The sequence below is a fragment of the Malania oleifera genome, chromosome 9 (assembly GCF_029873635.1).
Source record: "Malania oleifera isolate guangnan ecotype guangnan chromosome 9, ASM2987363v1, whole genome shotgun sequence".
Lineage (NCBI taxonomy): Eukaryota > Viridiplantae > Streptophyta > Magnoliopsida > Santalales > Ximeniaceae > Malania > Malania oleifera.
In genome coordinates, this window is record NC_080425.1 from 84,852,459 (window position 1) to 84,924,547 (window position 72,089).

General features: G+C 35.2%; 1 protein-coding gene across 1 annotated transcript; it reads left to right on the forward strand.

Moving 5' to 3' along the window:
- Positions 1-6,967: 6,967 nt before the first annotated feature.
- LOC131164420 (myosin-17-like) lies at positions 6,968-56,806 on the forward strand. The gene is made up of 39 exons (XM_058121596.1): positions 6,968-7,428; positions 9,060-9,188; positions 32,283-32,426; positions 32,539-32,684; positions 32,788-32,944; positions 33,090-33,148; positions 35,263-35,422; positions 35,507-35,656; positions 35,742-35,878; positions 35,990-36,136; positions 36,244-36,345; positions 37,268-37,325; positions 37,423-37,524; positions 37,666-37,703; positions 37,875-38,001; positions 38,167-38,337; positions 39,102-39,233; positions 39,349-39,458; positions 39,565-39,625; positions 40,130-40,307; positions 40,756-40,961; positions 41,186-41,305; positions 41,414-41,512; positions 41,621-41,842; positions 51,296-51,435; positions 52,082-52,199; positions 52,288-52,338; positions 52,433-52,513; positions 52,666-52,836; positions 53,056-53,211; positions 53,317-53,523; positions 54,568-54,705; positions 54,865-54,935; positions 55,035-55,134; positions 55,222-55,278; positions 55,420-55,476; positions 55,560-55,640; positions 55,965-56,047; positions 56,169-56,806. The coding sequence occupies exons 1-39, from the start codon at positions 7,426-7,428 to the stop codon at positions 56,290-56,292; spliced, it is 4,593 nt and encodes a 1,530-aa protein (XP_057977579.1). The 5' UTR covers positions 6,968-7,425; the 3' UTR covers positions 56,293-56,806.
- Positions 56,807-72,089: the final 15,283 nt, after the last annotated feature.

Genomic DNA, 72,089 nt, shown 5'->3' on the forward strand with positions numbered 1-72,089 from the left:
CGGAAGAATAACATAATTTTTGCCACTTTTAAAAAAGAAATTTACCTAACTTGTTTATATTAGACAATATTAATGGTACTATTATTAATAATAAGATTAATAAAGCAAGATAATTAAGCAATAATATAGGAATTATCCGATACTAATACTTTTTTTGTATTACATTAATTGGACTTCAAAATGAATCTTACTTATACATAGGTATAACAAAGTAGGAACTAAAATGAGAATGTGTCTTCGAAATTTTATGCCCTAGCCTCTATTTGTTCTAAAATATAATTGTACTTTAATCATTTTTTTAATTAACATTGTATTACTATTTCATTAATTTTTTTATTTATTTTAAAAAATATTAAAATTAGACTGTTCAACAAGAGATTTGGATACTCTTTACAAAGCCTCTTCAATTTTTATTTCAAAATTTTAATATGAATACTTTATTTGTTAGGGCAAAAGATATCAACTTCTTTAAGATTTGACAAAAAGACAGTGACCTTCTTTAAGGTTTTAAAAATTCCACAAATCTCCTAAAGGTTTCAAAATTTCTAAAGATCACTATGAAGGTTTAAAATTTTTAAAGAACCTCCCTTAAGGTTTAGTAAAAATACACAAATCTCATCTCAAAAGACTTATATTTTTTTACAAAATATAAGAATAAGTCCATGTCGTTTTGCCAAATTTTAGGGGAGGTCAATGATATTTTTAAAATCTTACGAGAGATCAATGAAAATTTTGAAATCTTAAGAGGAGTCATAGTTTTTAGTCAAACTTAAGAGGAGGTGAGTGTCTTTTATCAATTTATTAATGCTTGTATTATGCCAATAGGCTTTAATAACAAACAAACACATTATCTCCTACTAAATTATATGAAAAAATTAATCAATTAAAATATCCTACAAAAATATATCTAAAAAGATTTTTTTATTTTTCTTTGTTACTGAATAATATTATAACTCAAATCTGTCACTAAACCTTAAAAAAAACAAAAAACATTATAGCTTTCCATTTACTAGGTTGTCATATATTAACAAATTATTATAAAACACATTGTAATGACATCAAAGGAAAGTGCAATAAGGCAAATATCAGCAGCGGGGACCGTAAATGGTGAGAGTTTTCTATGAGCTAGTGGGGATCGTGAATGGTAATGGAGATATATCCCGGGGGTCGGGTTTGGCCGAACATCCAACTGATGCACGGAAGCCGTGTCCGCATTCGGACTTTGCCCTAATTAGCGGGACATGGGGGCGGAGGACATTGATCCATAGGTTTGGTACCGTACTAAGGGGTCCGAATGGCTCGTTGGTGACTGGAGTTCCTATGTAATCAAAAAGAAAAAAGACAAATATTAGTACAAATCTTAAAGATAAGTAGAAAGTCATATAAAATGAGAGATGAATTACCTCTCGTTATACTCATCTTCCTATCACTCCTCATAAATTGGGTTATAGAAATTGATTTTAGCTGTAATATAATTCTTTTTTATCAACTTCACACATTGAACCGACAAATTCACAGGCTACATTACCTATAAAAAATTAAAAATTAGGTAACAAAAAACCAACAAATATAGTTGAGATTATTTATTATATAACATTAAATTTATAATTTTAAAGCTATAAATACTCCATAGTTTAGTATAATACAATCATGTCTTCTATTTGCAATAAAATATCATAAAAAAATTAGATGTCAAAAATTTTTTAGTCCTCTCCCCTCAAAGTTTAACGTCTAAACTTTCATATTAGAGGTATTAGATCCGAACCCGTGGCAGAGCTAGGACCAAGGACGACTGAGGCTCTTATGTATAACACATTATTAATTTTTTGATTTAATATGATGATTTATTTTATAATTATTCATTTATAATCATAAATTAGTATACCATCATTTTTCGAACAACATTACAATATTAATCAAAATAAAAAGTTAAATTTTCACTATTTTGGATTTCTTTCTCTTTTTATTTCTCTGACACTGCTTATGTATGTAAAATGAGTTTTTGTCAATCTAGTGGGCCAATAGCCCACACAAGTGTATTTGGATCTACCCATGCTTGCTCGAGCCCCGGCCCAAGCCTTTCCAATAAAAAAAGTTCCTCTCTCCCCTATCCTGATTGAGGACTTTATTTCCAAATAGGATAGCCAAGTCAAATTTCCTTCTCCAATGATATAGAGCTTGAAAATAGTAAAAAATTGAAATTAAATTTCTCCATAATCGAATAAAAAATTGAATAATTGATTTTACCAAAATATAAAATCGAATCGAACCGAATTAAAAATTAATCGAATCGAACCAACTGAATTTGATTGGTTATTTTGATTAATTTGATTTTCACTAAATTATGCACTCCTACTAGTTATTATTATTTTTAGGAAATATAATTTTTATTTTAGTGACAACATGTGTTTCCCTTATAAGAGAATATCTTCTCTTTAGAAAGAAATGACATTTTATTTTTTGTCAATCTTTTAAAAAAGAAGCATCAATTGCAAGCGCTTAAAAAAATATTTTCTTATAATAAATACAATTTCAAATTTAAGCATGACGAGTATTTTCACTAAGAGAGCATTTCTCTTATTTTATTTTGATAATACCTTTAAATGTTTACTACCATATACGAGTGCTTTCAATTTTTTAAATACAAGTCAATAAGACATGTTTTTTTTATAAAACATAGATTTTTATCATTTAGGAGAAATTATACTTAGGGATCGTTTGTTATTTTCCTAAAAAAGTGTTAAATATAAAAAGTGTCACGAGTGATGTTTGTTTGTCTTTAAAATAAGAACGGAATACACACACACACACACACACACATATATATATATAATTTAGAAATTGACTTTTTATTTCAAGCGTTGAATGATTTAAAATGTTTAAATTAAAAATTATAATACTATTTTTTCAATCTGTAATTAATATGTTATAATTTCAACAAGGCAATATATAATTATGAATTGTGTCAATAACAATGTTTTTAAAATCTAGGAAGATTTTTTAATTAGTATTTCCTAAATTTATGTTTTAAATATAATATTAACATTTTAATTAACAATTTAATTAATTTTATGTCAAATAAATTATTATTTATAACTGGTCAAAAAGTTATCTCATTGCTTTTCAAAATTCACTACTCTTAAATAAATAGTTCTAAACAAGTATTTTATAATAAAAAATTATTATAGTACAAGTCAAACACTATTTTTTTGAATATATTTATTTTAAGTGATAAAATGTTATAAATATTTTTTTTAGTGTCCACAAATGAGGTTTAGAAAATACTTTTTTTTTTTATTTCTAGTAGCAACATGTATTTCCCTAGACAATACCTGTCCTAAGCAAAATACATAATAGCCTTTAAGATATGACTCGTAAATAATATTTTGTTCGACATGGGAGAGGTTATCAAGCAACCCTCATCCCCAATGCACCAATTAAATATAGGGTTAGGGAAAAATAAGTATTTAGTTGTGGGAACTAATGTTTTATTAATTATTTTAGTTTTTTTTTTTAAATACAAAAATTGATCAATTTTTTATTTTTACAACATTTCTATGAAATAAAAGTATAACAATTGACATTATTATCTTATGGAAATGGTATGAATACAATGTTTTTGATTCATTGCTCACAACCCCTTTTTTATGATAATTATAAAATACTCTAAATCTTGTAAACCTCGATGAGATTTTAAAATCTTATAAATATCTATTGACATTTAAATTTGGATCCACTTTTACCCGCTTCGCAAGATTGTGTATTTTGCAAATCTCGAGGGAAAGCACATCTTTTTGTTAAATTTCATATGAGACTTATCAAATTTTCAAATCATGAGTGGATGTTTAGATCTTTTCAACAAACCATAGAGGAAGTTATTGTCTAATACCCTTCATCATTTGCACACTACAAAATGCATAATTTGAGTACACTATATTCTATAATAATTATAACGGTGAAGATACAAAAGCTTTTTTAAAAAAAAAAAACAAGTGATCAATTCAAAGTTACACAAAAATTTGCTTTCAAAATGTATTCAATAGCACTCCTAAGGCGTTTTTAATGTATTTGGATATGATTTTCATATGCAATGAAAACACTGGATATGGGAAACTTGTTTTTTTAAGTATTAGTGTTGTTATTGTTGCTATTTATTAACAATTTGCCATTTGGATCAATCTTAACCAAATACAGTTCAATTGTTTTCGTCATAAAAAATGATTTGTCGGAGGTGTTTCAAGTTTTAAAAATACATAATACAATGCCTTATTTTCTTTTTTCAAAAACAGTAAAATGAAGACTTGTTTTTGAATTCTTAACCAAACTAACTCTTAAGATAGTCGTGCATATATTTCAAGACTGAGATAGTTTTACCAAGCTTTGTTAAAATAAATGTATCCGACGTATAGTTCCAATTTTATCATGAATGCTAAGCGAGCGACATGTGATCGCATACTAGGGTGCGAGGGTCGTGCAATTGTTGGTAAGATGTTTTTAGTCATTATTTGCTTTTTTTGTCCACTTCCAAACATTTTAAAAAGTATTATTTCAATTATATATAATGCACTTTAATAGATATTACCACTCACATTTAGAATTGTTCTCAAGGAAAGATTTGACACTAAGATATAGGTTATTATTATGCTAATAATTTGATTATTATTATTGTTGTTAGTGAATTTAAGATATGCTTGCCACAAGCAAAGAAAGTTGTTTATTTTGAAATATTAGTTTGTATAGTTATGAACGAATACGTGCGACCCTCTTTATAAAATTTGTATTTCTGACAACCTCTATCACGATCACTACCCTTACTGTATGTTTGGTACATAAAAATATAATGAAATTAGAGAATCATCTTTATCGTTTGATTTGCTCACACTCTTTTTTTAAACTTTAATTTTATTCATTTTCTATTTCATTATGTTCCACAAACCAAATATGCTATTTCTATATGTGAGTTTTGTGGAATGAAATGGGATAGAAATAGAACGAAATAAAAATTTAAATCGGGAATTTGAAAAATCAAGTCATAATTTTGATTCTATTCATTCTTATATATCAAACACGCAATTAGTTGCTAAAAGTAGTTATTGCAATTGTTCATTATAGAATTCAAGTTGCTTAATTATATTGAGGTGTTGAATAACTCAATAAAGCCCTTAGTTGCAATGAATGGCGAGCCAATAGAGCACTGATGATGAGTGAGGAATAATTAAATAAATATGGGTGAAGAGTAATATAAAATTTAGTTACTTAATAGTTGAGGAAGGAACTAGTTTTAGGGGTGGGCATGGTTCGCTAAAACGAACCATCAACCCCGAGCCATTAATCACTGAATCGAACCATTCAAGATGGTTAAACAAATTTCAATTAACCAGCTTTAGACCAATATTTAATGGTTAACCGAACTTAACTGAGCTATGAAGTATAATTTAAATTTTGAAGCCACTAAAAACAATATTTTTCTTTCCATTCAAGATGGTTAAACGAATTTCGATTAACCAGCTTTAGACCAATATTCAATGGTTAGCCGAACTTAATTGAGCTATGAAGTATAATTTAAATTTTGAAGCCACTAAAAACAATATTTTTCTTTCACAACAATTAACATGTAAATTTTAGGGAATGTCTGTAATAAGGACAGAGATCATGGGTGCCAGTGTAATTTCAAAAAGTTTTGAGGACATGCAAAGGTGTAATACTGTAATCGAGTCGTGTGGTTTCCCGGCCCCGTTTGGACGGCTGCGATCTGTCGCGGCGCAATAGACGACCGAGATTCGTCCTCCGGTGGCCCGATACCGAAAGCGCAGCCGGTATCGTGGAGTCGCTGCTTTCGGAGCGGTTTCGGACAGCCGACAGGCTGCCCCAGCATGTGCGGAGGTGTTGTCATGATTTCGTCCAATTACCATATTCCCCCCACCATTTATTTTATTTTTATTTCTCCTCCCCTTTTGCTAAAATATTTACTCGCCAGCAAAGACGAGCGGATGTATCTTTGTCTTGTCGTGTAAGGATGCAAATATACGGAATCCCGAAACTGCCCTCGGATTCAGCGCATAATTACGAAATTACCTGGCATTTAATTGGGAAAATAGTAGAGTTGATGCTGTTTTTATTTTATTTTATTTTTTATTTTTTGCATTTGGCTGAATTTTATTATGGAAAATTAAATCATCATCTCCAAGACTCCAGTCCTATTTTAATAATTTAACACCACATTTAAAATGACAAATTATGAAAAAATATTAAATTAAATATTTTATTTAAATACCAAATCAAACTTTAAAATTAACCTATTGATGAATCGATTAGAAGTGAAGTTATATTGATGATAGTTGTAAAGTGAAAAATAAATATTCATGATTTTGTAGAAAATGTTTTTTATTTTTTATTTTTAATCTTTTAAAAATTATAGAAATATCAAATCATTTATTGTTTTTGCCATAAATGCTAAAAAATGAGAAGTAAAGTACTAATCTTTTAAATTTTTAAAAATAAATAAATACAAAGTAATTTTCACAATTTAATAGGTCATATTTTTTTAAAGAAAATGTCTAGTTATTATAACATTTTTTAAACACTTATAATTAATGTTAAGTTTTTTAGGGGTGGTCAACATAAATAGAACCACTCTAAATGTTCAACATATTTTTTAGAAAATACTATTAAAGTTTGGAATGATGACTTAGTGTTCTACCATATCATAATTCAGCACATATGATAAAAAATAAATACTCAATAATCTTAAAAAAAATTCACAATATTAAATGGATATATATATTTTTTGTAAATTATGTTTGTGTGGTTAAAAGAGTAATAAATAAATATTCAGATTTAAAAAAAAATAATTTTCCATAGAAAGGCTGTTTGTGTAATTAAACCCAAATATTTGCCCGAATGAAATTGAGAAATGAAAAATAATTTCGTAATTGCTTAATTAGTCAATAATGACGCTCCCAATGCCGTCTTTTTGAGTTTTCGGAAGCGCTTAGAAGAGAGAGAAAGGGAGGAGAGAGAAAGGGAGAGAGCTGAGTGTGGGTGCACACCGTCCATGTCCCCACTGCCCACAGCTGACCAGAAAAGCCTAGAGAGAGAAAGTCTCAGGCCTTTAGAGAGAGAAACAAAAGCTTAGAGAGAGAGAGAGAGAGAGAGAGAGAGAGAGATTGTTGGTATATAAGCTCAAAAGGTTCATTAGGAGAGAGAGAGAGAGAGAGAGGGAGGCAAGGGGAGATAGAAGCTGAGACATTGTTCAAGCCCTTTGCTTGCCGATCGCCTCAATCGATTGCGGAATATTCTGAAATCGTTTGATGTTTGGAGTCTCGTCTGATCTGTAGACACTGAGGTTAATCTAGTGGCGGTGTTCTGTTCATCAGGTGCGGCGTCGGATGAGTTGAAGATCAGGATCGTCTTCAATTGTCATCCATGGTAATTCAAGGCTCTTCTTTCTCTCTCTGTGTTTGTTCCTGGCTCTCTCTATCCGGGGGATGCGGTGGCATTTGTTGATTTGATTGTTGAAGTCTTGGTTTGTCGGATTGCGCGAGTGGACTTGTTGAATCTGATAGTTTGAAGTTTGAACAAGGAATCTGTGCTCATTTGCTCGATTTTATTTTCTTTTGTTTTTAAAATTTGTCAGTTGGGACGTGTTTGGATATGTTTCCGAAAAATGCGTTTTTGATATTTTGAATATTATGATTGGTTGAACTGGGAAGCTGTTCTTATATGGCTTTTTTTAAGAAAAAAAAAATTGAAATTTGTGATTTTGGCAATGTTTGGATGTGTTTCCAAAAATAGTTTTGATTTTCTGAGAACTTGCAGAAAAAGTTTTGCCTTTGCGAATTGGAACATGAAAAATTATGCTTCACGTTTAATTGGGAAATATTTTGCAAATGGAAACGCCAGGAGCTCAAAAGGGGAAAAAAGTCCTTCATTTTTTAAGTGCTGATTCTTTTCCCTCGTAATTTTCAAACACACAATTTTGATATGATAAAATTGCCAAACTTGTTGTTTACATGAAGAAATATGGTCTATTGCTGAATGCTGAGAGTAAAATGCTGGACGTATTGTTGCTGGGCAATCACGTTTTGTCATCCAAATTTATCCAAATCATTGAGTTTTAATATTGTGTGAGGTTTAATCATCGACTTTTAAGTCATTCAATGTGATTATTACATGCAACTGAATTTGGTTGTCTTGACACAAGAATTGGATTGATGACTTTGCGAGTAAGCTAAGGTGTCTTGGGACATTTTGTGAAATTGAATGGCCAAACTTCTTCAACATAATATTTGCTGTTAAAAATTCATCATTTGACTGGGGTCAATTGTAGAAACTGGGAGCCATTTCATGCGTTGTAAGATTTTATAATACTTGCATTTCATGAAAATCTAATGATGTTGATTCCATGCCATGATTCTGCAGCTCCCATATGTCTTATCATTTCATTCCAGCCAATGAATTTTTACCTTCATATGCTACCTAAAAAAAATAGACCTTGGAGCATTTAAATTCCTGGGGACAGAAAACATGTTGCAGGGAAAAGTGTGTGCCAGCCTGCCAGGTAACCCTTATGGGTTGGAACTTGGAAGGTGTAGTTGTGCTCTTGTAGGCACTTAGAAAGGCCATATGAAGGCAAGAAGGAATGTTAATAATTTATCTCATTGTAATTGTTGTTATTGCATCAAATTGCTTGGATATACAGAGGTTAAATAAATGTGCATTTGTCTTTTAGAAGTTCAAGGGCCTCAAAGAAATACTTTAGGAGTAAAGTCCATGCTTGACATGCGTGTGGAGTTAAACTTGATCTGATTGGATGGAATGCTCTTCCTGGTGTATTAATGATTTTGTCCTCCCTAATAAGTTCACAGTTTTATTTTATGTTAATTAAATTTAAATTTTATTTTATATAATAAACTTTTTTTGCTGTTCATTGACATTTTCACAGTTCACAATTTAATGGTAATGGAAAATTTTGTGTCCACTTTCTCTTTTGTAATTGCTTCTTGAATTTTGAGATTTAATCATGCATGCTCAATGTTTCTGATGCATACTTCTTGCAGGCTGCACCTATTAATATAGTTGTAGGTTCTCATGTATGGGTTGAAGACCCAGGGGTGGCGTGGATTGATGGAGAAGTTACTCAGATCAGTGGTCATGAGGCTCATGTTCATACTGCAAATGGGAAAACAGTAAGCACTCCTACCTTTTAGTTTCTGTTCTTTTTTTTTTTTCACTATATATGAATGTGCCTTTATATGTGGGATCGGTTTCCTTTGGCTGCAATAAAATTTTCAAGGAGTGACTGTGTTGTGTTGTTTTTGATCTCTTTAATAGATACACCCTGAAAAGAATAATTCTTGAAGGACCAATTTATGTAATTGTTCTGGTCCCTGCATGGTTTAGGACATTATGTATCTTGGCCTATTATAAGGTTCTAATCTGAGTAGCTAAGTTGACGGTGGAAGTGGAACATGAAAGAGATGGAATAGGAGGTAAAACGAACCAATGTAATTATGGAACACGTGAATTCACATACAATCTGGACTAAATGCCCTCAAGTATTGGTTAAGGCAATAAAAGAGTAATAAATTTGTCCGTTGGAGTTCTACCAGTTAAGGGCGAACTAGTTATGTAGCCATGTTCTATATTGCTATCTGTTTATCTTTTAAATAATTTTTTTTGATTTAGCATTTGACTTGCATTTTTATGGAAAAAATTATAAATCATAGTGGCATTTTTTCATCCTCACACTTTGTCATGTACTTTAGCATCCTGATTTCCAGATCTTCTTCAACATTACAGTGGAATATTATGTGAACCATTGAACCTTCTCCAATGCAAGAAAAACTATAGGCAATTATTACATTTTGACTTGATAGTTCCTCATATTTCTGGCCAAAATTTTGGTTGATAATGCGTTGGGGTTTTATCTGCAATTTTAGATTTCCAGGGGGCCAATCAAATGTAGTTTGCAGAGTGTAACTGTCCAGAGTTTTCTGATTTCCCAAACATTTGGATATCCTTAACCTGAGGACAGTCTAAGCACGTGATCATTGGTGTGATCTACATTAACGCCCACATGCATGGCGGCATATTTTAAGTGCAAGTTTGCCATGTCAGTGTAGCATAGAGTGGAATCTGTATTTAATTTTCTCCAGTTATATTGGATAATTATGTTGCATTTTCCATATATATATTTTGTTAATGCATGGATTTTCAAAGGAAAACAACATGCAGAGATGGAGGATTGGGAGAATTAGATAAATGGTAAAACACAAGCTAATGAGTGCATTAAAAGTCAGAAAATAGAAAGTGGACATCCTCAAGCCTCTAGATTCTTGGGCCTAGCAGACAGAAGTGCCCCCAAGCACTAGCCACTGCTCTTTTTTTAGCTGAGAAGTTCCTCTGACATTGGTGGATGTGGCATCCATTTGACTTAGTTTTCAAGGCATGAAGCAAACATGCCGTGGCACAATCATAAATGCCACTCACGGCAAACAATTATTGTCATGATGAATAGATGTATGCTGTGATTGTCGAAATGGTCAATGCCATTTCTTCTGCACATGACAAATATCTTGACAAAGGGCCTTGAAAGATACAGATAATTATAGCCAGACCTGGAGCTAAGTGTGCAAGTATAGAAAACCTAAATCTGCTCAAAAGTACAAAATCCAATGTGCAATAGTATGGTAATAAAATACATAGCGATCTACCACATATCTCTCAAGGCCAAAATCGAGCACAACAACACTGAACCTACCAAACTTTGCTCTGATATATTGCTTTAGATGATATAAAGATTTTTTTAGATGACACACCAATGTTGACTTCCCTTGAGCATCAAACCTAGGTGGTTGCTCCCTATAGACCTATTCTGGAAATCAGCATGAAGGCATTATTCACATCTAATTAACTTAGAGGCCAGTGACAAGTGGTGGCTGAGAAGACGAACAAATGAACTAAGTGCAAGTTCAGTGACTCTGGAGAATGTGTTACAATAATCCAAACCATACACCAGAATATATCTTCTAGAAACAAGACAAGCCTTTAGACGTGCCACAGAACCATCAGTGATCTTCAAAGTGTACATCCAACAACTGCAAACCATAGACGTACGAGGAGGAAGAGGTACAATTCCTAATTGTTATTGTTTTGTAACACATGCATCTTCTTAACCCTTGCAATCCTCCACTGAGAATGGGATAAGGATTTAGAGACAAATTTAGGAAGAGCAACAAAAGATAGAGTACTATCAAAACAGTAATATGAGGGTGATAAGAAATCATAGCAAACAAAATTAGATATTGGATGCAGGGTATATGTGTGTTTACCTTTTTGGAGGCATCTTGGGAAATGTGTTTGTGAAGAAACCAGAAGAGAAGCTATAGAAACTGGAAAAGGTTCTTCTCTGTGGTCACGTGCATACACATGCAAATTGAGATGATCCTGGCGATAAGAAGTACTCAAACTAGTTGAAGATGTTGGTGGATGATTGGTCGAGAATCTAGAGATAATGAGTTAGAATCTGGAAGGTCAGACAGAGGAAGGGAATTGTGTTGGCAGAAGGGATCTAGATGTAGACTTAAATAAAGTAACATCAGGACAAACAAAAAAAGTGATGCAAGGTATGACTAAAACAACCATGTCCCTTTTGAGTGAGTAGCCTATAAAATACATTTGATAGCACGAGGATCCAACTTATCCATCTACCCCTAGAATTAGCTAATGAACAAAAGACATGCACCTGAATATAGAAGGAGGTAAAGAGAATAAAAGAGCATTTTGAAAGAGAGCCAAATAGGATATTTTACCATAAAAAACAAAGGCTTTTTGTTGATAATAGAGCAAGTAGTGAGTATGACATCACTCCAAAACATTGGGAACATTTGATATAGTAGGGTACGCGTGACTTAAGGATATGCCTATTTTTCCTCTTTGCAATTCCATTTTTTTGTGGAGTGTGGGCATAATATGACTCATTAATCATACCGTACTTAGGGATATAGGTAGTAAAAACTGGGTACTAAAGATCTCCTTAGCACTACAAAGTATTTATAAAGGCAAATTAAATTGAGTTTTTATTTCAAAACAGAAGCCACAAAAAATATGAATAGTAAAGCTAAGTCATCCTTGAGTAGTCATACAAAATATTTATAACCTAACTTTGATTCAACTCAATTAGGACCCCTAAGATTAGAATGGGCTAACATGAAAGGGTTGCCCATTTTTTGACTTGGGAAGCAAATGGAAGACAATGATGCTTTTCCCATTTGTCAAGGCTCGCTCAAGACTAGACAAAATACTCAAAGCAAGAACTAGTTATTTTAACTTGTCTAATGAATGATGATCATGGAAATAATGGATTTCAAGTGGATTAGTATCAACAGTGCCAATAGTAAAAGGACATAGCAACTTATAGCGTAAGTCCACTAGCCTCATGACCTGCACCAATCATCTTCCTCATCTTCAAGTCCTGGATGACAACATAATGAGGAAATGATGTTGTTGAACAATTCGTGGGTTATGTAATTGTTAATAGTTACAATAGTTATTTAGTGTTACTGTTGTGTGTTATTGATGTGTAAGCATGAATTAGTGCATGGATTAATAAGGGTAATATGGACATTTTAATGTACTTGGCATATATATTATAAATAGAGGGAAAGACCTATCATTTTCATTAGGTATTCCAATTTATTGAATTCAACATGGTATGAGAGCTATGGTTGCTAGGAGGTCTTGGGTTTTAGTCTTGTTGCTTGCATTTTTTGTGAATTGTATTTATATTTGTTTATCTCTCCACTTGCAATTAGGTTGCACATGCGGGGGAGTGTTAAAGCTTAATCTAGATTGTTGGCCCACAACCTAGCTTAAGCTTTTAGGGAAAGTGGTTGCTTAGCATGGTATATTGCTTCTAGTAGGATTTTGCTTATTGTACATGTGAATGATATTGAGATTACTCATGATGATGATTAAGGTATTTAACACCTGATGCATATTCTACAAATTAAATTTCAGACCAAAGATTTAAGGCCATTGAAATATATTTTAGGCATAGAAGTATCCAAATCTTGTACGGGATTGTCTTATCATAGAGGAATGTTCTAGACCTTTTAGATGAGATTGTGCTATTGGGATCTAAACTTGAAGATTCACTCATGGATCGTATTGGTAAGTTAGTATCAGATGTAGGTAATTTTTTGGCTTCCCTGTTCGTTGGAAAGTTGAACTATCTCATAGTCACTTGGCCTGATATATGTCTATTACATCAAAGTGTTGTGAGCTTGTTTCTTGATTTTTCATGGACAAGTCATCATGATGTTGTCATTCATATCTTGAGATACCTCAAAGGTGCACCTGGGAGAAGTCTCTTATATCAGGATCAAGGTCACACTTAGGTTCAAGATATACACATGCAGATTGGGCTGATCACCTTTAAGATCCACAACTGGTGTTGTGCTTTTGTTGGTGGTAACTTGGTATGAGAAGCAAGAAACAAACTGTTGTGGTCCAGCCAGGTGTTGAGTGAAATTATTGGGCTATATGGCGTACACTACATGTAAGCTTATTTGGCTAAAAACATGTTAGAAGAACTTGTTTTTCTTCATTCTCCACCTATGGAGTTGATGTGTGATAATCAAGCTGCTACTCATATCATATCCAACCCAGTATTCTGTTAGCAAATGAAACACATTGAAGTTGAATGCCGCTTTTTTCGAGAAAAACTTGTGCAGCAGCTTATTATAGCAAATCATTTGAAGTCTTAATTCCAACTTCCTGATTTATTCACTAAAGCCCTAAGCGGTGCTCGGGTTAAATCTGTTTGCAAGAAGCTATGAGCTTATGATATCTATGCTCCAGCTTGACGGGCAGCACTAGTTACTAAAATTAATCTTGTGTTAGTAAGCATGACTTAGTGCATTAATAAGTAATGTGGTCATTGTCATCTACTTGGTATATACTATAAATAGAGGGAGAGACCTATCATTGTGTTTGGTCGTCCAATTTACCCAACTTTTCAACTGTAATCTTGCTAACTAACATAAGATTAAACGGCTGAGGAATGTACAAAAAAGGTGAGACAACAAAGTTGTATTTACTGTCTCTATTCCCTTAATAGTAGTGGACCCATCAGCAAAGACAATAAGGGATAAGCTTTCAGAATACATTTGAAGAGCAGAAAAGAAATTGGTTATACCTGCCATATGGTTAGTAGTGGGAGAAATACTGGACGATAGGATCACCTGTTTTAGGAAGAGATGCACTGGGAAGAGGAGCTTGCTGGGATGCTTGATGCTGCAGGAACTTTGAACTCTCTTCCTGTTAAGCAGATACTCTGTACGCTACGTTGCTCCCTACCTATTGAACCCTGAAAAGTGAAATCTGTGGTGGTTGCAGTGGCGATGCGTGTTGGTTTACCCTCCTCCCACAATAAGTGCACATATGTGATGGGGGCTTGTACCACGTCCATCCCTTCTGTCATGACTACTTGAACCACTCAGAAACTTCTGTGACTACTTGATTGAAAATTTGAATCACCTTGTGTAACAGAAGTTGTCCTCTCAGAGCTAAAGGTTGGAACAGTGGGAGCAGGGCTGAGGAATTTTAGCTGGAGGAAGCACAATAATGCGAGAATAAACATCAGCACAGGATGGCAACTCTGTGCTACCTAGAATTTGGGACTGAATTTCCTCGAGTAGTCAAAGGACTGTCATCTGTTCCCCCTGCTTTTGCATCTCACAGAAATCGAGTGTCATGGGTTGCATGACGTTGAGTTTCTCATAGCCGTGGTTCATCAAAGTACTCTGACACTCAGATCTCCCTGTTGTAACTGAAAATACTTCGATTAAAGATCGTACACACATGATTTTAGTGGAATGTAAGAGTTTGACATAATCCCAAATATTCTTGCATACATTCAAATGCATGCATATGCATGCAATAGGGGGTTCCATTGAGTCCCACAGTATGGAAACAATCGAAGCATCTTCTTGAGTCCATATGTCTTTCCTTGTCATCATTTGGCTTGGATTGAAACAAGTATTTAGATTTTCCTGAGCCTGTCAATTAGATCTTGACAGCCTTAGACCATTGAACATAATTCTTTCCATTCAACTTCTCTTGGTTATTATCTACAGCATAGATGAAGGAACCTACTTCTGGGATTCAAGGACTCCATCTCATATCCTCAGCGCTCGCAAACAAGACCAGAAAGGAACACAGTTAACAGAACAATCATGAATAAGGCAAACAACTAGAAGAACTACATGAACAGGGTGAACAACTAGAACAACCATGAACAAGTCACAAATAAGCTGGTATAACACTGCCACTGCCTCAAGGAACTCAGTTGCCACATACGGCTCTAACAGTATGTTCTGTGAGTGAACGTCAAGAAAAGATTGGATCTTTGAATAAAAAACATGATCTACGACTTGATATCATGGAGTATGGAGGGATTCAAGCCATGTGGGAACAAATAGTCATAGATCCTCTTGAGCTGGCACATGGCATCAGCTGCTGGAGCAGTCAGTCTTTAGCCAACGTGCAAGAGCGCGTGGCTGCTCCTTTGACAATGAAATTTGAGGGGGATACATATTGGCAACTTCTATATGTAACTGTGGGTTGGTTTTCCAAAATCTAATGGGATTCTTATAGATTCTAAACTGGCAATGGCATCCAGGAATTTTTAGGCGGTTGGAGCAGTTCCAGGTCTTTGGTGGTGTGGACAAACATCCACAGTGACAGACATGCATATGATTATGAGGTTTAGTGTTTGGTTTGGCAGTGGATACAACACTTAGGGTTTAGGTCAAATCATGCTTTGATACCATGTTAAAGCATTGTGTAAATTGGAATACCTAAAAACAGCCATATGTCCCTCTATTTATAATATGTGTCAAGTAAACCACAATTACAATAATACCTTCACTAACTCTTAGTTACTAACATAGGCATTACTACTGAATAATCAATAACCAATAACAGCATTTTTTGACCTTCTGTCTTTCTTGACTTCATCTTGAGATCTTGCTTGCTTTCTAATTTCCTAATATCTGGCCCTTGATGTTTTTAAAGTATTTTGAGCCGTTGCATGATTTTTCTTCTCTTAGAAAGTTTCTAGCCCCAAGTAGAGTCCTACTAGAAGAATCCGAGAATCCCTATTATGTCTATAAATAGGATCCTTGGGGTCTTTTATCTTTGCCACTTGTGGGGAGGAGGTGTTGGTGAAGAGAAGAAGATGCGTTGAAGGAGTGTCAAAGAGAGTATCTATTGAAGCTTTCATCCCCGGGCATCATTTATTTATAGGCTTGGATCCGTCTTTTATAATTAGGACTCTGTTCACGAGGTGTGCTTCATGAATGCTGGAAAAAATTTCAATTGATTTGCACAATTAAGAGTATGCTTGATTTTTATTTAATGGCATGTTATTTTCATTTTCATTATTGAGGATCTAGTTGAGGTACACTTTCTTATAACATGATCTTTTGTTTTAACCCGTTGTATAATTGAGAATGTTTTGGGCAAGTCTAATTTGAGGTATGTGTTAGGTTTATTGTTCTTAGATGCATGTTTTAGGAGCATGATTGTGATTGCTTGCTTAAACAGAAGCATGTCTATTATTTGTGGTGGTCATGTTAGATGATTTCTTCTCTATTTATGTTTGTGTGCATTTGGTATTTTGGCCCTCCTCTTTATAGGGGATTCGAGATTGTAAGCTAGTAATATCTACAAATTTAATTCCCCATTCAAAACGGGAATAAATTGGGACTTTGGGGTAAAGCCCATGTCCAAAATGCTTTATTTTCTTTAGAGTAATTTCATTATCATTTAGATATTTTGCTCTTCATTATTGATTCAATTTATGGGTTGTGTTAATTTGAGAGGATGTTAAAATTCAATTTTTAAATTTTTTTTTTTTCCTGTTTTTTGTTTGCTTAGTTGTTTATTACTTATGGTGCTTAGAGTCAGTGAATGTCTATTGACTAATTTCGTGTATGGCTATGATGGTTATGTTTGAGTTAATTCAATTAAAGAATTAGACAGAGCCATTGCCAAAGACAATACAGAAAGGCAAATTGAGGTGCTTAATGGAATTCTCTCAAAATTCTTTTAAGATGATTCTGGACCTTAATACAACAATAACAAGAAGTCAACAACAACGAAGCCTTTAGCTCTACTGGGGGTCTGCTAAATTAATCTTTTTTCTCTAGTTTGCACAATCTTGGGCAGTATCCTTTGATGAATTCAGGGCTGTTAAATTTTATTATCTCATTCCAAGTTATTCTTGGTCTACCCTTACCCCCTCAATTGCCACTAACATTAACTACCTTGCTCCTCCTTTTGGCCAATGTTACTAGTGCCCAACCATCCCACTGCCCCTTCCTTTATATATTCATTTCTTACTTTATCTTTTAGAGTTCTGCCACTCATCCACCTTAGCATTCTCATTTCAATGACTTTTACTTTTTGGATATGCTTTCTTAGTCATCCAACATTCTGATCCATGCAGCCATCGTATAGATTTAAAAATAAATAAAAATTTAAGGGTGTTTTATAATCACACAACACACCTGAAGCACTTTTCCATTTTACCCAACTGCCTGTATTGCATCTTCTCCATTTCTCCTTCAACTTGTATAATAGATCCAAAGGTATCGAATCTACTAGTGCTATTAATTTCTTGACCAGCAAACAAAGTCATGGGCAGAAAATTTGGCATGCAAATCAATAAATATGATTTAATTTTTTTTTTTGGGTAGAATTTGATAGAAGTCTCAACTAGCTTATCACAACTCGAGGCGCGATGAATAATCTCGTTAGAGAATTCTTGGATTAGGACAATAGGTATCATTTAAGGAACAGAAAGAACCTCAGTACTTAAGAAGTAATGAAGATGAACATTGTTTTTCATCTCAAATTCATGCAAAAGATGTTGTCTTTTGTCATGACGGTGAGAGGATAATTAAGACTTGATCAAAACAGTGAACAAAGAGACCAGGGTCATGTGCACTTAGAAGAGAGCCAATTTGGTGACAGTAGAAAGGGCTTATTGGGGTTCTTATTGTTATTTGATCTTTATAAGCAATTAAATGCTCTAGAGTCTATAGGGTAAGCATTGGCCTTCTATACGAATATTGTTTAGGATAAAGATTATCCATTATTGAAATGTAAATGATTGAGAAGAGATATTGAGAAAAAGAGATCATTACTTGCTAAACACCAGCACCTATCATATACAGCTTACAAAAACACATAAACATCATTGAAGCTTGAGACCATAGAGAAGTTAAGCCCAATCTGTGATTTCACTCCAGGATTTGTAAAGAAATTTAAGTTCCATGAACCATCTGACTTGCTATGTGTCTATGGTTCAAGGCTGTTGAAGAAGTGGGTAAAATTCTTTGAATGGATAATCTTTCCCATCATTGTCAATCTGTAATGAATCTTACACCCATATCCAATCATGAATATAATGTGCATGGTTTTAAAAGACAGGATGTTTTCTGTCACAGCAATGGTTGTGGTAGAACCGTAGAATGGATTCAACTGCTTTATGTAATGGGAAACCAATAATATGTCTGTAAATCCCTTTTTCACATTGTTAAACTCATGAAAAAATATAGATTTCACTCTCAAAATCTTACATACCTACTTTTGCATTATTTTTTAAAGGAAATTCAAATTAGATAAATATGCAACAAGTTCATGTTTTGTTGGTTTATTACCAGAACAGCATTGTATTTGTTACTTTTCACTACATTGCTGAATAATTGAATATAAATGTAATTTGAAATTAAAAACAAACATAAATATATTGACACATAAGCAACGAAATATGCTCATTGTCATAAGATAATGACATTAAAGGGTAAAAGACACTGACATTTTTATTTTTTATTTTTTAAAAGAAGGGTGGCACCTCCATTTATTTATTGATAAACCCTCACTTTTGGCGGAGGAATACCGTGGTTACAAGACAATCAATGGGAGAAACAAAAGACAAAACTTTAAAAGCCTCCCAAAAAATAACACCAACATCCTGCCAAAAATAGGGTTACAAGTCCAAGCAAAACAAAATAAAAGAAGTACCTACAAAGCAAATCTCACGCAACAAAACAAATAAAAGATAAATAACATAAAGCATAAACCAAAACCAACAAGAAATCAGCTAAAGATACCTCATATAAGCCGTACCCATCTTTTCCAGTTTATACAACCCATTGATAACTCTAGGGAGTTGACTACTATTTGTAAACAAACTATTCCTCCCTATAGCACCTTGTTGAGTCAAGGCATCTGCCACTTTGTTCCCTTCTCTGTACCAATGCTTTATCGAAAAGTCTACTCCCTCCAATTAACCAATAAGTTGCTCCTAAAAATCCCACAAATGCCACAAGGAGCACCTACTGGATCTTATCCAATTTACTACAATATTCGAATCACATTCAATATCAATACTAGTAAGATACAAATGTTTGCAAATCTTTATTACCTCCAACACAGCTCTCAATTCAGTTTCATTATTGAACAAAAACCAAAATATTTTGAAAAACCAAAAACAAAAGAACCTGTATGGTCTCTAAGGATGCCACCACCACTTGCCGGCCCTGGGTTCCCCAAGCTGCTCCCGTCCAAATTTAGTTTTAACCTCCCTTGCCTCGGTTTTAGCCATCTCACACATTGCATAGTTTTAATTCTTTTATTCACAATTTGCACTTCCAGATTCTGCAATATCTGAAAATCAGCATCCTTTAACTGAGTCATTCTTGTCATGTTCCTGCTCAAAACCCTCATCCAATACTTAATGGACAGCCACACATCTGTACTACTCTCCAATTTCCCCTCCATTCTAGCCGTACATCTCCTTTTCCACAGTCTCCAAACTACTAAACAAGGAATCAAACTCATCAATGATCCCAATTGAGAAAATCTGGAAGCCCTATTAAACCACATTTGGACTCTTTCTTTCCAACTTTGTTGCTTAAGGAAAGGAACACCTACCTCCACCGAAACCTTCCTCCAAACCTCAGTAGTAAGGTCTCCCTTATTTAACACATGCTCCATATCTTCTGGCCGCCTCATCTCACAACAATTACACGCCGAAGCAAGTGAAACCCCCACCCTTCTCACCTTTTCATTAACGCTTAAGCACTCAAAAGCGGCCTTCCACATGCAGATAGCAATTTTCTTCGGTAACCATTTATTCCAAACCCACTTTGCCCAATCAAACTTTGGAGCTCTAACTCTGATAACATCCCATGCGGACTTTGTCTTAAAGCATTTATCCTTTTCTGGGAGCCATAACAGTATGTTCGAAGAGTTTCTAAGATTTCCCACCTTTCCATCACTTCTTCCGCTTTATTATACGCTAGAATCCTCTGCAAATTTTTCACATCCCACGCATTATTGATAACCAAATCTGTTAATCTGATATGTGAATGTGCACCATCTGGACAATCTGCAAACAAAGGTCCCGAATCTAGAAACTTATCATACCACAATTTTACATCTCCTTCTCTAACCTTCCACTTAGATTTACTTAACAGTTTAGGCATACCCTGCAGAACTTTCCTCCAAAAGGAAGAATCTGATCCATGAGGTCTGCAAAGAGCAATATGTCCTCCTTTCACATATTTAGCTTTAAAAAATCTAGCCCATAGGAGTTTTGTATTAATAAATGCCAACCAAACTTCATGAACAAAGACCATTGTACTTTCGAAATGTCCCTTACTCCTATGCCTCCCTTCTCCACAGGAACACACAATTTCTTCCAAGTCCTCCATTTCATTTTTTCTTTTCCATCCTTAAATCCCCAGAAAAAAGAAGCAAACATACCTTGTATCTTTTTTATCACCAGTTTCGAGACATTTAGAACAGCTAACAGATACAATGACATACTCAAAAGCACATGTCTCGACAAAATTAGACGACCTCCTTGAGAACACAATCTACTTTTCCAGCCCTCAACTCTCTTACTGATTTTTTGAATTAGAGGGTCAAAATGACAGCCTTTCAATTTACCATCCACTATCGGCACACCCAAATACGTAAAAGGAAATTTACCTTGACTAAAATAAGTCTCTTAAAGAATTTCTCCCTTCCTCTGAACACCCAACTTCTTTGAGAAAAAAATAGCTGATTTATCTTTATTTACCCTTTGGCTGGTCCAGTTTTCATACTCCTTAATCACCTCCATTATCTGTCTAACAGATTTTTTTCCATCATTAGCAAATATAACAATATCATCCGCGCACATTAAATGCGATATAATAGGTGCACCAAACGGATGTGCAAACGGTAAAATCCGCTTCTTAAATAACTTTTTTTGAATTAATTTATAAAGAACTTCTTCCATGATGATGAAAATATACGGCGACAACGGATCCCCTTGCCTCAAGCCCCTTTTTGACTTGAAGAAGCCTCTATAAGTGCCATACATCATGACAAAAAACCATGGAGTAGAAATACAATTCTGAATCAACTTACAAAACCAATCTGGAAAACCAAGAGCATGGAAAATCTGATCTACCACCTGCCACTCTACTCGATCATACGCTTTGCTCATATCAAGCTTTAGTGTTATATAACCTCCTCTCACTTGCCTATGTAATAATTTTGTCATCTCTTGAGCAAGCATTATATTTTCAAAAATATTCCTCCCTTTCACAAAAGCACCTTGTTCTAAAGATATTAAATCACCAATCACCAACGAAAGCTTACCAACAAGGATTTTGGAGAAAATTTTATAGATTACGTTACAAAGGCTTATCGGCCGAAATTTATCAAAAGACCGAGGATCCTTTACTTTAGGAATAAGAACTATGTAAGAGGAACAAAAATACTGAGGCAACATATCGCCTCTGAAGAATTCTCTTACCGCATCCATCACATCATTTTTAATAATCTTCCAACAGGTAATATAGAAAGAAGACCCAAACCCATCCGGTCCCGGGCTACTATTCACAGAAATAGAAGAAATAGCTTCATAAACCTCCTCCTCAGTTGGTTCTACCCTCAACCGACCTATAGACTCCTCAGAAACCACCGAATGGATAATACTATCCAGATTTGACCTTTGCACTGAACTATTTTGCCTCAAGAATTGCTCAAAATAATTCACAGCCTCATCATGGACCATCTGCATATTTTCCAACACCGAACAATCAAGAAGCACCATTGAATTTACACAAGAGTTACGCCTTTTTTGCGTAATCACAGCATGAAAAGATTTTGAATTCTGATCACCATCAATCAACTATTTCATCTTTGCTTGCTGCGCCAACCTAGCCTCTTCCCTTCTATACCATACCTCCAATTCAGCCTTAAAAATAAGGAACTCTTCTTCAACTGATTCCGAGTACTCTATCTGTAGTAAATTCTCATATTTTTTCACCCTTTCCTCCAACTCTTGAATAAAACCACCAACACGACCAAAAGTCTGTTTATTCCACACCCTAAGCCTTTGTTTTAGCCTTTTCAATTTACTCGTCCATTTACACAATCCTGAATCCGCCACAATGTGTTCTCTTCAAGATGATTCAACCATTTCCAAAAAATCCCTATGCGACATTCACATGTTCTGAAACCTAAAAGGCACTGGCCCATACCTCTCCATACTCGCACACAGCTGTAAAATGATAGTAGAATGATCTGAAGTATTTCTTTTCAACAAAGATGTCTTAGCTCCTCCATATTTTATAGAAAAAACATTATTAATCAGCACCTTGTCCAGTTTCGTCCAACTTCTCATCAAACCTTGTTGGCCGTTACACCATGAAAATTGACTTTTTTCGAATTTGAGGTCCAATAATCCACAACTATTAATGCAACCATTGAATTCAGCTATAGACAAACCCAAGCGAGGTCTACCTCCCACCCTTTCCTCATCTGACCGAATTACATAAAAATCCCCCATAACAACCCAAGCTACATCAAAACTTGACAACCTCTGAAGCTGATCCCATGAATCTCTTCTCTCAATATGATAACATTTAGCATATACAAAAGTAAGAAGCAAAGAACCTCAATCCTCTGTTAACATTGTCACACATTAATTTGAGGCACCCACCCAATCCACTTGAACATCATCTTTCCAAAACAGCCAAATCTTCCCACCTTCCTCTACATTAGAGCAAAAGTTAGTAAATTGCTAATACACCGCCCGCCTTCTTATCTTTTCTATATCTTGAAAAGGTTCCGAAACTTCCAAAATTAAAACTTTTTGATCTTTCACAATTTGTTTCAATCTTCTCTTTGACGTGCCCAACCCTCTTATATTCCAACGTAATTTGGTTAATCATAAGTTCAACTTTTGAGGCACTGCCTTAGCCCTCTTAGACTTTCTCACTTGACCATCATCTTTATTTCTTCCTTCCGATTCACCCACTGTCACATTACCTGGATTAGAGTAATATTCTTGTTGAGTATCAATGCAAACCTCCATATCTCCCTGAGATAACACATCATAATTATCCCTACACACTACGCCCTCCACATCCCCCTCTCTCTCATCCACCTCCTCCACCAAAATCACCTCCCCATTCTTGTCCTTTTCAACTTTTCCCCTCTCCCCTTCATAAACAACTCCAATTTCTTGGGCAGACCTAGAACAACCTCCTAGTTCTACCTGCACCCCTACTACCCCTGACTTCTGGTCTTGACAATGATCGGCTTTCTCTCCACTATTCTTCTCTACCAAATTAACTTCATCCACTTTTTGAGTACACACATTATTAACCTCATTCACAATTTCTTTATTTTTCTCAATCACATTCGACGAACCACTCACGTTTCCATCCTTCTTCTCCTCCACCCTTTGATCCTGAATCTTCAAAACAGGACCTTCCTCTTCAACTATCATATTCTCTTTTCTATCCACTTCTTTCCAAACCATCTCATCTCCCTCCTTCCTCATACCTACCTTCCTTTTATCCTTAGGCTTAACTCCAAATCGGCATACTACTTTAGTGTGACCTTGCCTACAACATTTATTACAATAGAAACCCCTCTTCTCATATATTACCCTTTGCCAATTCTGCTTTTGTCCTACCACTAACGGAAAACCCTCCATAGGATCCTTTTGCAAGTCCACCTCAACACATGATCTCGCACCAGTGGCTCGTGTTCTATGTAATGTGGCATTATCCGTCCCCAGGAATCTACCAAATCTAGTGGCTAAACTCTGCAAATAGTCCATTCTATATAAATGTAAAGGCAGACCTGGTAAGAAAATTCAATGAGGTGCGATCGATGGCTCCTTGTTTACATCAAAATTCATGGACCAATTAAAAAGCCGAAATTGGCACCCTGCCACCCATCTTCCTTCTTGTGTCCATTTATGAATGTAATCCTTTTCATTTACCAAATGCAACAAAACATGATAGTTGTCCATAAAATTTATCATTGGGACTTCAGAGAGACCCCTTGATTGGATAATATGCCTCCGAAGGACATCGATAGACGGCCTTGCAGAAAGAAATTTAAGCACCAATGCAAACTTCAGATCCTCAGCAGCCTTTTCCATCTTCACATCCGAGAAAACAAAACCTAATTCCCCATTAATTAGTTCCAGTTTTCTCAACGGGATTTTGAATTTTGAAGATGGAATTGGTCTCTTCAAGGCTTCCGCAAATGATTTTCCCCCAGCGAAACCTTCCCCCTTTTCGACCTTATCATTCCCCGAACCACTCCCCGCAACTCGTAAACTAGCGTTGACACCTCCCCTCAACCCTCTGGTAACAGCTACCGTAGACGGCGCGGTCATGTCTATCAGCTACCTGTTTTCTATATTGAACACCAAAAAACAAAATAAAAATAATCAATAAAAAATCAAACCTGCAGTAGACCTACGTCTTTCGTCACCGTATGTTGCCGACGCAGGTTCGCCGTCATCACTTCGTCATTGTTGCCGTCTCAGATTCTTGCAGCCCAACTCGCTGCCATAGCCGGAGATGAAGCCGCTGCTGCTCTCTGACGAGAACCGCTGCCACTGCAAAGCTTGAGTTCCGACCTCTTGTGCGGCGGAGATGGCGGCGTTGGCCAAGACAGATTTGCTCCTCCTTTCCCTTGGAACTACATGAGAGCCAGTCCCAACTCCACCACTGGCCGCCAACAGCACCGATGGTGACTCTCCACGCCGTCTGGGGCGACGGAACAACACGGTGCCTCGTCGAAGTCCAGAGGCAGAGCTCCAACGCCGACGTCGTTCGTCGTGACGGCGACTAGGGTTTTCACCGCCGTCATCGTCGTCCCTCATCGCAATGGCAGCTAGGGTTTCACCATGAAAGGTTTGACGAGGAGACATGGACCTTTCCTGATGTGTAAAAAATTCTACAAACCTCCTTGAGGTTTGGCAAAAAGACATAGACCTCTCCTTATATTTGGGAAAAAGACAAGCCATTTGAGGGGTATAAGTTTCTCAAAATCAATGTTAAGGGAAGTCTATTGGATTTTTGAAATGAGGACTTATGTCTTTTAGCCAAACCTCAAAAGGGGTCACTGTCTTTTGCCTCACACTTGCACCTCAAATTTTAGTCCCATTCCCATTTATATAGAAATGAAAAGGTGTGGACTTGTGTTTTATGTATAAATTCCAACCTCATTTAACTAAAAATTAAAGAGAAAATTTATGAGAATATGATTTTTATTTCTTCTGAGCACTGGAAGTTTTTTTTAATTTAAAATCTTCAATAACTTTTATTTTATTTTTAGTGTTCGACTTGTTAGTTATTTTTTGGATGGTGAATGTGATACTTTGGTGTAGAAATTATTTTTTTTTTGTTTTTTTAAAGCCTGAAATTTTTTGAAAAGGTTGTTAAAAATCAGGGCTGAAAAACTCTGTTAAGCACTTCGTAGCAAGTATGTGGGTGTAATCACCTCAATGGACCACAAAACACTCACTAGATATAATATCTGAACTTAATTTCCGTTACAGATGTGAACAAGCACACTTGGCTAATCATAATCTTGCTACTCCACTAATTGAAAACTTTTGCATGGGACTGGCTTGGTTGCTTGAAAATAGTTGAGAAAGGCATGCTTGAGAGTTTGAAAATCTTTGCATGGGGAAAAGAAGAAATCTGTTGCTATTCAACTGCCAATATGGCACATCTCATTTGATCATTAATAAAATAAAGCTTGAGAATATACACTCCTGGGTTGCTGAGCCTCAATTATCTATCAGAACCTAGCATAAACTTCATAAAGTTACTAGGAGAACTAATTCTGATCTTAAGTGTCAAGTACTTGCCAAAATTTATTTTTCAGCTTATAGATAAGAAAAAAAACACATAATTGTCATTGCAGTGTGCAGCGTGAAAGAATTAGTTTGACTGTCCCAATCCGAGGATCTCATTGCACAAGAAAGATATAAGAGAAAGTTCTTTAGGATATTTTTAAACTTAGACCACCAAAAATTTGTTCATTATGGATTTATTAATAAAAAGTCCTGCTGATGAAAAACCCGAACTTTCCTTAAACTTGAATTTATTAATAAAAATTCCTGCTGATGAAAAAACGCAACATCCATTAAACTTGAATTGTTACTGCTAAAAAAAGAATGTAAATAAGGACATGTCTAAATTGGCCTGACATTATGAGCTTTAAAGTTTAAACTGCTGCATACGGAAAGAAAAATGGACTTGAAATGGCATGGAACGACAACTGGGACAGTTTTATTTTTCCCTTTCTTGTCTGAAAGATTCTCAATCAACTAACTCCACACAATTGCTTTGGTGTACTACACTGCTAGTGTTCCAGGTAATCCAAATGATGTTTTGTGCATAATTCATGCTGGAGTAAACGAAAGATTGTGTCTGATGATGGTTTAATTTGGATAGAAAGAGAAGAGTTTTAAGAGGAGAAAAAAGTATGAGTACTGCAAGGATGAAAGGTCATCCTCTCTTCAGAAGACTTAAAAAAAAAAAAAAAAAGGAAAAAAAGAGGGGAAAAGAAAAACTCAAACCAACAAAGACAATATAGCTGAAATCCTGGGAAACCAAACCCCCTACAATAACCAAAAGAAAAGGCTCTTGAAGTGAGGATGGCAATCCTGTCCCAAAACAATTGAAGAGGTATATATTAACCACTGAAAACACTAGCATTCCTCTCAAACCAAATACCCCAAACATCACGCAGAGCGCACATACTACAATCTTCTAGTATCCTTGTGCTGATGAAACTTCTAAAAGAAATCAACAAGGGCCTCCAAGGAAATCGAAGACGCCCAAAACACACAACAATCTGAAATTTTTTTTTGATAAAATACTAGTTTTTGAACAAGGTAATAATAAATTAGAATTAGACTTATAACAAATATATCACATTACACAAACACACACACAGTGACAATCAAATGTGCACTAAAAGGTTTGCAAGAAAATGCCTTAGAACCATCCAAAAGTGCATATCCTGGAATGCCTACTGGAAGAACACTGAAAAGAAATCAGCAAAGTAAGTAACAAGGGAAGTTCCCCAGCCTCCCGATCATTAAAGTTTCGAGATAAATGAAAGTTGCAAGAAACACAATCCCCATCAAGAAGAAGAAGAACAACAAACACATCAAACCTAGCCTTAAGTCCCATTAGTTGGGGTCGGCTACATGAATCCTTTTCCGCCAATTTACACGATCATGGGAAATTTCCTATGACAAATTCAGGGCTATTAAATTCTTACTATCTCATTCTAAGTTTTTTTAGATCTACCCCTATCTTTTTCTACTGCCCCTCATAGTAACTAGCTCACTCCTTACTAGTGCACTATTTGGCCTATGTTGCACATGTTTAAACTATCTTATCCACCCCTCCCTTATCTAGAGGAGATACGTGTAACTTATCATGAATATGTTCATTCCATAATTTATCTTTTAATGTTAGACTACTCTCCCACCTTAACATTCTTATCTCAACATCTTTTACTTCTTGGATATATTGCTTCTTAGTTGCTCAACATTTTGGTCCATATAGCGTAGCTGGTCTTACAGCCATTCTATAGAACTTCCCTTTTAATTTTAAGGGTATTATATGATCACATAGCACAATCAAAGCACTTCAGCTCTTTACCCAACCTGCTTTAACTCTTTTTTACATCACCTTCATTTTTTTCCTTCAACTTGCTAAATAGATCCAAGGTATCAAAATCTACTAGTGCTTAGGGCTGCAAACGAACTGAGCCAAACCAAGCTCTAGCATGCTCAAGCTTGGCTTGGTAGAGATAAAGTTCGGCTCAAGCTCAGGCTCGGGCTTGGCTTGGTTTGAGCTCAGAAAGTTGGGCTCTAGCTCGGGCTTGGCTCATTTGCAGGCTCGAGTTTGGGGTCGAGCTTGGACTTAGGTTGAAATTTTATAAATGACCTAATAATAAAATTTTCATCCACCTATTTTGTTCGGGTCATAATATGCGTCTTTCTCCTTGGGCAATTGGGCTAGTATTGGACCTTGGGATTGGGCCAACTTAATGAGTCTATTAACAAGCTCATTATATAGCTCCTTAACGAGAGTAATAAACGAGCTCATTCGAGCCAATTATCGAGCTACTCGCAAGCCGAAATGATCTTAGCACAACTATGCTCACACTTGTCTCATTTACAAACTAAGCCTAAAAATTAGGCTTGGGACTTTATCATTTAGATAATAAACAAGCTCGAACGAGCCCTTACTGAGCTGAGCTCCCGAGCCATTGACAAACGGCTTGGTTCGTTTGCAGCTCTACTAGTGCTATTGATTTCTTAACCGTCAAGTTCAATCTTTTCTCAAATATTCCTCGTGCTATAATTGATATTATATTTCATATATTTTGTCTTATTTCTACTTATGCTAAACCTCTAGATTCAAAAGCTTTTGTCCATAATTCTAACTTAGATTCTGCTCCTCCCCTAGTCTCATCAATGAAGACAATATCATCACTAGAGCAAAAATATAAGGACTCAAAGCAAATCCTTGATGTACACTTATTGTGATTGGAAATTCCCTAGCATCTCCACTTGTAGTCCTAATTCTAATCATTACTCTATCATGCATATCCTTAATGACATTAGAATACCTATGACACTTGTAGTCCTAATTCTAGTCCCGATTCAATCTCTTATTGTTTCCCATAGTTTTATTGTATGCCTAAAAAGTTTAATTCCACAATAGTTGTTACAATTTTGTATATCTCCTTTATTTTTGTATATTGGTATCAACGTGCTTTTCCTTCATTCATCTAGCATTTTTGTAGTTTTTATGATTGTGTTAAATAAATTAGTCAACTTTATAATTCCATTATCACCTAGGCATTTCCAAAATTCAATTGGGATGTTATCTAGTATTATAGATTCTCATTTTTCATCTTTTTTAATGCAAGCTTAACTTCATGAATTCTAATTTTGTGAATAAATCTTATATTTTTAGCGTTCTTCTCATTTGTTAATTCTAAATTGAGGCCATCTATTTGATTTTCATTAAATAGCTTATTAAGCCTTCTTTCTTTTATGTCTTCTTTGTTAACCAAGACAATATCATCCTCACTTTTATACATTTTACATTACCTGAGTCCTTACTCTCTCTTTCTCTAGCTCTAGCAAGTTAAATATGTCTCGTTCCCCTTCTTTTGTATTTAATCTAGCATATACATTATTATATGATCTATGCTTAGCTTCACTAATGACCTTTTTATGTATCTTTTCTTCTCTCTTTATATTTTTCAAGTTTTCCATGTTTCTACATTTTTTTCATGTTTTATACCAAATTCTTGTTGATTCACCTAAATTCTCTTTTGATATCCTTTTTAAGAGCAAGCTATCCTACTCCAAAGTGTGTTTGTGTTTGCATCATCTCCTATTGTCCAATCACCATCTTTGATTATTTTATTTTTAAATTTTATTATATTTTCTCCTTTAGGTTTCACCACCTAGTTCTTTTGTACGGATTTATATTACCCTTTCACTTCCATTTTTTAATACATATATCTAACAATAAAACTCTATGTTGCGTAATTAACCTTTCACTTGGGATGATTTTACTATCCTTACATGCTAATCAATCTACCCTCCTAGTTAAGAAAAAATCTGCTGGACTTTTACTTTGTCCACTTTTGAAGGTTATTAAGTGTTCTTCTCTCTTCTTAGAGGAAATATTCATTGTAATAAGATTATATGACATGGCAAAGTCTAAAAATCATACTACCAAACTCGTTTTTTATCCATATTCATGTTCTCCATGTATCTTCTCATGCCCTTTATTATCCTTCCCAATGTGTCATTCAATAAGCTCCAATGAATGTATTCTCAGTCTCTGATATCTCTTGAATATTACTATTCATGTCTTCCGAATATTGCCTCTTAATTTTTTTGCTAAGCCTATTTGAGGAGCATAAGTATTGGTTTCATTTATTATCTCTTGACCAGATGAATTATTAACCAAAAAAGAAAAGGAAATATACGCATTAGTAACAGTAGTAAGGAGAAAAAGAGAAGAGAAAGCAAGAGAAAAGAAGTTGTTCCTGTACCAAAAATGAAACCGATATCCTGCAAAACTAAATTTAATTTTACAAAATTAACTTCTTATAGGAAGCAATGCAACCATTTTCTTCATTCATTTAGCATGTTTTTATGGTGTGAATCCTTTTCTCTTTCACTTTTAGATTTAGAAAAGTAAGATTCCTCCAAAGTAAAAGCTTTCACTTGGACTGCAGATCTTAACAGGTTCAACATTAATGACTTCTATCAGATAAAACCTACTAAAGCTCTTTCTCCTAATGCATGTGTTTTACTATCGGAGTGGGAAGACTTTTTCCCTTTTATTTTCACACCTCTCTTAGAGCCTCTCAAATAACATGTTGGTGTTCTTAGTGGACATTGGTTTCATGAGAGCTTTTTTCTTATTTGTTTAGGGGTTTTGGGGAAACAGGAGAGCAAGTCTCTTTGGATAGATGTGGTTTTTGCAGTTAATTGGTGTATTTGTTTGGGGCATAATGTAAGAATCTTCGAGGGATTGGTGACTCCTGCAACAATAGTTTGAATTAGGTTGGTTTTCTTGCTTTTTTGTGGTCCTCCGCTGATGGACTTTGAAGAGAGGTTTCTCATACTGATTTACCTAGAGACTGGAGAGCTATTGATCTTCTAGTGCTTTAGTTTTTCCTATCTTTGTTGTTTATTTTTTTTTTTTTGCTTTTTTGTGTGTGTTTTTAGTTTTATTTTTTTTCTGGAGGATGCCTCATCCTCCCTTTAGTATTTCATTCTTCTGAATAAACATCATTGTTTATAAATAAAAAGGCTCATTACTTCCCGACACACTAAATAATTGCTTCCTTCACCATCCCTTGATCAAAGGAAACCCCTCATCACACAATCCACCCGAGCAGTAATTGGATTTTGAAAGAAGGAACAGAGAGTAAAGGGGAATCAAAGAGAGAGAATCCAGGACCGAAGTTATCCAGTCACCAAAGAGAAAAAGCTTCTTTCTGTATCTAGATGCTTGGAAACTCTAGCAACCAAGGATTCTTGAAATGGACAACCAAGAATTACCACCCAATGGGTCACCTAGATAGTCATAGGCTACTTCACAACCCCAGAACCCACCAGAGAAGCAAACTCAAAAGCAGCATTGCAGCTCAAATTAATGGTGCATAAACAACATTTATTCATAGCAGTTGTGCTTGTTGATGCTCTTAACCATAAAGTTTGGGTAATGGGCATCCTTTTTGAATTTCCCTGTAGATCACCTGTCCGCTATGATGCTACATCTTTAATTTGTAATCCTACAATGTGTCTGCAACATTGTGCTAGTTTGGTTATAAAAGTTAAAATAATGTCCAATTCGAGGCTTCATGAATGTCTTGAAATGACTACTTGTGCTCCATGGCTATATTGCTAGCTTTTACCAATAGCTAACTGTACCAATATGTTCATCCGTCATCTTCATTGTATAATTTGGTCACAGAGCCACATTTTAGATGAATATTAAGTCAAACATTATAATTTATTTATTTTTTTGGCCAAGCTGTTCAATTCTCAGCTATATTTTCGTATGTATATACATAGCATTAAAATGACCCAATTATATAACTACATGTGGAGTAAATTTCATATCATTTTTTAAATAATTGTTTATTTTATTGTTATCGTGAAATTCATCCATGCCTTTTATTTGTTTGTCAATATAAAATCTTGGACAAGTTTTCCAGCTATGGAGAGTTTCATTGTTTATTTATGTTTTGTTACAGTAATCTCAACATTTTAATATTTTTATTTCATAAATTATGTGTTTATATGGTTCTGTTTTTTGGCCTACAACTTTGTACAGATGGTTGCAAATATATCCAAACTATTTCCAAAGGATACTGAAGCTCCACCTGGTGGCGTTGATGACATGACAAAACTTTCATATTTGCATGAACCTGGAGTTTTGCAGAACTTGGCCACTAGATATGAACTCAACGAAATATACGTGAGTTAATTAATTTACTTATTTCTTTTTAGTCTTACAAAATTTGACAATGCTAGCATTAAGAAATAAGATAGTAGAACATCCTCATGATGCCAATGCTTTACCTTCCCAGACGTACACTGGCAATATTCTGATTGCAGTTAATCCATTTCAAAGACTACCTCATCTCTATGATACGCACATGATGGAACAATATAAAGGAGCAGCTTTTGGAGAGTTAAGTCCTCATGTTTTTGCAGTTGCAGATGTTGCATACAGGTGAATTTCAGTTCATCTGTTTGATGGTTGTTTTTTTGGTTTGATGCTGAGATTTCCTTTTGGCTTAGTTTTCACTTGTATGTGCTACTGCATGGGCAAATAGGGCAATGATTAATGAAGGAAAGAGCAATTCAATTCTGGTTAGTGGGGAAAGTGGTGCTGGTAAAACTGAGACAACAAAGATGCTTATGAGGTATCTTGCATACTTGGGTGGGCGAGCTGGAGTTGAGGGAAGAACAGTGGAACAGCAAGTTCTGGAGGTGAGTGAAAATTATCTCTGTATGTACTGTATTTGTAAATTGCACTTTTTTTCTGTGAGGACATGTTCTTTGTACTTTCTTGAGAAGGAAATGGATTTGGATTGATGTCCATGGTATTGTTACTGTTTGTTGATGATGATTGCAGTCGAATCCAGTTCTTGAAGCATTTGGCAATGCTAAAACTGTCAGGAACAACAACTCAAGGTGTGTAATAAATTTGCAGGATGCTTTTCCATTTAGATTCATTAGTTTTGATATGACTTTGAAAATCATAAAGACAAAAGGAATTTGGTATAAAACGTGGCAAAAATGTAGAAACAGAGATAACTTTGAAAAATATAAAGAGGCAAAAAAAGATGCAAAAAGGGCCGTTAGTGAAGCTAAATATAGATCATTTAATAGTTTGTATGATAGATTAGGTACAAAAGAAGGGGAAAAAGATATATTTAAACTTGTTAAAGCTAGAGAAAGGAAGAGCAAGGACTTAGGAAATGTAAAATGCATAAAAAGTGAGGATGATATTGTCTTGGTTAAGGATGAAGATATTAAAGAAAGATGGTGAAGTTATTTTAGTAAGTTGTTTAACGAAAACCAAATAGAAGGCTTAAATTTAGAGTTGTCAAATGAGGAAAAAACTAAAAATATAAGATTTATTCGCAAAATTAGAAAGTTTGCACTAAAAATGATAAAAAATGGGAAAGCTATGGGACTAGATAACATCCCAATTGAAGTTTGGAAATGCTTGGGTGATAACGGAAATATATGGTTAACTAATTTATTTAATACAATTGTAAAAACTAAGAAAATGTCAGATGAATGGAGGAAAAACACTTTAATACCTATATATAAAAATAAAGGAGATATTCAAAATTGTAATAACTATTGTGGAATTAAACTTATGAGTCATACGATGAAATTATGGGAAAGAGTTGTTGAACAAAGATTAAGGTTAGAAACGAAGATCTCAGAAAATCAATTTGGTTTTATGCCTGGGAGATCTACCACAGAAGCTATTTATCTTTTAAGAAGATTAATGGAAAAGTTTAGGGAAAAGAAGAAGGACTTGCATGTGATATTTATTGACCTTGAGAAAGTATATGATAGGATACCTAGGGAAGTTCTATGGTGGGTTTTAGAAAAAAAGGGTTTGTAGGTATACTGATGTTATTAAGGATATGTACGATGGAGTAATGATTAGTGTAAGGACTATAGATGGAAAAACTAGAGAATTTCCAATTACCATAGGTGTATATCAAGGATCTGCTTTGAGTCCTTATCTTTTTGCTTTAGTGATGGACCAATTGACTAAGAGTATTCAAAAGGAAGTTCCATGGTGTATGTTGTTTGCAGATGATATTTTATTAATTGATGAAACTAGGGATGGAGTAGAGGCTGAGTTAGAATTATGGAGAGAAGCTTTGGAATCTAGAGGCTTTAGGATAAGTAGAAATAAAACAGAATATATGAAATGTAATTTTAGTAATGATAGGAGGAATATTGGAGACAAAGTTAAACTTGATGATAAAGAAATAAATAGCACTTGTAGATTTCGATACCTTGGATCTATTATGCAAGCTGAATGAGAAATTGAAGATGATGTAATGTATAGAGTTAAAGCAGGTTGGGTAAAATGGAGAAGTGCTTCAAGTGTGCTATGTGATCGTAGAATACCCTTAAAATTGAAAGGGAAGTTTTATAGGACAGCTATACGATCAGCTATGCTATATGGATCGGAATGTTGGGCGACGAAGAAACATAATATCCAAAAAGTAAAAGTTGCCTAGATAAGGATGCTTAGATGGATGAGTGGTATAACATTGAAAGATAAATTAAGGAATGAACATATTCGTGGTAAGTTAGGTGTAACTCATATAGAAGATAAGATAAGGTAGGGACACTCAGTTGGTATGGACACTTACAACGTAGGCCTTATAGTGCACCTGTGAGGAAGAGTGACTTAGTTACTGTGTAGGGTAGTAGAAGGGGTAGGGGTAGACCTAAAATAACTTGGGAGGAGATAGTGAGTAAGGATTTAATATCCTTGAATCTATCAAAAGAAATGGTCCATGATCGCATAAATTGGCGGAAAATAATTCATATAACCGACCCCACTTAGTGGGACTAAGGTTTGGTTTTGTTGTTGTTGTTGTAGTTTTGATATGACAATTTTGTAGCTTGTTCAAAGTAGAATTTATATGATCAATTTGATTTCATTTATTACTCAATCATGCAAATATATGAAGTTATCTTGTTCAAAGAGCTTATTATGTTTTTTATTTTCTGTTTTTTTAAATGTTCATTATGGTATTGCAATGCAGTCGTTTTGGTAAATTTGTTGAACTCCAATTTGACAAGAATGGGAGGATATCTGGGGCAGCTGTCAGAACTTATCTGCTTGAAAGGTCTCGTGTTTGCCAAATTTCTGATCCTGAGAGGAACTACCATTGCTTTTACCTTCTTTGTGCTGCACCACCTGAGGTATTTTTGATCCTTTTTCTTTCAGACACTCTTGCTTTATACCATTAGTGATTAGGTTCAAGTAATTTTTCAAAATATTTGCAGGAGATTGAGAGATATAAGTTGAGGAACCCAAAATCTTTCCATTATTTAAACCAATCAAATTGCTATGAGCTAGATGGTATAAATGATGCTCATGAATATCTTGCAACCAGAAGAGCTATGGACATAGTTGGAATAAGTGAGCAAGAACAGGTCTGTTCTTCTGTAGTTTTATTGCAACACATGCTTCCTGTTATGGTTCTATTTGATTTCTGATCTTATGTATGGTTCACATCAGGAAGCCATCTTCAGGGTTGTAGCAGCAATTCTTCATCTTGGTAATATTTGCTTTGCAAAGGGAAAGGAGATAGATTCCTCAGTGATTAAGGATGAACAGTCCAGATTCCATCTTAATATGACAGCTGAACTTCTTAGGTATGTAGCACGTACATTCCACTTCTCAGACTTCAGAGTGTTGTTTCTCATCTAATTCCGATGGTTGTTCCTTAGAACCATTTTCTGTTATTAATTGTAATCATTGGGTAGATGTGATGCCCAGAGCTTGGAAGATGCCCTAATTAAACGTGTAATGGTGACCCCAGAAGAAGTTATTACAAGAACTCTTGACCCTGTTAATGCAGTTGGTAGCAGGGATGCTTTGGCTAAAACGATATACTCTCGCTTATTTGATTGGTAATCGTAGAACCAAACCTTTCCTGAACTTCTTCCGGTTATTGAGGTTTAGGACTGCTCTTTGATTGTGTGTCACAATATAACGTGTTTTCTTATGTTGGTGACAGGATTGTAGATAAAATTAATGTTTCAATTGGGCAGGATCCAAACTCGAAGTCCTTAATTGGAGTTCTTGATATCTATGGATTTGAAAGTTTTAAGTGCAACAGGTAAGCAACTAATTGAGGCACCTGTTTCTCAAATTACCAGGGCAAGTTGTCTTCCAATTCCTGATTCTCCCTCTAATATGTCTATTTTTGTGTCTCTTTTTATTTCTTTATTTGTTGCTTAATGTAACAGTCTTGCGTCGAACTCCAATGAGGTATTGTCCGCTTTGGCCCACTGGCCTCACGAGTTTGTCCTATAAAAGGCACCTCACATAGTCGGAGCCCCAACCATCCTTATAAGCCCAAGATATCCCTAGTACACATCCGATGTGCATGCAAGTTATGCATGAGCATAGAGAATGTATGTGTTAAGGCATTTGGTGAGAATGGTGACTCATAGAACATGTCAAAACCTGCCAACAATATGCAGTTCTTGGTGAGCTCCATATAGTGAATCATCCTAAAGTCCATTTAATCTTGACTAAGTTGTTCCTAAGTCTATTTATGATAATTGGCATAAATAAACCTAGTAAATATATATATATATATATATATATATATTTAAAAGGGTATAACATGTAGTGCACAAGGATCCCACACCATCAGGGTTCTGGGGAGGGCAAGATGCGTGCAGTCTTACCTTCATGTATGGAGAGACTGTTTCCATGATTTGAACATCTGGTCCCAAGTTTTATTTTTTTGATGTCTTGAGTGTGTATTTTGACCAGGAGGTAAGAAAATTTATTGGCATGCTGTCAACACAGGCAATGAATCATCACAATCAAATAAAAACTGATAGTGTCCTTGTGTCCACAAATATTGCTTGTTACCCTCTACACTCTTCACTTGCAACATATAAGCACATGCACACTCGCATACAAAAACAAACATACATGGGGTGAGTCATTGCATACTCTGACCTAGAAATACTAACTTGACTTATTTTTTGTCTGGTTCTGTGCTTACTCATTTTCATATTGAACAGTTTTGAGCAGTTCTGCATCAATTTTACAAATGAGAAACTGCAGCAGCACTTTAATCAGGTTGGCTTATTCCAGTGATGAGCTTGTACTTTGCTTTAGGGACTGTATTGAGAATTTCGGACTAAATGTAGGTTCTTTCCTTGATTGGATGTTTCAGCATGTCTTTAAAATGGAGCAGGAGGAGTATACCAAAGAAGAGATAAATTGGAGCTACATTGAGTTTGTTGACAACCAAGATGTGTTGGATTTAATTGAGAAGGTTTCTTGTTGTGTCTGTTGTCTTATTTGACTTCCCAATTGTAGCATTTCATGTTTTCCTTATTTTTTATTTTTAAAAAATTTAGAGTATAATTATTAGAAAGTGCACTTACATTATGGTTTTCTATTCTGTCTTCAACAGAAACCTGGGGGCATTATTGCACTTCTAGATGAAGCCTGGTATGCTGCTGTTGATTGACTAGGATTGTTAATCTCTGCCTTTTTTAATTATTGAGTTTTTTGGCATTCTCTAACTACTGGTTCATTCATTTGTATGATCTATTGCTTTTCGTTATTGGTCATGGAATTTACCAACAATGCTACTCGTATATGCCTGGTTCTTTGTTGCAGCATGTTTCCTAAGTCTACACACGAGACATTTGCACAGAAATTGTACCAGACATTTAAAAATAATAAGCGGTTCATTAAACCAAAGCTTTCTCGGACTGATTTTACCATATCACACTATGCAGGAGAGGTAAACATGTGCCTGTGAAAATTGATTGTGCAAATGTATATTGTGTCTGTGAGAATTGAATTTTTTTTTTTTTTTCTAATTTTTACTTTTTGTGTTGGATGGGAGGAGTGAGGGGCTTTCCAAATTATTATTTTGATCCTTCAAGTTTCAAGCTGATCCGTTTAGGTACCTTATCAAGCTGATCTGTTTTTGGACAAAAACAAAGATTATGTGGTGGCTGAACATCAAGCTCTATTGACTGCCTCAAATTGCTCCTTCGTGGCCAGTCTATTTCCTCCGCTTCCTGAGGAATCGTCAAAGTCATCAAAATTTTCTTCCATTGGATCGCGCTTTAAGGTAATGTTTACTTATCTTTTTAATTCCTCCTGTTCAAGCAAATGCATAGTGTGAAGCTTAAGTATGTAACATACATCAGCATTGGTGGGTTTGCTGTCCATGCCTTCCTATTGTCTGTCTTATCTTGGCAATGTAATTGTACGTTTCCTATTTGTTCTGTATTTTTGAGATGGCCCATATTTTTTTGAGCAATTACCAGGTTTGTAAGCAGAATAATCTTATGTGGTTATTATAACAATAATCTCAGGATGCTTTGATACTGTTTCAGCACCAATTTATATTTTTCCTTGTCACAGAATCTTTTTTATGCCTTGGGCAACTTGGTATATGAGCCTTTACATCTCAGTTTTGTATCTCAATTTGTGAAACTTTACATGTAAGTTTTGGACATGAGTTGCCATTTTAATCTCATTACTTTTCCTTTCTACATATTAACATTCTGGTCTATTTACACAAGAAAAGGCAATAATTCCTGTCTTGATTTGCTTAGTTGTTATTCTTCATACATGGACCAATATTTTTGGTCTATGGAACAGTTTTACCTGTTTGGTTATGAATTTTACTATTTCTGATCAAAATAGAATGTGGTGATTGATTTCTTCATTTTGGGTGCCAGTCTAACAAAATCAAGGCCTACAGTTGGCTGATAGAATTTAGCCATTTCCTTATTCCTTTTTGCATTTTTATTTGGAATTCCTTATTCCTTATTTCTGAGCGCTGATTTTGTGAATGACTTGTTCAAATTAACTTTAAATACATTACAGCTGCAACTTCAATCCTTGATGGAGACATTAAATGCCACAGAACCTCACTACATCAGATGTGTGAAGCCAAATAATGTCCTGAAGCCCGCTATTTTTGAGAATTTTAATGTCATCCAGCAATTGCGTTGTGGTGTGAGTATATTCTGGTTATGATGTGCTTTGTTTTTTAAACCTATACTTATCAAGTGTTTCGTTTGTGGTTAGATTGTAAGTAACTAATTTTTTTTACTCCTTACCCTAATTTTAGGGTGTTCTTGAGGCAATCAGGATCAGCTGTGCTGGATATCCTACAAGACGGACATTTTATGAATTCCTTCTTCGTTTTGGTGTTCTTGCTCCAGAAGTCTTGGAGGGAAAGTAAGTCCAATTTAGCTTTGAACCACTGTGGATTTGGAAGTGACATCTATCTTTGAGTTGATTTAGTTTTCAAATTCGATTTCATGTGGCTTTTTCTTATTTGCAGCTATGATGATAAGGTTGCATGTGAAATGATTCTTGATAAAAAGGGCTTGAAAGGATACCAGGTGGTGCTCTATTCCTATTTAACTCGTACCTTTTCATGTGACTTTTGAAGTTGTTACATTTGATATGTTGGGTGATTGCTTATGGTCAATGGGGAGCATTATAGTTTAATAGTTCTCTTCATTTGTTGGGTTTTTTAGTGATATTGTGGCTACCAAAATACTCCCAGGGAAAGGGTTATCTGTGCCTCACCTCTTCCCCTCTCTTCTGAAATTCTTGTGTAGCAGTGACAAATAAAGTAGGCGATGCAGAAAGTTTCTTGTGCATGAAGTTGCTGAGAACTGTAGAGTCAAATTGATGGACTATGTGTAACCTAGAAAAATGTCTTGATTTTATTGAGCTCTTCTTTTAAATAATGTTGGATACTATTATCGACTTGCTTTTTGCAGCATGATTGTTTGTCATCTTATTTAGTTTCTGAAAATTCATTTTGCATATATACAAGGTGCATAATTTTTTATTTTTAAAATAATCATATAAAAATATATTTAATGTTTGCTTGGCAGATAGGGAAGACAAAGGTTTTCCTCAGAGCAGGTCAGATGGCTGAATTGGATGCCAGAAGAGCAGAGGTGCTTGGAAATGCAGCTAGAATCATTCAGCGACAAATTCGTACTTATATTGCTCGCAAAGAGTTCATCTCATTACGCAAAGCTGCTATTAAGTTGCAATCTCATTGCCGACGTATCTTCTTTTATCCTTCGTTTCTATTTTAGTTCATTGTTGATAAGAAAAGAATATACGCATCATGACTATAGAACCAGTTAATTGCTGCATAACGGCATAAAATTTTGCAAGCTACTGATGAAGTTGCATGCTGCCCATATCCCTCGTTGAATTGAAGGATTTTTGACTTGCAAGAGAACTGCCATTGGCAGTTTTTGATAGTCATGAAAGAGCTTAAAATTGGGTGCATGATTTCATGAGGAAGAAGAAATTTGGTCATTTTGAAACGTCACATATGAATAAATAAGATCAATCAAAGAAAGAATGGATAGAGGAAATTCCAATGAAGGTGCTTTTTTGAAGAGTGGAATGGTTTTCTAGCGTATTTACCTTAATAGATTCTTTGTGAAAGACATTATCTTGCTTTCTGAAATTCTAATGTGCTGTATTTACACCTTTTTTGTAGGTAAAATGGCATGTATACTGTATGAGCAGTTAAGGCAGGAAGCTGCAGCTCTGAATATTCAGAAAATGTTCCGCTGTTACCTGGCCAGGAACTGCTACTTGGATGTACGTTCATCTGCAATCATACTGCAGACAGGCTTAAGGGCAATGACAGCACGTGATGAATTCCGATTCAGGAAGCAAACTAGAGCTGCTGTCATTATACAGGTAGCGTCAATGTTCACCAAGTTGACTACTATTGTTTCATTCTAATTCTAAACGGGGTTTTTGTTACACTAGATGCAATTTTGTGTTTAGAATTTTATCGTGTTAAAGCAAAGTGCTTAGCCAAAAACAAAAAGGCAGCAAACAATGATGGTGAAATTCTATGAAAATTTATCCTGGAATTATAACAGCTAAACAATTTATCTTTATCTACTGGTGATTTACAGGCTAATTGGCGTTGCCACAAGGCTTATTCTTATTACAAGAGTCTGCAGAAGGCTGCAATTGTTTCCCAGTGTGGCTGGAGATGTCGAGTCTCAAGAAGAGAGCTCAGAAAGCTAAAAATGGTCTGATTTCATTACTCGATATTTTTTTTTTATTATTCATGCAAATTTGTAGTGAAAATGTAGTTTTCCATGAGACAAAAGAAATGGCTAATATTTGAATCTATTTAGGCTGCAAGGGATACTGGGGCTCTTAAAGAGGCAAAGGACAAACTGGAAAAACGTGTTGAGGAGCTTACATGGCGTTTACAGCTTGAGAAGCGACTAAAGGTAGCTTATATATCTATGTGCGTGTACATGCAGTGTGTGTGTGTGTGTGTGACACTGCAGAAAGAGGTCCCTGATGAATCTGCATTATGACTATGCATTAAAACACAGACTGATCTTGAGGAGGCAAAAGCTCAAGAAATTGCTAAGCTACAGGAAGCATTGCATGCAATGCAATTGCAAGTAGAAGAAGCTAACTCCATGATTGTCAAAGAACGAGAGGCAGCTCGGAAAGCTATTGAGGAAGCTCCACCAGTCATTAAGGAGACCCATGTTATAGTCCAAGACACTGAAAAGATTGATTCATTAACGGCTGAAGTTGAAAGATTGAAGGTAAGACTACTAGCTTGTGTGCTTTACTGTACTTAGTTGTATGTTTCTTTACAAATCCATCTATTACCCTGTCTTAGTCCCAGAGTCCCACTAAGCAGCTCCTACGAGAGGTGGGATAATAGATTTGGATACAGTTTTGATCTTCGGCTCTTTTGCATGAAATGGCTGCTCTCAGGACTTGAGCCAGTAGTCCAGTACACTTGCACTTGACAGCCCTATATTTTTTCCTCTACATGATGCTGTAATAATGAGGTTTGTACTTTGTAGCATTAATAAATTGAGGACCACTTGCCTTTGTAACTATGGAGGCATGGACATTCACTTGGCAGAAGAACCCTGTGGGTTTTTCCCTTGATTCATATGCACCCTTATATATACCCATATCTGCAAGGACAACGCCCTGTTATCTTGTGGCTTAATGCAAAAAATTCATTTATTGTTCCCACAAAAATAAGGAATCCAATTGAATAACTTGCAGTGTTGCATTGGTTGCTGTGCGGGTCTGAGTCCTGTGCCTACGGAGTCTAGTGTCCTGTAATGGAATGTTTATGCTTTTTTCCTCACTGACCTATGCTATAGTGTATGCAATTGCTCTTGCTCTAAAGTATTATTGTCAAACTATAGCCATGAGTACAGAAAATAAGGCAACCAACAGAACGGGGGGAAAAGTTTGGGTTTGTTAAGTCCCACTAGCTGATCCCATCTAGTGGGGCTTAATGTTTGGTTTGTTGTTTTTATTGTAGTTTAAAAATTAAAAATAACAATGTCATAAATGCTAAATAAGGAATGTATATCTTGAAAAATAAATGCACATCTCTAACGTATACTAAATTTTTTTAAAATAATCTAATATCATTCAAATGAATAATCAAACTTTTAAAAATAAATGTTATGAATAAAATCCTACAATTTATTTCAAATTAGGAGTCGACCTTAAGCTAAAAAATACAATTATAAAAATTTTAGCTAACGAACCACAAGTTATATGAATGTTTAATTAGTGATATGTATAGGAATCGTGTATGAAAGCTATTAAATTCCACTTATGGGTCCTTGTGTACGATTTTAGTATGAAAAATAAATAATATTTTATTTTATAAATCAAAAGTATGAGTCACAAACATGAGATGAAGATAGTTAATGCTATTTATATAAAAAATTTAAATTTGTACACATTATATTTCATCTTAAGTATAGAAAATTAAAAATAATTCATATATGCTAAAATTTTCAAACTTAAAACATTACAAAATCTCTTTAAAAATCGACGTATGTTAAATATTTTACTTTGAAACATCTTTTTAGATAATGTCTTAACTTTTAAAAGTACCTTACACATGCCTATCATATTATAAAACATCAAGCATATACGTATTTTTAAAAAATATTGTATCAGCATAATTGTTATAATATCCTCTTATATTTACACATGTTATATATGAACACAATGTTAACTTTAACTTTTTTATGTCTATAAGATTATCTTCTTCATCTATTTGGTGTACTTTTTTTTTTCTTTTAAAATTTGATTCTAAGGACAAAGTAATCTTTTTGTAAATATATTATAAATATCAAATAAAAAGAAGTATAACCACAACAGGTTATTATCATTTTTTTTAAAATGCATGTATACTAGCATGAGATAGCGACAAAAAAAGTGTAAGTAATATGTGTCATAAATATTTTGTCTTAGTTATTGCAAAACCATGTAGTGCCAACTTCTACAAGAATGTCATCTCCGGTCGTATCCATTACACCAACACCGTCACCCTTCCAAAACATCTCTAACACACTTACAACACTTTGCAAAAATGTTTATAATTTTAAAAAAATATGCTTTTAATGGTCTAAAATTCTCCAAAACTCCTTTTAAAAAATTAAAACATGCTTCTGACATATATTAATGTATTGTAATTTGATTTTATTTTATTCATAAAAAATAATATTACAAAAACGAGAGCAATACAACTTTGGATTTTTCAAAGAACTATTGTAAACTTGTTGACATTCTGAATAAAATATGTCGATATTTTAGGAAAAAAAAAAAAAGGCCATACCCAGTGTTTTGTAAATATTAAACTTTAATGTTTTTATTTTTGGGGATAAGTAAAGGAAACTTTGTTGAAGAGGCATCAAGGGGATGCAAGCCCATGGTACACAAAATCAAGCAACCTGAAGGGTGTCGCACAAAATCAAGGAACCTGAAGTGTGTCACACAAATGAAAGATTACATCAAAATCATTAATGAGGGTCCTACTATGCCAGCTATTGATTGCAGTAAACCAGTGTTCTTTGCTGATTTGGATTGTTGAGGATGAATTTTTTAACACTCGCCTATTCCTCTCTTTCCAAATGCACCGTGAAATTGCAAGGGGAATGAGGGACACAGCCTTTCTTTCTGCCTTTGTGGCCTGAATCCCTTTCCAGGCCCAAAGTTCCTCTCCCACGGAGTTAACAATAACCCACCTTTGTCCGATCAGAGTCAATGCTGTATGCCAGAGATTCCTTGTCCAAGAACAGTGAAAGAGAATGTACTCAACTGATTCTGCATCAACCATGCAAAGGGGACATCTAGTGGCAACTGACAGACCCCTTCTCTGCAAATTGTCTATGGTTGAAAATCTTACCATGGGTTGCCTCTCAAGCAAGGAAGGCAACTTTTGTGGGGGCTGATGTCTTCCACATTTGAGTCCCAAGGGAAAATAAAGTTGTTTTGACTCCAAAGGGAAGAGCTTGCTGTAGAAAGATCTAACAGCGAAGGCCCCCTTCACATCTAAGGTCCAAATAGGGAGATCGGTATCAGTGCTATTGTGGCATTGGAATCTGTAGAGAAAGCTGTAGAAATCTGTGAGCTGGTTGAGTTCCCAATCATCAACATTTCTAAGGAGGGGGATGTTTCAAAAGGGTCCGTGATATGAGGTTTAAGGTTTTGACTAACACAGGCATCTTTATCAAATGCCAAGTTATGGATGGCTGGAAATAAGACACTAAAAGCTTCTTGATTGCGCCAAAACTCATGCCATAAATAAATGTTGTGGCCCCTCCCCACTTGAAACTTGATACAGGAAGCAAAATCGTTCCAGTCTTTCGTGATGATATTCCACAACCCTACACCATGTGGTTCTCTATTAGGTTGAGAGATCCAATTGTTATGTCCAATCCCATATTTCAGGCCAATATTAAACTTTAATGTTATTTAAATATAACATTGTAGAACTTTAGTTAATGTATTCTTATCATAATATGTAGAAATCTTGAGTGTATTGGAGTGATTTGGGGGTTATTCATGTATAGGATTGTCTATTATTGAGAGAGATTATGTTAGGAGATTATTTCCATCTTTAGCATGCCCGATTGTATTATAAGTAGAATGTATAGGCTTTACAAATTAATTCATTCAAGAAATACAGAAAACCTATTATGATTTCATGGTATCAAAGCTAGGGTTTCTATAATCCTAGTTAACGATGGCAGAAGGAGCCGTCAACAACAGAGGGTCGAGCACCTCTGAAGCTCTCGACGGCGAGATTGAAGCCACCTCCACCTTGCATTTGAATGGGCTAGACAACTCGCCCTTCCCACTCTCGGTGGAGAGACTGAACGGAAAGAATTTCCATGAATTGGCTCAGTCAATCAAACTTGTGATTGACGGCAAAGGAAAGTTAGGCTACCTTACCGGCGAGAAGAGGAAGTCTGCCTCAACCGAGAACTCCAGGGTGATTGCGTCATTGGTGAACTCCATGAAACCTTCAATCGGTAAGACCTACCTGTTCCTACCGTCGGCGAAGGACGTCTGGGATGCTGTCCGAGAGACATACTCAGATGTTGAAAGCTATTCTCAAATCTTTGAGATTAAAACTCGGCTATGGCAGATGCGGCAAGGAGAAAGGGAAGTCACAAACTACTACATGGAGATGACGAATCTCTGGCAAGAACTTGACCTAAGCATTGAGGAAGAATAGGAATGCCCTGGAGATAGTGCCCGATACAAGAAAAGATTCGAGAATGAATGAGTCTTCGAATTTTTGGCCAGACTCAACCGTGACTTGGACGAGGTTTGAAGAAGGATTCTTGGCCGACGTCCCCTGCCTTCAACTCGGGAAGTCTTCTTAGAGGTGAGGCGTGAGGAGAATTGGCGCAAAGTAATGTTGAAGGAGCCTATCAAAAATAATGGGGCCAAAATGTCCGCCCTAATTTCGAGAGGAGCTCCTGCTAGGACGAGTCAAAAGTCGCAGAAAGGGAAACCTTGGTGTGAGCACTGTCGCAAGCCGGGCCACTCAAAAGATAATTGTTGGGAAATACATGGGAAGCCCACAGATTGGAAGCTGAGATAGAATCCTTAAAATCGTGGTTACCAAGCTGCTATTGATAACCTTGGCGAGAAACCACAAGTTGAGAAAAATAATAGTTCCATGTCAAGTGGCGCATTTAGTCCTGAACAGTTGGAGCAACTCTATAAAATGTTCTCTATCATTCAAGTATCTAGTCAGTCTTCCACAAGTATTCCTTCTAGTTCTTTAGCCTAGGTAATTTTTTGACAGCCTTAAATACCATCTCTCATTACAAATCACCATAGATAATTGATTGTGGTGCCTCTAATCATATAACTGATTCCTATCATTTGTTCTCATCCTATTCACCTTGTGCTGGAAATTTGAAAGTTAAAATTGTAGATGGATCACTCTCATCTGTTGCAGGAAAAGGGAGTATTCGAATCTCTAACTCTATAACTCTAAAATCTGTCCTACACATCCCTAGACTGTCTTGCAATTTGTTATCCATTAGCTAGTTGACAAAAGATTTCAATTGCTCTGCTAAATTTGTTTCCTCTCACTGTGTTTTCCAAGACCTATCATCGGGGAAGACGATTGACAGTGCTAAGGAGTGTGAGGGATTCTACTACTTTGAGGAGGCGCATATGAGTGAACAATGTCAAACTTCTGTTTGTGATTCTGCATCTATTTTTAGGGATAGTTAAATTTTGTTATGGCATTCTACGATGGGTCATCGAAATTTTCAATACTTAAGATGTTTATTTCCTTCCATTTGTTCAAATAAAAGTCTTATGATTTTCAGTGTGAGATTTGTGAACTTGCAAAACACCAACGTAATTTCTTTCCAAAATCCATATACAAACTATCAAGACCTTTTACTATGATTCACAGTAATTTATGGGGGCCCTCACGCTCTCTTAATTACACTCACATGAAATGGTTTGTTACTTTTATTGATGATCACATTCGTATTTGTTGGGTTACCTATTGAAAGATAAAACTGAAGTCCATTATATTTTTATCAATTTTCACTCCATGATTCAAACACAATTTCAAACTCACATTCAAATCTTGCGTACTGATAATGATACATAATATTTCAATAATACATTGGGAAATTATCTGCAAGAAAATGGAATCATCCATCAAAGTTCTTGTGTAGATACCCCTCAACAAAATGGGGTTGCCAAACACACAAATAGGCATATTCTTGAAGTAACTCGAGCATTGATGTTTACTACAAATATGAAAAAATATTTTTGGGATGATGCTAATTTAACAGCTACATATCTCATTAATAGAATGCCTAGTCGTGTTCTTTCTTTTGCCACTCCTCTCCAAAAATTCCAAGAATGTTTTTCCAATTCTCGACTCAACTCAAATCTCTCCCTAAAAATTTTAGGGTGTATTGCATTGTACATGTTTATGCGCACAATAGGGATAAATTGGAACCTCGCACCATTAAGTGCATTTTTATTGGTTACTCTCCTACTCAAAAAGGCTATACATGTTATGATCTTGTCACAAAAAAAATTGTTTGTTAGCCTTGATGTCACGTTCTTTGAAACCACTCTTGACTTCCAAAAATCCTCTCTTCAAGGGGAGAATTGGAGTGAAGATCGGTTCTTTGATTTCTTTGTTGACGAGTCTGTGCATTACATTGAGCCTGTCATTACACCATTCTATGACCTGTCATGTACAAAAGATCACTTAAATTCAGGGGGAGATGCAAAAAAACAAAATAACAAGGAGATACTTGTTTATTCAAGGAAGTCAAAATCAAAGAACAGGGAGAATCTCATACCTGAGGCACCAAAAGAGTTGGAACCGGTGCTAGCTCTGAGCAACCATGAGTCCACGCCCAATCCCGATTAGGTAATAGAACCAAATGGCCATGAGCTTCCTTCTGATAAGTTTGTACCTGATGACATCAATTTACCCATTGCTATTAGAAAACAAACTAGGTCATGTACTCTCTATCCCTGGTCAAAATACATTTCTTATAAAATTTTATCTATAGGGTGTCGTGCTTTTACCTCTAACCTTGATAGGATAAAAATTCCAAAGAATATCCAGGAAGCCTTGGAGATTCTTGAATGGAGGGAAACTGTCATGGAGGAAATGCGGGCCCTGGAAAAGAATGGAACTTGGGACGTTATGAATTTGTCAAGAGGAAAGAAGCCAGTAAGCTGCAAATGGATCTTTGTAGTGAAATATAGAGCTGATGGGATAGTTGAACGGTATAAAGCCCGTCTTGTTGCAAAAGGGTTTACATAGACCTATGGCATTGACTACACGGAGATGTTTGCACTGGTGGCAAAATTAAATTCAGTTCGGGTTTTCCTGTCTTTGGCAGCCAACTTGAATTGGCCACTTCTGCAACTTGACATTAAGAATGTATTTCTAAATGACGAGTTAGAAGAAGAAGTCTACATGGCGATGCCACCAGGTTTCAGTAAAAAAGGTGAAGAAAACCAAGTATGTAAACTCAAAAAGTCCTTGTATGGACTCGAGCAATCTCCTAGAGCATGGTTTGATAGATTTGCAAAGGTGATAAAGAACCAAGGATATTGACAAGGGCAATCAGATCACACTATGTTTTCCAACAATCTGAAAGTGGGAAGAAAGCAATTTTGATTGTGTATGTTGATGATATAATCTTAATTGGAGATGATACAATGGAGATGGAAAGATTAAAGAAAGTCCTAGTTACTGAGTTTGAAGTTAAAGACATGAGACGAATGCGGTACTTCTTGGGAATGGAAGTTGCTAGTTCAAAAAAGGGTATCTGTGTCTCTCAGCGAAAGTATATACTTGATCTCCTAACCGAAATTGGCATGCTTGGATGCAAACCTAGTGAAACTCCCATTGAAGCAATAAAGAGAGATAAAGACTGCGGAATATCGGTTGAAAATGAGAGGTATCATAGATTGGTTGGTAAACTAATCTATCACGTACCAGACCTAACATCGCATTTGCAGTAAGTGTGGTAAGCCAACACATGCATTCACCAAAGAAGACTCACCTAGAGGCTGTGTACAAGATTCTTAGGTATCTCAAGGGTTCTTCGGGCAAAGGACTCTTCTTCAAGAAGTGTGAAAGCAAGGAAGTAGAAGTTTTCACTGATGCTGATATGTGTACAAGATTCTCAGGTATCTCAAGGGTTCTTCGGGTAAAGGACTCTTCTTCAAGAAGTGTGAAAGCAAGGAAGTAGAAGTTTTCACTGATGTTGATTGGGCAGGATCAACGGAAGATAGAACGTTTACCATCGGATATTGCACCTTTGTATGGGTAAATTTGGTAACTTGGAGAAGTAAAAAACAGAATGTAGTGACTCGAAGTAGTGCTGAAGCTGAGTTCAGGGTAGTTGTACAAGGGATATGTGAAGGACTGTGGTTACGGAAACTTTTGGAAGAACTACAGATCACAGTGAAATTCCCTATCAAACTCTACTGTGATAACAAAGCAACCATAAGTATCTCTCTCAATCCAGTTCAACATGATAGGACTAAGCATGTAGAAGTGGACCAACACTTTATCAAAGAAAAGGTTGAAGAAGGAACAATTTGTATGACTTATGTCCCTACCAAGGAACAAATAACAGGACATCTTTGCCAAAGGGTTAGCCCAATAGAGTTTTGATGAGTTCATCTTCAAGTTGGATATGATAAATATATATGATCCAACTTGAGGGGGAGTGTAGAAATCCTGAGTATCTTGGAGTGATTTGAGGGTTATTTATGTATAGGATTGTGTATTATTGAGAGATGTATAGGATTGTGTATTATTGAGAGAGATTATGTTAGGAGATTATTTCCATCTTTAGCGTACCCAATTGTATAATAAGTAGAATGTATAAACTTGTACCAATTAATTCATTCAAGAAATACAGAAAACCTATTCTGATTTCATAATATGACCTATATTTGTAAGATTTGTTGTGTCCTAGTATGTGTTATGTGGGTTTGTTCAATTGACAGTCACTGTGTAGGACATTGATCCAAATTAAGAAGTTTTATTTTTGCGATGAAACAATTTAAAATTTAGTGGCCTGAATCGAATTTAATCAAAAGTTTAGTGACCACTGATGGAATTTACCTTGTGTTGTTGTAGTTTCTCATGTCTGTATTCAGATTCTATGGTTTTAAAAAGAATATGAATTTTTATAGAAAACTTTAAGTATTTCTATTTTAATTATGACAATGTATATTATCATTTTTTTTTAAAAAAAATGAACCATATGAGGAATTATTCAAATGTATCAATCATGAAAATTTATTTGCAATCACGTGCAATTGATGCAGGGCTGCTGCATCAGTGAAAAAAGGCAGCCCAGTGCACAAAACTCCTGTGTATGAGGGTCTGGAGAAGGACCGCAATAGGTCTATAGTACATAGACTTACCTTGCATTTTTGTATGAGGCTGTTTCCACACTTTAAACTCATGACCTCCAGGTCACACAGCGGCAACTTTACTGTTACATCTAGTTAATATTGTTAGTTGCTATTATATTTATTAGTTGTTATTATCTAGGTGTCATCATTGTCATCTAGTCAAGGTGTGTCATTTGACTCATTACCTAAGTCCAGCTTCATTTACAAATTTCATTTATGAGTTGAGTTCCAAAGTTCACTTATAAGGTCTTTGAGTCTAGAGAAGTTAAACAGCTGTAGTTGAGAATAGTTGATTTTTCTAGGCACATTTAATGTGCAATGGGTGTCCTTATATTTATTAGTCTAGATAATGAAGTACAGAATTTTCCCTCTTCAATTTGGCTATCAGTTCTGATCTGTTGAGAATTTTCCTGAGAATTTGGAAGTAAGGGTTGAGGATTCACATAGTGGCTGCTTCCATTGCCTCCACCACTGCGTCTCCCTGCAAGAGGATCTCTCTTGGCCATTAAATCTCCCTTTAATTATCCCTAATCTTTAAACTGAGAGGTCCTACAGGCCATTTCCCCGTTGCACACTGCATCAGCAATGCATGTGACATATACTAGTGTATATACAGCAATAACAATATTTCAGAACTCCCAAAATAATGTGCAAAGGTGATAATTCAAGATTTTGGAAGGCTATTACCTTGATTTACATGCTATGTTGTGGTTTAGACCTTATGTTTTAATGTCTATAAAAGCCACTGTTAAAATATATGGATATACCTTTATAATGTTGTACAGGCTTCGCTGCTATCGGAAGCTCAAACTGCGGAAGAGGCCAAACAAGCATGTTCTCTTGCCCAGGCTAAAAATGTGGAATTGTCTGGGAAGCTTGAACATGCTGAGAAGAAAGTGGATCAGCTTCAAGATTCAGTGCAAAGGTCGGTGACAAAACATATATGATGGATCATTTGGAAATTTTATCAATCCTATTACTAATATTACTCATTTACTCTTAACACGTGAAAAGCCAGATAGAATTGCTTCATCATTCGTGTTGATTGTACTTCTCCTCTTTACTGTTTTCTTCTCCTAAAGTCTCTTATTTGGATAAAACTGCAGTTAAGCTTAATTTTGCAAACATGAGGCCTTTCCTCCAAAATGCTTGGTATGAATTTTTATTTATCTTGTGCTGCTGCCAAGCATGAAAGTCAACATTTCTGTCAGACTGGATAACTGAACATCTGTTAATCCCTGTGTGTTGGTCAAAGAGTTGAAAATAGCAACCTGACTCATTTCTAAACGTGCATTGGTTAAAATACGCAACTCTAAACAGTTATGAAGTGTGAAGAGGTGGTCCATAACTGTATTTCTGAGGCTTTGAGTTGGGAAACCATGACAATTGATGATTTATGCCTGCATTTTTTTCACATGTCCATGCATGCCTTCACATTCACAAATCTAGACTTTTATGAATCCTGGAGATGAAAATGGGAGAAGCTACCCAAATGCCACTTATGATTTGAAGGTTTTCTCAGAATGCTAAATATGTAATCACTTAGATCTTTTCATCTTCTTACCCATCAGGCTCGAAGAGAAACTTTCTAACTTAGAATCAGAGAATCAAGTACTTCGTCAACAAGCACTGACTATATCACCGACTGGTAAAGCTTTATCTGCACGATCTAAGTCAACAATCATTCAGGTACCAACGACAGAATAAATTTTTCATTTCCCCTTCACATATATGCTGCTAAAACAAATGTTTTAAGTTGTTCCTCTGTAAATTGCAGAGGACTCCAGAGAATGGGAATGTTTTAAATGGTGAAGCAAGGAAAGCATCGGTATGCCTATTTTGTTACTGAGTATAAATGATTTGTTGAAATCGGAGAAACAATGACATCATGTGTTTGTGTTCCTGCTCATGTTAAATCTCAGGATTCAGTCCTTGCTGTATCTTACCCAAGAGAACCTGAAAGTGAAGAAAAGCCACAGAAATCTCTTAATGAGAAACAGCAGGTAATTAGTTACTAGAAAAATATCTAGCAAAAGGTTGCCATTATGTTAAAGCTAGACATTCATTTGTTGACATTACATATTGTAGTTGCTTCCCAGATGTTTATCTTCTTTCATCTCTACATTATTAGAGCGACTTTCTTCTGTGGTGCCAGGAGAATCAAGATCTGCTAATAAAATGTATTTCACAAGATCTAGGCTTCTCTGGAGGCAGGCCCATTGCTGCTTGTCTGATATACAAATGTCTTCTCCATTGGAGGTCATTTGAGGTTGAAAGAACCAGTGTTTTTGATCGTATTATTCAAACAATAGGTGCTGCAATAGAGGTAAAACCAAACCTTTATGGCTCTGTTTTAGAATTTGAGTGGTTGTTTTATATTCTATATTTGTTATATTTTTGAAAATAAAGTCATGAATCTTTGGTTCCTCACACCAAGTCATGAAACTTGTGATGGTACTGAATATTTTTTACCTGAATAATGAGTGCAACAATTATAGATTGTATGAAATATACTAACATTTGTTTGAATCTCACCTTACTAAAGGTCCAGGATAACAATGACACATTGTGCTATTGGTTATGTAACTCATCCACTCTTCTATTGCTCCTTCAACGCACACTTAAAGCAAGTGGCGCAGCTAGCTTGACTCCGCAACGGCGAAGAACATCATCAGCCTCTCTGTTTGGGAGGATGTCTCAAGTAAATTGCAAGCATTTATTTGTTGTATTTTTATTTGAACATGATTTTCATCCAAAGGATTGAGATAGTTCTTTATTCCTGTCCTCATTTGCTTGCTTAATTTAGGGGCTCCGATCATCTCCACAAAGCCCAGGTTTTTCACTTCTTAGTGGTCGAGTGCTTACTGGACTGGATGACTTGCGACAAGTAGAAGCCAAATATCCAGCTTTGTTATTTAAACAGCAACTTACAGCGTTCCTTGAGAAGATATATGGAATGATAAGAGACAATTTAAAAAAGGAAATCTCCCCATTGCTTGGAATGTGTATTCAGGTAATTGCCATGGTATTTTGTCTTGTATAATTTTATTAGTGATCAAAATCTCCAAGTAGCTCCAAGCCTATGATAAATAATGGACGAGAGGCAGTTTATGGGGTGGGATGACTTATGGGCACAAACCTCCACTCTTGGGCATTCATGGGATAATAGAATGTCATCGCAAAAAATTGTTTGTGAAAATAAGTCTTTTTCAGGATGCAAGTTGCATTAGCAAATTTTCTTATAAAAATGCAGGTTGTGTGAGCAACTTTTTTGAGTAAAAAAACTGTTTGCTATCTGGCAAGAAATTTATGTGACTACAACTGAGGCTTGATGCTCTCCTTTTGCTTTCATAAGCATAATGTTTGGTTTTATAAGACAGGAAGGAAAACTAAAAAAATAAAAATAATTACATGATAGGTTCTTATGTGTTCTATAAAAATAAACAAATAAATAATGTACAATATTGTTTCAAGCACCTGAAAAATGTCTTGACAAAATATTATTGTTTCAAGCACCTGAAAAATGTCTTAACAAAATATTTTTCATTCATTCTCACTTAGAAATGATATCCAATATAATTCCTAGGTTGCTGAAGTCGACCTGAAATTGAAAGTAATATTACCACATTTGCTTGATATTTCTTATTCTTCTTTGCACTGTTCTATGTTCCAGTAACTGTTGGAGATTGGTCATTGATTAGTTTTTTTTCATATGTAAACGATGTGGTTTGTCGAACACCACTACCAATTATTAACTCTCACATCCCTAGATCTGTACTCAAGAGGAGTTCACACCTATTCTCCATGAAATGTAAACTTGTCTTCTACAAATTTATCTGAGGTTACACTGGCAAGAACTAAACAGCATCCAAGGATGTAGAATTCTGTATTGTTGGCTGACCAACATTTGGCCTAGCTGACAGTTTGAAACTGTGTCTGATAAATTAATCAATGTTTGCTTCTATGGTTGGTTTTTTGTGTCTTTATGATATTAAATTGTAATTATATATATTCAGTTTTGTTTTCTTATTTCTTTTTGCCTTCCATTATAACACAGGCACCAAGGACATCCCGGGTTAGTTTGGTAAAGGGACGCTCTCATGCAAATGCTGTTGCCCAACAAGCTTTGATTGCTCATTGGCAGAGCATCGTGAAAAGCCTAAGTAGTTATTTAAAGACAATGAGAGCCAACTATGTGAGTAAAGCAGTTCCTGATACTATTTTAAAGTCTATTTTCTTCTTTGATCATTTATACTTTTATTTATTTATTTATTGGCAAATGAAAATTCCATATGCAATGAAAATATATATTTTTGTTCTCAGAATAGCATATTTTCCATTTGTTGCTCTGCAGGTCCCACCATTCCTTGTGCGGAAGGTCTTCACTCAGATATTTTCATTCGTCAATGTTCAGCTGTTCAACAGGTAATAACTAGCAAGTGATTGGACAGTTTTAACCACCTTTAATGTAAAATATTTTAAACCATAGCGATTGTCATCTGTAAATCCATTTGATTTTTACAGCCTTCTTTTGCGGCGTGAATGTTGCTCATTCAGCAATGGAGAGTATGTGAAAGCTGGGTTGGCAGAGTTAGAACAGTGGTGTCATGAAGCTACTGAGGAGGTAGTATCAGTCTCCAGTTTCCCCAGTATTTTTTTCACTCCTTGCCATCCTCTTGAATACTAATCTGGCCATCTGCTTCACATTCAGTATGCAGGCTCAGCTTGGGATGAGCTGAAACATATCAGACAAGCAGTTGGATTCCTGGTTTGATTACTTTCTCTAGTCTTTCACTCCTATTAGTATAATTTTTGTTGCATATTTTGTTGTCTAGCCTCCTGGATTCTGATAGTTCAATTTTTTCTTTTTTCCCCTTCTTCCTTATACTTTTTTGTTCTGCCAAATCAGGTCATACATCAAAAGCCTAAGAAGACTTTGAGAGAAATTACAAATGATCTTTGCCCTGTGAGTAACCTCAGCTGTTGAATCTCTCTCTGTCTCTCTCTGTCTCTTTCTCTCTCTCTTTTTAAATTTGTTTCTTCTTGCAGGTGCTCAGCATACAACAATTGTACAGGATTAGTACGATGTACTGGGATGACAAATATGGTACACACAGTGTCTCTTCTGATGTGAGTCCTATTTCAATCTCTGTGTTTTTTTAAGAGCCTATAAGAAAAATTTTCAAAACCATATTTTGAGTGTTTGCCTAGAACTGCTCTATAAAATTAATTCAATTACATTTTTGAATGTTTCTTTATCTGATTCGTATGGGAGTTACGTGAATGGTTAAAATATTGAACCGACTAGGATCCATCTGTGTTACCTAAGTCCCACTGGTTGTGGTCTCGGATTTTGTTTTTATTGAGTCCATCATAGTCCGCCACCCACCTTTTTATGAACTTATTATTCATTTTATCTTTCAATTCTTTTTCATTTTCTTGTCTAATGTCCAGGTTATTTCAAGTATGAGAGTTATGATGACTGAGGACTCAAATAATGCTGTCAGCAGTTCGTTCTTACTTGATGATGATTCAAGGTAATAATTTGTTTTTCGTGTACTTCTACATGCATGCTTGATGTATAACTTGAAGCATAACATCCTATTGTATTTTTCTGGCTATGACTACAGTTTTTTCCCTATTTCTTTGACAATGCAGTATCCCGTTCACAGTTGATGACATTTCAAAGTCAATGCAACAAATAGAAATTGCTGATATTGATCCACCGCCTCCTATTCGTGAAAACTCAGGCTTTACATTTTTACTACAACGAGCAGAATGAGTTTGAATTGGATATAGTTTTCTTTCAACCCTCTTTTCCCTTCCATGGTGCATGGCTCTCCCTCCGAGAGGTACATGCTGCAAAGTCTGTGCATATGTTCACATGCTTCATCAGCTCAATGTGTATTTTTATTATTTCATTTCCCCAGGCTAGTATTTTGTGTGTGTCTGGGCATATTCTTTTCATTTATTTTTCCTCTTTTTGGTTTTTTTCCTTCTTGATCGGTGTGGGTATTTCATTTAGAGGTTTAGCACTTTTAGTATCACAGAAGCAACAATAGAAACATGCTGTGGGTTCTAGCATGTCAATTGAGCATGGGCTTCATTTTGTAGTTTGTCGGTCCTTTGAAGCTTTGTAGCTACTTTTTTTGTTCATTCCCGTAGCGCTTTGATTGTAATTTACAACGGACAATGGTAGCCCGCATTTTTTTAGGCCATTTCTGTTGTATATCACAGCTGGTTGTGTAAATGTAAATTTTTATTATTCTTTCAAAATGAATGGGTTTGATGACTGATATTCTCCTCTGCGACCCTGGAGACTTTTTGTACCCAAAGTTTTAACTTGATTCTCTCTCTCTCTCTCTCTCTCTCTCTCTCTCTCTCTCTCTCTCTCTCTCTCTCGGATGCAGTGGGAGTGTTGTTAATCCCCCGCAGTACATGACCTGCTAGTGTTTCAAAGCTTTGAAGCAAAGCCATCAGTTATTGCCCTGTGTTGGCATTTATTTTATATATCAAAACACTTTGCATCCATTATATTGTGAATTGAAGCTCTTGGTATAAATTCCAAACTCTAATGATGCTTGTTTCATTATTTTTGCTGCATTAATGGTGCAGTTGTTTGGATGGATGGAAAACTAGAATGTTCAATGTTTGGACCAAACAATATATCTTTTACTTGCTTGCTTTGTGTGCAGCACTTAGATCAAGTTGAATTGATTAGTTTTCAATCGCTGCTCCAGTATGTAAACTTCCTATGTAATCAGCTTTTTTGGCATTTGCATTCGGTCTCAAACTTGTTAGGACTCACTACCATGAATTCGATATGTAATTTCGTGTTTGTGGTTTGATTGGGATATTGAGAATGATGATTACTATGTGTTCTCAGCAACATCCAAATACAAAACAAAAAGGCAAAAAACAAAAAAAGAACAACAACGTAGCTTTCCTTCGTCTATTGTTGGTCCTAAAACTTAGAAATTCAGGTGTGACAAAATATTAGACGGCAGTTAAAATCAAAGCATGTCGGAAGGTAATGTCCCAATATTTGATATAATGCTTCAAGAATCATCTTCTATGGAAAATGGTACTATTATTGACATTATTATTTAAGCGTTAGATTTAGCTGGTGCTGTTCATCAATTAATACTTACATTGATAGCCCTCGCTTATAGCAGAGGAATATCGTGGTTACAAGTAGAGCATATGAGATTTACAAATAAATTATAAAAATCATCCCAAGTATCAAAATTAATAATAAAAAAAACCAATATCATTGTCCGACTAATATGGAATCAAAACCAAACAAAAAAAAAAATATAAATAAATTATCTGTAAAATAATGTCAATTACCTGCAAACGTAAATTAGATTCATGTTGGCACTTGCCCTAAGCATGCATAAAGAAGAGCAAACAAATAATGTAATGTACTATGTACTAAATTTTTTTTCCCCGGTATAATCCCTCCAAAATCATTTTTGTCTCATTTTGCATAATTTCTTTGAAATAAAAATTGGGCGTGCCCATTTATAATATCTCTAAGTTAATTTTGCTTAAAAATTATTTAAATCTCTCTTGTACGTTAAAATTTGTTCAAATGTATTTGTATTTTTAGTTTGTAAATTATGCAACTCAATTATGATTTTGAATGTGAAAAAAAATGTTGTGATATTCTCACATGAAAATACTAACCCTTTATAGGAAATATAATTGACCAATAATCTTTAAATTCTAGAGATATTCAATTGGTGGACATCAAGTTAGTTTCTTTTAGTTCAAAATTGGCAAAATTATGGAATAGCTTCTTAAGACCCTAGAGCATAAATTTTCCTTTAAAATAATTTTTGTGTAGGTTATTTTTCAAAAGTAATATTAAAAAAGCTAGTACAAAAATAATTCGTTGTGATTTGGTAGTCTCAATTATCACATATATAGATTCATTAAAAGAGAAATATATTAGAGAAATTAGCATGTTCACTTAAGATTCAAGAAAAAAAATCCGTCGACCCATTTATTAATGAATTAAAAATTATGGAACATTTTTCAGATTTCTTTCCACGAAATACTCTCCTATAATGTGTATAAAGAATAGATATATTTAAATAATTTGTCTTAGTTGATTTTTTATTTTTTAATTAGAAAACTTACTTAGAGGCTTAGATGCCTTGGAGTAGTTTTATCAGTCATTATAAATTTTGAATTCAATATTTAGAAGATTCTTGGATAAAAATATGTTCAAATACATAGGAATATAATTTTTGAAATACTCAATAAAATTTAATTTTTTAAATAATTTTAAAGTAAAGGTACTAATAGCCCATATATTATTGTATTTTAAAATAAAAATTTTAAAAATATATAGATTAGACATAATATGCCTGATTATTGGTATCAACAAAGAAATTGAAATGTCTAGTTCTCTTTTATTTTGTAATAATCATATTATTCGAATACTCACTTTGGTAACTACCAATTCAATCAAAAACATAATGGCCGTATATTAGGATGCATTTGTACATTAAAACAACACTTTTAGATTCATAAAATAAGCTTTGATCTTACAGCTTATAGTACCGCTTGTTAGAGAAACTTCCATAAGAAGGATTTTTAGTTAATTTTATGAATTATAATAAAGTAAGGATATAGAAAATAATTGAGGATATACCTTATGTCATTAAAAAACAAAACAATTGAAATTGGATGCAAGTATCTCTTCTTTTCTTTTATCCTTTTTGATCGATTCTAAATAATGTGTAAATTACTTAATCTTCTCTCTCTTTACTTACTCTTATGTTTGGTTTAGTAATGAAAATTCTATCAAACTTTATTAAATGGTGAGAGGGACTAGGAGCTTTTTATACCGGCTATAAGTGACTCAATACTTCAAACATTTATAAATGTATACATGATCATCTCCTTACTCCAACTAAGGTGAATATACCTTTCATGTTATATGATGAAATCCGCCATCTTAGTCAATGTATCTCCACTATTTCAATATATTTCGAGATATTTTTCACTAACCATTAATGATTATGATAATAGTCATGCACCTATATCCAGGAATTAAAGCATACTTAATGTTTGATTAGTTATTAATATACATGCACGTAGCCACTCATGTCATCATAAAGATCACAAGGAAATTCCAACAAATGATCCACTAAACAATTCTACCAAATTTGTTGAATGCAACTTGCAAATGGAAAGAAAAGTAAAACAAAAAGGGAAGCATCTAAAGCAATCCTTTTGATAAGTGAAAATGTTGTTGCCATTTCTCCTCGCGAACCAATTACTTGTAGTTTGTTGAGAAGATGCTAGGTTTTGTCTTCTCCCCAAGTGAGTGATGGATCGTAAAAATATTGGTATCTACTAGTAAAAAAATAATATCCACATGTAGAAAGACTTGTAAGGTGTGATTCCTCCATGTAGAATTTAGAATCCATCAATCACAAGATATAATTTTAGTACTTGGACTCACAAATAAGAGCTACTATAGGTCCAATAATTAGAGTCATGTATCGCTTACAGTAATTGTCCCTTCTAAGAATTTCTCATGCGAGTGACAACTTTAAGACATAATTAATGAAGGATCTGTAAAATGTGAAATAAGACTAATGAGATGCAAAAATAATGGTGATCTCTAATGCTGGTTTGAGTTTCTCATGGTGAGAAAGGTAAATAAAAGTGGTTTATGGAGGGAAATGGAGAGAGTGACATTAATCTATGGTAAGGGAGAAGTTGTTGTTACTGTCGTATTGAGTATATGCTACAAAACATGAAGTAACACATCTTTTGTCCCTTTTCTTTTGCTAATCTAAATGTTCAAGAACCATTGTGGTTGAAGGATGTAAATTTTTACTAACAAAATTAAAATATTTCCTGCCTCAACATCCCTAAGGTTCGTCTTCCAAAGGGGGTCAAATCTTTGAATCGCCTCTACTAATTAGCAACCTCAATATATATTATTTATAATTTTATTGTTTTAATCATATTTTTATAATATTACTTGATCTAAAGATGAAAGTTAAAAAACATATTGATTTTCATCGACAAGTCACTACCTTTGGATGTAATTATGTAAGTTGTATTAGATATTGATTGAAATATATGATAGTATACGATAGAATTATGATATTTCTTTATGTAAAGTGTATTTGACCATATAGTAATTGAGAACTTACAAATTGATACAGGACAGTGATACTCTAAGCTATTATATTTTAAAAATATTCCTTTCTACGTTATTTAACATTATCCATAATTAAAAGCTAATTTTGTAGTTTGAGTTTTATATCAATTAATTTTTATTTTGATTTTTTCCTAATCCATAGAGTCATAGTTGTACTAATACTAAGGGTTGTACAACTAAAAAAAACAAAACAAAGAACCTTTGATATTTTTATAAGCATGAATACTTTATTTATAAAATTTAAAACAATCATTTTCTTGGGTTGCAATTTTGTGATATAAATCCTCAGTTAAAAGGGAAAAAAAGAGCTTTTATTATAGGAAACATTTAGAAATAATTTCAAAGAAAGAACATACACTCTCTTATAAACCTAAGTTAATGCTAAATGGTTTTAAAATAAGCTCAAATTTGATTATTCTATTTACATTAATCATATTTTTGTATAATTTTACAACTTATCTACATGTTAATTATTAAAGTAAATTCAACAAATCCAATACATGTCCTTATTTATACATGAATAATCATTATTTTGTATTGAATGATGCGACTCAATTTCATGTAAAAATACATGTATATATAATTGTTGTATAAATTGAATGCACAACGGAATTTGCAATCACAAAGCGCAGCACTCAACGGTAAAATATACAGAAATGACAATCACACTAATTGTAAATGAAAGCAATAGAAATAACACAAGAGACATAAGGAATTACGTGGTTCGACAATGCCTACATCCATGAAAGTAAACGACAATAATTCATTATCTTCTTGTCCAAAGGACATAAACAATATGACAATAATTCACTATCTTCTTGTCCAAAGGACATGAACAATACGTCAACCCTCTACCAAATACATCACAAATGATATATAAATAGAGTTCCTAGAGGTTTTTCCTCCAAACCCCAACCAACTTAACGTCCCCTTTTCAAAATTTGAAAATTTGCGTTGGGTTCTCAAACCAAACTGTTGACAGCTTCATATAGATAGCAAAACTTTGAAATTTTGGGCCAAACCGTTGAAGTTTCCGTCAACTGATTGGCCAAACCATCGACAGTTTCCCCTGCTCCACCCCAACATCTTGATTTTCTACCATATTTTCTCCTTTGTGCATGCTTTTCACTTAGTATGTGAGTCACATATCACAACAATCTCCACCTTGATGAACATACACCCTTTAGGAAAAACAGAAAATATAAAACTGTTGCTCCACCTTAACCTTGGGGCATTAGATTGGGATCGTCTTCCTTCTAGCCATTGGAGACAAACCCCAAGTCCAAGCAAGGCTTGAACTTGCCTGTGGCAGCCTCAGCTTCTGCCAACAACCCTAATTCAATTGTAGATGTAACAACCTGAGACTGTGACCTAGGCTTCCAATAAGGTCTTCCCACAATAGTAAACACAAACCTTGCTGTAAACCTTCTATTATTAAAGCCCCTAGATAGTCTTCAACAAATCTTATAACTGACGGACCACTCTGTTGTCTATCGAAATACTCTATTGCACTAGCATAGGGAACCATTAATTTGACATATCCTGAACATCACCGTCCATCCTTGGGTATCGAGAAATAGACATTTTACATTGATTCTCCACAAGAGCCCCCCCCCCCCCCGAGATGGCAAAAAAAGTCTCCCTACGGTTCTGTCCACAAATCCACCCTAAGATAACATCAATCTCCCTGCAACTCTGTCCACAAAGCTACCCTGAGATAACACTAATCTCTCTGCAGTTTTGTCCAAGCGGATCTTCAAACCAAGACCCTTCTTGGTTGTACCCAAAACCTTCATGTCAAAACCTTTCAAAAGAGTTCTCAACAAATTAGCCTCAATCAAAGCCTTCCTAGCCAATAATATGTCATTCACAAATAACAGATACATCACTCCCTTGCATCCTATCATCCTCTTCCCCACTAGAAGTTCCACCAACTCCCATATCTTGTACATATACAATGACTTCATCTCCTCCACCATAGCACTTATCCATCCATTTTTACCTTTGATGTGCACCACATCTTGAAAAATAGGAGGAACCTTGCTGCTGGTAGTAATGAATGTATAAAACACAAGAATGTCAAATTTATACCTAAGTGGTGGTCTAATAGTACACCTAAGCCCACCGTGATTCTGCTGGTATCCCGAGCTGAAACTCCTTGCAATGTGGATAATGTCATCTCTACCTTGAGTCTGTAGGTCAACCTACATCACATGCCCATTTTTGCTACAATTTATACTGTGATACTGTTGACCCGATATAGAACTCCCTCCATTTCTGCCTTGAGTATCTAGCTCCACCTAAACAACATGTTCATTGCTGCTGCTACAGTTTTCTGACATTTGTTTCTCTTCCTTTACCTAAGTACGTTGCTCCATGGTTTTCTCTCCAAAAATCATGTCTCCACTTATGACCACCTTGTTTGCCATTGGATCACCCAACTTGAACCCACCTTTTTTATACCCCAGAAAGATGTACTTTCCAAACATAAAACCAAGCCTAGATCACACCTCATAAGAAACGTACACTTATGGACATCCATTCAAATCGGAGTAGTCTACCGTATCACCTGTCCATACCTCCTCTACCACTTTTCCCTCTAATGATGCCCTTAGCGATCGGTTAACTAAGAAACATGCCATATTCACGGTCTCAGCCCAAAAGTTCTTTGTTAGCCTTGCATTCAGCTTGAGACATCGAGTTCTCTCAGCCAGAGTTCGGTTCATCCTTTTTGCCACACCATTTTATTGTGGTGCCCAGCTAGTTGTGAAATGTCTCCTTATGCCATGTTGTTCGCAAAACTCCATGAACCTCGAATTTGCTCGGTTCCATTATTTGACCCGAGGCATTTAATTCTCCTCTCGATGTGGTTTTCTACCTTAGCTTTCCACAATTTAAACCTGACAAACGTCTCTGACTTGTGCCGCATGAAGTACACCTAGACCTTCATGAGTAATCATCAATAAAAGTCATGAAGTACATATGTCCACCCAGTGATGCTACTCTCACCGCCTCCCAAAAATTTGAATGAATGCAGTCAAGAATACCTTCCGCCTTGTGAGTGGTTGTTTTGAACTGCACCCCATTATGTTTCCTAAGAACACAATATTTGCATAAATTTAGCCTACATGTTTTAATATCCTTCAAAAGATTCCTCTTATGAAGTTCCTTCATCCCAATGTCACCCATGTGCCACAAAACAGTATTATCTAACTCAGAGTCTACGACTGCAACTCCACCTACAATTGTAGTACCTAGTAGTGCATATATATTTCCTGCTAACTTCTGCCCCTTCATCACCATTACAATGCCTTTTGTTGGCCTTATAAAGCTTAACATCTTATTTTGATGCTAACAAACAAGTAGAACTTAACATATTTGGCTAAGTGATGTTATTTCAGGATTTAATGATGAATGCAAGGTAGAGTGTTCAGAAGAATTCATGAAAGCTTGTACTTCAAAGAAGGATGATTATATGAAGCTTAAAGCATGAATTCAAAAATGGATTCAAAGATAAAGTTTGAAGATCATAAGAGCATTAGGATTAAAGAAAACTTGATGAAAGCTCAAAGAAAGATGAAGCAAGCATAAAGACCTTAAGGAATTCAAGAATTGAAAATTTGAAAGAGTTTATAGGAAATTTCATGTAAGTACTTCAAAGAATTTCAATATGGATGCATGAAGCTCTTAGGTAAATTTATTGGACCTAGATACCTTTCAACATACTTGGAAAAAAATTTTATAAGGGCAAAAATTGTTTCAAAAAGGTTAGAATCTTTTTTGGAATGAAAAGCACAAAAAAGAGGATTTTCCAAATGCTGTCAATTTTTCTACATTCGCATTGAGGTGCATTTTTCTTTATCCAAAACTCTTTATTTTGAAAATTGTTCAACATCAAAGTTGTAGTATTCTCTCTTAAATTTCATTTGAAACCAAGATCATCAAATTTGGAGTTACACAAAAAAGTTATGACCAAAATACTGAAAGATACTCGAAGCTAACAGCAGCATTGTGTTCCGCCAGTTGACTGCCTGAACCATGATAGGCGTCTGGGTGGTCAAGCCAGGCGACTGGTTGTGTCCTGGTAGGCGACTGCCACCCTAATGCCCCTTTATAAATACCATGGCAGGCGACTGCCATGAACAGAATTTTAAAAAAACCTCAATTGAAACATTTTTTAAATGGTTTGCTTGGGGCTCAAATTTTGTGAAAACTTAGGGAATCCTCCAAGTCACTCGGGGACCAAGTTACATACTTTTTAAAGTCTATAAATAAGCCTCAAAGATCATTGAATCAATATACCAAGAATTCAAATTCAGCAAAAATTCAAAATCTCTCTCAATTGCTCTCAAATTCTCAAGGCTCTCTCTTGCTCTCAACTTGCACGAATTCAACTAAGTCTTTGCTGATCTTCTTCCATCGAAATTGTGCTACAAATTCTAAATCTTTCAATCATTGAAAGAATTAATCGGTGATATACTTCATTGAGCTTCAAGTTAATTTTGATATTGTTATTTACTTTGAAGTATATTAATTTCTAAATTGTTGTACTAATCAGCTCTTTGTGTGAGCAAGTTTTTGTATACATCTATTTGATTTATTTCTTGTAGATTGACGATTCCAAGGATTGTTTGGATCATTGGCTAAGCAAGGGGATACTTCTTAGAGAGGTGGGCTCTAGCCTAGTCAAGGAGTGACCGAACAAGGGGACATCGTTTGGAGAAGGCGGGCTCTAGCCTTAACCACGGAGTGTTGTAAAGGTATTGTCCCGCCCGTCAAAGGAACATGTTTAGTGAATCCTTTGGTCGTTTGCCAAAGGTGAGGACGTAGGCTGGATATAAACCGAACCTCGTAAAAATCTTTGTCTCACTCTTTGTTTCCCTAGTCTTTATTTTCAGTACATATTTAAATTGCGTGGATGGTTTAAATTGAAAATCATATATACTACATATATTTGGGAAATCAAGGTAACTTAAAGTTTAATTTTGATTTGGGTTGTGGAAACCGAAAGGGAGTACATTGGTTAAACCATATCTTACAGAAATCATACGGGAGTACGTTACTTGGTTAAACATTTCAAAGATAAATTAACTGAGAGTTTATTTGAATTCTGAATATTGGGAAGAGTGTGGATATTGTGTTGATTGAATGTTATATTACACATCTTATTGAAGAAGCAAATCCATCAATGCAGGACTTTATATCAGCAAATACAAATTTCATATATACAGGGCTTATATAAACAAACAAATCATATTAAGTTCTTATATTACCAAAGTGTTGTATGTGTTAATTTTGGTTTGGTTGTTTACTTTCAAATTGTGATTGATTGGTTTGGTTGAATGATTACTTGGATGGTTGAATGATTGTATGATTGAAGATTGAATTAAGAAATAAGTTTTTGCTGAAAGTGTGAAAAATCAATAACAAGTTAAGAATTCATTAAAAAGACTTAAAAGAAGTTAAGAATTATTAAAGGGAATTAAAAGAAAGTTTTAAAATCCAATTCACCCCCCCCCCTCTTGCGACTACACCTTGCTTTTCACCTTTACATACCTTCGTAACCTCATTTTCAGACTTGCAACTAAACCCATTACAATCCAAAGTGCCCAATGAAATTAAATTCTTCTGTAGATCCGGTATGTGTCTAACATCATATAATGTTCTCACAAAACCATCATACATTTTCATTCTGACATTTCTTATTCTAACTATTTTGCATGAAGCATCATTTCCCATTAGAAGAAATCCAAAATTAATTGACCTGTAGGTGTTGAACCATTCTTTATTTGGTGTCATGTGATTAGAACACGCCGAATCTAGGATGCAAGAATTCGTAAGGCGATCCGATGAAACAAAAAGCATATCACCATCACTGCTCTCTGAGTTTCTTTCTTCAACTACATTTGCTGATTTTGAAGAACCCTCTCGATTCTCTACATTCCCTTTCTTCCTTTTCAGAATGTAACAACCCGAACAATAATGATATTAAATAATAAAGAGGGGGGAAAATAGAAATAGTAACAAAAGGAGGCAGTCGACTTCTTCGATGAACACTTCGCGTTCGTCGACGACATTGCATTTTGGAGATGATAATTCCAAGAAATTTTCCAGGCCTCGTCGACGAACACAAGGGTTTCGTTGACGAGGGTTCTTCAGGCTCTCGTCGACGAGGTCCTATCTCGTCGACGAGAAGATACCGAGAAAGATTTTTGGAAGTCTGAAATTCGTCGATGAGGGTGCAGGTTCGTCGATGAACTTTCTATAGGACTCGTCGACGAGGTGACGTGGCTCGTCGATGAATTCCGCAATATAAATAGTGCTTAAACTCAGTTTTACGCAGAAATTTTAGCAAAGACTCTCTCTTCTCTCTCCTCTATGGCCCTTCCTCCTTCTCTCTTCGATTTCGGCCCAGTCGTTCACCGGATCGACGATCTGAGGCCACCACGACGCTCCTGGCGGAGTTCTCTTCAAGTCTATTGGGGCGGATCGTCGGTGGGATCGAGTCAAATTTCTTCCCAGAATCAGGGTAAGGCCTTTTAGTCAATATTTGGCCTTCTGGAAATTGTAGGAAATGATGCAGGCAAAGAAATATTGATATTCTGTTCTGGCGAATGTTGTTTTCAGGGTGTCGTATAGGAAGCCCTGCGGGGGTAGGACCGGTATACAATAAGGGATTTTTAATAGTCAGGTAAGGGAAATATGTTATGCTAGACAGTTTTAGAATGATATTCAATATGAAATGTATATTTTACCAGATTATTATTCACAATAGAAATTATACAATTTATCAAGTATATTTAATATGTTTTAAATTACTATGTGGCTTGAGAATATAGATATAGTACAGAAGTAGGTTTTACAGTATTTTCAGAGTATGTTATACAGAATATGCAGATAATGAATATGTTTTATAGCATTTTCAGAATACCATGATTATACAGATTTACAGTTTATTACAGAAATGCAATTGATATAGATACAGTTTGTTGTACCATGACATACAGTTTTACAGTTCATTTCAGAAATGTAGTTGATACAGATACAGTTTATCACAACGTCATGGTTTACACAGTTATTACAGAATTATGGAAAAAATAGATAGTTGCATATAGAAATGTATTATATAGTATCAGACCTTGTTGGACCATTACAGATTACAGAGCACGGTACCGTAACTACATATAATATATAGAGTGCAACCACCTATTCAGATAATACGTGGTATAAAGGTCGATCATATAGAGCCCACGAGTGGACAGGCTCCCCATCAGATATAGGTTGAGGAGGGCTGATCAGACCTATGGAGTATAGTGATTTATCCTGGTCGGCCAGCCAGGGTAGATCTCGCCTATGGGCCGCACAACCCTATCATGAGGGATTAAATCATGACACACAGTTTTCCACAGGGAAGTTTTCAGTTTTACTATGTTTACACAGATTTACAGAGATAGAAAATATATATATATATATATATATATTGGAAGTATTTTGAGTATAAACTTAAAGTACAGCTATGATAAGCAACCGGGAAAAGGTGATGGTTTATATTACTGGTATTGTTTTTACAGATTCTGTGATACATGATCATATAGTAATAGATTTTCACAGTATTGTAACTCAATTGCCACACACTAGCAATAACATATTTCGTCTTACTGAGCATTGGCTCATCCCATTACTTTAACATTTTTCAAGTGATCCAGGTAGGTGAGCAAACCAAGCTCGCAGATAGAGGGGCCTCAGTATTGCCCTGATAATAGAGTGAGTAGTTTTGGGAGTATTTTTGTATAGCCCTAACCCAGTTGTGGGTATTTTTTTGAGAAGCAGTCATATATGTATATTTTGGGAAACCTTTTAGCACTCTGGTATTGTATATAATTATATATGGTTATGTTCATTTGATTTTCGTTTCTCGCTGCTTAGGTTGATGGTTGAGTTTAATTCAGTTTGGTATCAGAGCATTATAAATGTTATAGTATATAGTATAAAAAAAACCAGTTAAATAGCAGGTCGTTACAACACTCCGATTTTATGTGCCCTTTTTTCCCGCACGTAAAACATCTAATGCCCTTCTTCTTCTTATACTGTGATCAAGACTTATTACCACTCGATCCGTTTCGAAACTTGCTTATCCCACGTTCCTAGTTACCTTTCACCACAAGCCCTTCACCTTGCCAAATTTCATCACAAGCTTTCTTCCTCTGATGAAAACCAAATAGAGTGCTTGTTACCTTTTCCAAATTCAGGGTTTCTTTGCCCCATGTTAGAGTCGTTACCATAATTTCATACGTGTGAGATGCAGGTAGGGAATTCAATAGCATTAACGCCTTGTCTTCTTCCTTGAACTTCTCATCAACTCGCATCAAATCACTGATTATTTGATTAAATACATTGATGTGCTAGTTCAAATTTGAACCTTCTGCTATCTTAAACCAATACAACTTCTACTTAAGATAGAATTTGTTTGTTAGAGATTTAGACATATACCGACTTTTAAGTTTCTGCCAAACAGCTACAGTAGATTCCTCATCCATGATGTGATACAGCACGTCATCGACCAGATAAAGTCTAATAGTCGCCACAACCTTTGCTTCCAATTCCTTCCAACTTGTTTCATTCATGCCTTCCGGTTGACCTCCGTATAATGCCTTCACCATACATTGTTTCACTAATAGATCCTTAACCCTTCTCTACCATAGTCCGAAGTTTTCCGTTCCATAGAACATAACAACATCAAGCTTTGTAGAAAAAATTTCAAAAGCCATTACAACAATGCTTAGATACTAATTTGTTGTGCAAATCAATGCGCAGCGGATACACACTATCTCACAATTCAACACTTAATAGTGAAATATACAGAAAATTCAAACATGTAGATTATAATGAAAGCAATAAAACAATGACACGAAGAATTATGTGGTTCAGCAATACCTACATCCACGGGAGCAAATGTTAGTGAATTTTTACTATCTTGTGTCCAAAGACACGTAGTTACATCATACAACATGTATATATAACTTTCCCGAAGGTTTTCCCAAACCTATCCAACTTCCCAATTCAAATTTTGAAAACCAACGCTTAGTAACTGAGCCAAACCGCAAATGGTTTCAAACATACCATCAACGGTATGAAGCTGAGACCAAACAGTCGATGTAACAACACCAAAAATAGTAGACTGTTTCTTTACACTTGGCAAAACCGTCAACGATTTTTTAGGGAAACCGTCACACACACACGCACGCACACACACACACACACACACACACACCACACACACACACACACATATATATATATATATGCTCTTTTTTTTCATTTTTTCTTCTTTTTCTTTTTCTTTTCTTTCTTCCCCACATTCTCTTTGCCTCTCTCTTTCTCTTAGCTCCCTCACTTTCTTTCAGCTCATCCTCATTGCCTCTCGCTGTCAGCCGCCATTGTAACGACCAAAAAAATAAATAAATAAACAAATAAAAAATTATTAATTAAAAAAATTATTATTATTTAATTAATTATTATTAAGAAAATTAATTAAATTAGGAAATTTGAGGATTTTGGGTATATATATATATATATATATATATATATGTATACTTTTTGTTTTTTTTTATCAAATGGTAAAAGTGTATATTGATCAAAGTACGTATGTATAAATACTCTGGGCATACCCAGGCCAGTCAAACAAGGATAAATTATATACATATATATGTATGTGTATATATATATATATATGTATATATGCATATAAAAGTATATATATATATATAAGTATATAAAAGTACAAGTAAGGATAAAGGAAAGGAAAAAGAAAAGAAAACTTAGTGCTTAAGGTTTTGAACAAAGCAGGAAAGGAAAGAATAATAAAAAAAAGAAGCTTCATGCGGCAGAACAAAGGAAGAAAGAAGAGAGAAAAAAAAAACTCTCTCAGCTCACGCTCTCCACTCCTCCTCTCTCTACGATTTCGTGGCGAATTTCTGCCCAATTAAAAATCTGAAAATACCACTAGACTCCATTCTCCGCCACCAACATATCTACTGAAGTGGATTTGTCATAGGAGCAATGTGGACATATCTCTTGGGGTAAGGCAAATTTTCATTCTTGCCTCAATTTTTCTTAAATTTTAAGTCAAATTGATGATCGAACACCACCACGAGAATTTAGAAACGATTCTCTACAAATCTAGCGTAGTGGATTTCTCGTGGGGTCGTTATGGAAATAGCCCCAAAACTAGGATAAATGAATTATTTAGAAATTAATTGGTATTTAATTATTGTAAAGTAGGAAATATTAAAATAATATTTTATTGGAGTTAATTTGATTGAATAAGGGTTCGGGTGAGCGCTGCGAGTATAATTTTGGGAGTCCTGCAGGCATGATTCAGGGAATCAGGTAAGGGGGAATAAAATTATATCAGTATTTTATTAAGGTGAACTGGTCATTTATGAGCATATAAAATTTATTATTTATCTATATGATTTTTTTAGAACCGTCTGTGTGCTAAAAAATGATGATTTTGTTTAAGGTTTATATTTGGGATAATTGCATATGATATTAAATTCGTGTGATATGGGAACAATTTTTCCTAATAAATTGAATATGAATTACTACGGTATTTGGGTTTGCATGTGGGGATGTTTGGAATGATTATGACATGATGAATGAATTGCTATGTTTGACTCATGTGTGGAAATGTATTCATCTGTTAGATTACTGTGTGGGAATGTGGACATGTTGGATATTTGTATGGTAACGCATTGATGTGTCTGTGTGAACTAACTGGTGTAGTTATTCGTATACATCTCAATATAACATTGGCATGAGGAGGTTGTTATATTGCCTAGATATAAATCATGATATGACACTAGCAGGTCAAGGAGCTCGTCATATGTCATTTATATGGGGTAGTACATTGGCAAGTCGAGGAGCTTGTTCTATTGATGTACTACGGGTAGGTCATGGGGATTGGATACCGGTGAATAGTGGTGCCTGTGGTGGGCCACGTGTCGTGGAAGCTAGAGTGGTGCCTGTGTGGGCCACATTATATCATGTGTAGATAATGGCGCCTATGTGGGCCATGTTATATATCATGTGTGGATAATGGCGCCTGTGTGGGCCATGTTATATATCCTGTGTGGATGGTGGCGCCTATGTGGACCATGTTATGTACCCTGTGTGGGTAACGGTGCCTGTGTGGGCCGCTTGTAGATAAGAAGTACGTAGGTGTCTATGTGGGCCACATACTGACATGTACGCAGTTGCTCTGTATGGGCCACGTACTAAGGACATTGGAAGATGAAGTATGAGATGCATGATTCCTGTGTGGATGTGTTGTGCGCATGTGAATTTAATTATAGCATAAAAATAATGGTATAGCATATTGTGAATGCATG

Excerpts from the sequence above, each read along its gene's own strand:
- LOC131164420 (XM_058121596.1), top strand. Across the intron at positions 53,524-54,567 it reads TGCTTGGAATGTGTATTCAG|GCACCAAGGACATCCCGGGT; the intron begins GTAATTGCCATG and ends ATTATAACACAG. Across the intron at positions 55,279-55,419 it reads GACAAGCAGTTGGATTCCTG|GTCATACATCAAAAGCCTAA; the intron begins GTTTGATTACTT and ends CTGCCAAATCAG.